At 33.7% G+C, this 72,089-nt stretch overlaps 2 protein-coding genes across 3 annotated transcripts; both read left to right on the top strand.

Annotated features, from left to right (window-relative positions):
• Nucleotides 1–34,238: 34,238 nt before the first annotated feature.
• On the top strand, nt 34,239–34,979 carry LOC145791225 (uncharacterized). Its single transcript, XM_082871548.1, has 2 exons — nt 34,239–34,520; nt 34,632–34,979. The coding sequence occupies exons 1-2, from the start codon at nt 34,239–34,241 to the stop codon at nt 34,977–34,979; spliced, it is 630 nt and encodes a 209-aa protein (XP_082727674.1).
• Nucleotides 34,980–56,548: 21,569 nt separating this feature from the next.
• LOC114281906 (peptidyl-prolyl cis-trans isomerase CYP21-1) lies at nt 56,549–62,367 on the top strand. Of its 2 annotated transcripts, none has more exons than XM_028224496.2 (8): nt 56,549–56,888; nt 58,659–58,737; nt 60,202–60,249; nt 60,760–60,783; nt 60,859–61,041; nt 61,158–61,233; nt 61,820–62,056; nt 62,169–62,367. In XM_028224496.2, the coding sequence occupies exons 1-7, from the start codon at nt 56,787–56,789 to the stop codon at nt 62,004–62,006; spliced, it is 699 nt and encodes a 232-aa protein (XP_028080297.2). In that variant the 5' UTR covers nt 56,549–56,786; the 3' UTR covers nt 62,007–62,056; nt 62,169–62,367. The 2 variants fall into 2 exon arrangements, with proteins under 2 accessions (XP_028080297.2, XP_028080296.2); XM_028224495.2 differs by having other exon boundaries at nt 61,793–62,056.
• The last annotated feature ends 9,722 nt before the right edge of the window (nt 62,368–72,089 follow it).

The following is a 72,089-nucleotide window of genomic DNA, read 5'->3' as shown; positions in this document are numbered from 1 at the left end:
CGAACCCAAAGTATGTTTTCTCCCGACACTTCAAAAATCTTATTCTATATCTTTAAATATTATGCATCTTTTTCAACTCTTTATAATTGGTTCAACTAAAAAAAAAAAAAACACTCTTTATAATTAACTTCTTTAATAATTTTTTATAAAAATATTTATAAAAAATAAAAAAATAATTTAATACTTTTTATTGAATTTTTGACTTTTAATTAAAAGCCTCTATTTCCAAACATGGCTAATAAAATAGTATTTTGGGCTTGCGCGGTGATTCTTTGCCTATCCTCCCTCCATGCAAAGTACTTAAGTTCGACACTCGAAGCATATTTTGCTGATTGTGTCGTACTTTTATCACAAAATTTTATGATTTTTGTTATGGAACGAGTGTGGAGCTCATTATTATCTCGGTGGGAGCTCTGAGTTGTGTTAAATCATATTGATAATCAATTATTCGGAGATCGATTTGTGAAAGTTATGATGATTTTAGAGAGTTTTTTTTTTTTTTTCCAATTCAAAGAAGAAAAAAAAAACATTTAGCTTGTTTGGTTTCTTAATTTAGGATTCACTTTTCAGAAAATTAAAATTTTTTATTTTTCAAAATTTTTTATTTTTACTAATTTTTAAAATATTGTAACCAATTTTTTTTATTTTTAAATACACCTAATATAAATACACTTAAAAAATATATTATTTGTGAAAAAAAATCTATAAAAAATTCATTAAATACCAAAAATATTTAAAAATATATAAAAATTCAATACATATTTCATATTCTTGTATATTTATTGATTTTTTAAAATATTTTTTTATAAATATTTATTTTTACATATATTTAAGTAAAGTGCATCTAAAAAAGTAAACAAAGTATTTAAAATTTTAAAAATAATCACTAAAAATAGAAAAATAAAAAATTCAATTTACAGAAAATTGAATTGAAAAAATTAAAATCAAACACAGTTATTATTTTCGATCCTAGCAAAAATAAATTAAAAATTTGAGATTTAAATTAATAAAATAAAATTATTTTTTTATATGACTCAAATTTTAACGGTTGTTTTTTGGAATATGTTATAAATCTCAAATTTTTTAAGAGTCCACGAATTTAAAAATCTTAAATCATATGCGGTATTTAATCATTTATTTAATAGAAAATTTACTGGCTCTAATATTTCCCTAACGTTCCTCTTACAGTATTTTTTTGTTGAAAAATGCTTGGGAGCACTAATTAGTGCTCCCACTAATTAGGTGGCAGTGGGTCCCGCCATTAATGATGTGATGTTTTGGTCTTGGAGTTGTATTTTATTTTATTTTTTTTTACTTTTTTAATGCATTAGTGCTATTAGTGGTGATGTTTTTAGTGGGATGAATCATTGTTGTTTTTTGTTATAATTGTCTTAAAAAACATTTCAATGGGAGAGGGGACTTTCCCGGAAAAGAGGAATCCCACTAACGGTCAGGTAAGGGCAGTAGTACGGTCTTTGTACTGCAAGAAAATAACGGGCGATGTGACATGTAGCAGGTATTGTGGCCACGTCATGGGGTACGCGTCACATCTTGTAGTCGTTGGATTCGATCAACGCCAACCGCGTGGAAACGATGGAGCGTGTCCATGAACCACTTGGCTCTTTGCATGGCAGCCGTTAGATCGTGAAACCTCGGTGATGCACACGGATTTATTTTGGGTTATTTTAGAAAGTTAAAAATTAATTTTTTAATTTTTTAAAAAATGTATAAAAAAATAAAGAGATATTTAAATGAGGTTAGAAATAAAAAAATATTGGGTTTGTTGGAAAGAAGTTTTGTAGTCTAATTTTTTAATTTTTTGATATTTGATTAAATGAGAAGATTTTTTTGACTTTTTTTTTTGAAAAAATAAAAAAAATAGTTATAATTTAAATATAATATTTTATCTTATTATCTTATTTAACTTATTTTATGTTTTTATATTTTTTTAATTCCAACTCACCTCCAATCTACTTGCCCAACATTTTAGTGGGTTAGGAGCTGTTTGGAGACACAACCCCGCTTGGTAGAGATATGAGAAAGTGATTATAACTTATAACTTAACAGCTTATACCTTATAACTGTGAACATAAACTGATTTTTGACTTATAAATTAAGCTTCTCCTCCCCCACTCAAAGAATAAGTTGATTTTTGACTTATAAAAAGCTATAAGTTATATTGTTAAGCTGAACTAAACACATCAAAATAGTTTAAATTAAACTAAAAGCTGAAATAAGCCCTACCAAACAGGGCCAAAAGACCTAAGAGTAAATGAATTATTAAATATTTTGTAAAGTTTGTATAAAATATTTTGTAATTTTTCAAATTCGAAATATTACACTTGAAGACAACATAAAAAAAGTCAATTTTTGACTAATTTTTTTTTTAAAAAAAAAATCACTACACTATTTATCATGAATTAAAAAATTCAAATCTCACCTCAATTTTTTCACTCATAAAAAGTAATTTTTTTAGCAATTTAGCTTTTAAAAAAATAAAAAAGCATAAAAAATTCCAAACACTCAATTTTTTTTAAATCTAATTTTTTTAAAGTATTTAATTTTTATGAATAAAAAATTGATGTGATATTTAATTATAAACAATTTTTTTTTTTTTTTTGACATTTTTAATTTAAAAGTAAACTTATTCAATACATCCCGAACATCCCTTACCCCTATGAGAAGCAACAAATTTTGGGTGAGGTCACGTTAAAACAAAGCATATGCCATACCCCCACATGTTTACAAAAACTTGGGCAATCTAAAAATTTTCCTAAAAGAAGTTGGAAAAAAAGATAGTGCATGTAAATTTAAGTTTAATGCATAATTATTTTAAGAGTGTTATAACAAGAGTCAAGATTTTATTCATAAGGGATAATAATAAGATAAAATATTATTTTTAAGATAATATTTTTCATTAATTCTTGTGGTGTCTCACATTTATGTTTTGTTCAATTCACTGAAATAAAATAGAATAATTAATTATTTCATCACAATTTTCATTCTCACATTGTGGTTCACTAATAAAATAAAAATGTATTACAAAAAGAATTATCATTCATCATTATAAGGGAATAATCATTCTTAAGAAGATTAAAAAATGACTATTACGTTTAAAAAATTATCAAACATGAGACAGAATCCCACCCAAGACAAAGCAACATAGGCAAATGACTACATAATATTGGCAAGGGAAATGCTATACAGGCGTGTAAATTTGGCTTGGCCTGGCCTGGCCCATATCGGGTCTTGCGAGCTCTCACCAAAATTCGGGCTAGGTTGGGCTGGCCCACAAGCTAGAAAAGTAGGCCCAAGCCTAGGCTTTAGGGATATTTGGGCCTTAAAAGAGCCGAGCCAGTGGGCCTAAACCTGGGCTCAGGCTTGGGCAGGGTTTGAACATTTTTTTATATTTTTTCACCAAAATTTTATTTATTTTTCACCAAAAACAACATTGTGCCTCGGGCAGACCAGGCTTTGAGTAGGTCTTGATCGGGCCGATGGGTCGGGTCGGACTTCAAAATGATGGCTCAGACCTAGGCCCAAGGTACCGGGCTGGGCTGGAGCCTAAGCCTAACCGGGCCGGGTCCACTCTAGGCCACGGGCCATTGTTACACTCATAATGCTATACATTCTATCATAAAATATGTAATTTTATCGCAAATTGTGTAATCTTATCACAGATTAACGTAATAAAAAAATCATAACCAAGTCACAGACTTTTGTAATATCAACCACAAAATTTTAGATATTTTGTTATGCCATTTTATAGCAAGATTACGCATTTTGTAATTAATGTTACGAAATTTGTGATAAAATAACACATTTTTTGTTGGACAATCTTCACTGTATTTAAAAAGATTAAATTCTGTTGTGTACAAAACAACAACAAGAATATAAAGAAATAAAGAAAAGAAGAGAATTTGTTTGATTACAAAAATCAAACTCGAAATAAAAATAAATAAATAAAACCACAGATTTTATTTTGTTACAAAAACAAAATAAAATCTGATTAAATAAACAAATAAAAACAGAATAAAATTAAACAACTTACTTGGTTAATTTATTTGAATAACTTTTCTGATCAAGTCCAGTGTTTAACACTGTGTCCTTAAGACAGATTCGTCCTCTCCACGGTGCTTTCAGAATTTGGATGTCTATCTCCCAGGATGAAATGATCTTACCACAAACAATAGCAGCACTACAAATTGTTTGCCTTACAAACACACTGAGTGTTTACACTCTTTCTTTCAGAAATAAAATGCAGCAAAATGCAGAGATTTAAAGCAGAGGATGGAGTACGAAAATTGGAGTGAAATCCAAATGGGAGGCTAGTCTATTTATAGATGTAAAGGTGACTCTTGGTTTTGAATTGAACAGGTATGAAACCTGTTAGTTTCAAATTTAAACAGATTTGAATCTGTTGGGTTGATAAATCAAACAGATAAAAAACGGGAAGGGCTCTGTTTGGATGAGCAATAAATCCAAACCAGTTTAATTCTGTTTGAAAACGGGAAGGATGTACAGAAAATCCAAATCAGTTTAATTTGAATTCTGGATTTTATTTTACCAAAAAATAAAATTAAATTCAAATGTTTTTGGCCCCAAAAAGATTAGAAGCCCAACCACATACCATGCACCCGCGCCCAAGCCCAGCCCGCCCGACCGGACGGACGGCGGCGGCGCGCACCACACACCCGCGCCCAAGCCCAGCCCGCCCGACCGGACGCGCGCGTGGTGATTTTTGGATCCAATGGGTTTAGCCCATTTTGCCCATAACCTCTCCCTCTAAAACACTTGGGTACCCCTTGAGACACACCCCAAGTATCTCACCCTAAGCCTTATAAACCCTTTTAAAACTTCCCACCAAATCAATGTGGGACAAGCCAATTTACAACCTTAAGGAATTTCTACCATAACTCCATTTCCATGGAGCACACTTTGGCTTCAATTTCCCATTCACTCGGTAATGGTTTTGAGCAACCAAATATAACACGTGAATCACAACGCGGCATAGAACGCGTTACCACTTTGACCCGAGTAAATCGATACTCGGGGCCCACCTAAAAAATAGACCAAACTTGAGAAAAAATTCTAATTTTACCCAGAATTTTTCTACCATTTCCAACATTTTTGTGGTAGGGTACATTTTGTAATTGATGCTATATAAGATTTACCTACTGTGTAAATGGTCAGGCCTCATTTGAAACTTTCAATTTTAGTTAAAAAGTCAAAAAAATTATTATAAGTTATCGTATCACTCTCTATATTTTTTTACATATCTTTTTAAAAACAAAATCAAAAAATTACTAAAATAATTTATTCCTAAACGAAACCTAAAAAATCTTGTAATCCCCAAAGAAATGTACGAATTTATTAGAGCAAATATTTACACTATACTAGGAGTTTGAATTTGTAAGATTTACAAAATAAATGATTTGAATTAGCTTTGTAGACGTTATGGAATATCAAAATGATGAGATCTATAAAGAAGCCCATATTTCTATAAAAACAAAAATAAAAATTACAATCATTTTTAAATTTATTAACAAGTAATTATAAATAAAAAAAGAATATATAAAATGATGGCAACATTCCTTCTAGCAGCAAAAGTTATTATCACTTTTTATCTTGTTGATATTATTTTTTATCCAATGTTGTAAAAAGTCTACCACTACATTGCATATACAGGTATATGAATTAATTCCCATATAGTCTTGCAGGAATATGCTTGTTCTTATTTGCCTTCCAAGATATATCAACCACAATATATTCCAATCTATGTTCCATATTCCCATGGGGATGACACCAATGACAACTAGTGGATATTATTATGGAGAAATAATAAATTAGTAGGCTAGCAAAAAAGTATTTATATTTTTATTATGGTATAAATTTTATGTGTGTATATGTAAGTTTTTTTTTTTTTTTGGGTTGTTGTTGTTGTTGTTGTTGTGTTTGGTGTAAATCTTTTGTGTGAAAATTGCACAAAAAAAGATTTCATTAATAGTGTAATTTTTTTGTACTGTCCCACGAATTTACAATTTTTCCTATTATTATTAAGTTTATTAACTAAGAAAGATGTGAAGTCTGTCTAAATTTTGCTGACAAAAATAATTATATTCATTTACATTAAATGCAGTTATAAATTTCTTTATTTTTTATTTTTTATTTTAAATGAGTGAATTTTAGCAAAAAAATTAATAAAAAAAAGCGTTATTTTTATGGACCTATAAGCTAGGTGAACAAAATTGAACTCCAAACCGTCAACTATAATCCTTATATCACAAGCTAATCCTATGTCCTATTTCTTTATAGTACTATTTGAAATGTTATGCTTAACTCTATGTCCATAATTAATTTTATTAGATGTGTAATTATTAAAATAAAATCATTTTAAAATAATCTTAAATTTTAGTTGTGTATTCGATATTATCTTATTGCACATTTTGGTAGGAAAAAAAATTCACTTTTCAAGTGTTATATCCTCAAGTCGCAAGCTAACCCTGTGTCCAATTTTTTGAAAACAGATACTTACCGAGTCCAGATTCTCTGTTTTGTTTGTCTGCCATGCTTTCTGCGGTGCTACCAAAATGACGTCATTTTAGTATTTTTTTTTGAGGGGGGGGGGTTTCTCTCAATGGTCTCAAATGTTTGTTTGAGAGACCACAACAGAGAGACGAAGAGGAGACATGCGATCAGACGGCAAAGGAATGACGGCGTCATTTTGGTATTTTTTTTTTTGAGGGGGGGTTTCTCTCAATGGTCTCAAACGTTTGTTTGAGAGACCACAATAGAGAGACGAAGAGGAGACATGCGATCAGACGGCAAAGGAATGACGGCAACAAGTCGAAGGGAACGATGGCAACAAGTCGACGGCTACGGTGACTCCGATTAAGAAAAGAGGGTTCTTCAATATATTCAAAATATGTTTTCCAATTCACTGTCCATGAAGAAACTAAGATGATTGTAATGGATCCTTAACCTCCTCCTCTCCTCTTCGTTTCTTTGTTCATAAGGTGCTTAGGGTTGTGGTTGTGGTATTTCAAACTGAGAGAAAACAAAACAGAAGAAAAAAAAAAGTTTAATATATATATATATTAAAATGACGCCGTTTTAATAACACCGCAAGAAACATGGTAAATAAATGCGACACGGTAAATAAATGCGACAGAAAATCCAGACTCATACTTATCTCTATAACAAATGAAAGCAATTCCCAAAATTTCTTGTGCTGATGCTACATCCAAACAAATACACCACTAGAAGTCAAGAAGCCAAGATTTTTTGGGCATGAAAATTGCATGGTACTTTTATTTCAACCATTCACGTCATTACCTCATTAATTAGACGAGAATTTGAAGCCATGTCATTAAAGGATGGGAAAACTATTTCCGGGAAAAGCCAAACGCTGGCAAAGTCCAAGTCAAAACTTCAAATTTTATGTTATAAATAAGGGAAACACTTATACGCTATATATACTTTATAATTGACAAGAAATATGATATAATTTTAAAATTTTAAGTTTTAACTGAAATAAAATGTCATAATTAAACGAAACATGAGGTATAATGAAAAGATTCATGAATCATAATTAAAATAATATTATAATTAATGAAAAAAATTAATCATAATTAAAATATAATTTATATCTATACTATATATTAAGCAAAATGGAATTTTTAACCCCAAGTCTTGTGAGAGCTCCAATCTCCCAATCTAAATTTCTTGATTTTTTGATTTAAAAAAAAAAAGAAAACCTTAACATTTATTAACTTCTCCCAACACCCAAGTTGTACACTCATAATAACACTTTGATGCATTAAGAACAAGCATAAATTTTTTTTTTTGAAATCCAGCACATATGAATTCCTTGAAAAGTCCAAACACATATTATTATTATCACTCATAATAACACTTTAATGCATTAAGAACAAACATAAAAAAAAATTCTTAAAAAGTCCAACACATATGATTATTATCAAAATATTAAATTTTAATATAATATAATAAAAAAAAGACATTTAATTCCTTGAAAAGTCTAACACATATGATTATTATCAAAATATTAAACTTTAATATAATATAAAAAAGAAAAAAAAGAAGACATTTAAAAAAATATATATATATATATATTTAAAAATCATAATTTATATATAGATAGATAATTATAAACACAACCCGTGCATAGCACGGGTGATATGCTAGTATATATTAAGGAAAAGGGGGTTTCTAACCCCAAATCTTGTGGGAGCTCTAATATCTCAATCTCAATTTTCTAAATTTTTTATTTAAAAAAAAAACTCAGCATTTATTAATTTGGTCAAAACCCCATAATCAGTATTTATTAATTTTTTCCAATCCACATGTCTTTTCACATGTCTGCATTTATTGATTTGGTCAAAATCCTTGATCAACATTTAAAATCACCTCATACAAATAATTATAGATATAACCCGTGCATAGTTATTGTAGTAGCATTTTTAATTTTTTTTTATACACTATGATTAGTGATAAGATTGTTAAATTATTTTTATAAAAAAAACTTTTAAAAGTATAATTTATATATTAAAAAAAATAAAAAAAATATAAATATCTATAATAACACGAGTGATAAGAAAATTTGATCACGGCAACAAAGCGTATCTAAGTGGCTCGTCCTCCGAGAGGGAAGTGGAATTGTAATGTGGCTGTTGATTTGAGCCGACGTAGGGGAGACAAACAAAAGTCTTTTTATTGTCCAAACATCATAGTCATATGCTTATTTTTATTGCAAAAAATAAAAATAAAAATAATAGTACAAAATTGAGGTTGCATCAAACAGCCAAACTAAAGCGCAGTGATTGAGGGCCCGACGTTTCGGGGCTCGAATGTCCCGAAATTCCGTTTAAGGTAAAAAAAAAAAAAAAAAAAAAAGGAAAAAAGAAAGAAAAAAAAAACAGTTTTCAAAATTAGAAATTAGGGGCATTAGGGGCAAATTTTTTAGGGCCACCAATCATTTTTGCAAACTAAATTTGCCGGCAGATATTTTTTCCGTACATCATTTGGAGTCGCAATTTAAAAACTTTGTATTTCGAGAATTTCATATTGATAGAATACTCAATAAATTATAGAGTGTCTAATAATTATATGATCCTAAATATATAAGTAAATGGAGAAGAAATTATAATATATCATTAGATAAACACACAAATGTAATACTCCAGACCCATGTAATAATTTTTGCTATATAAACAGAGTCTTGAATGGGAGGCATGTCAAGTAGAGTGGACACTTGGAGACAACTTCAAAAGTTAATTTATGTTAAAAAAAATTAGAATAAATTATAAATACACCCTTAAAGTTCGTTTAAAATACAGATTAGCCCCTATGATTTAAAAAATTATAAATATCTCTTTATTAGAATTTTTTATTTAACAGAATTAACTGAAAAAATAAAAATCATAATTACTCTTCTATACAATAATAAAATCACCTAAATTATTAATTCAAATATATTTTTAATATCATTAAAAACTGTTAATTGACTTGATAATTTATTAATAAAATAACTAATTTGTTAAAAAATTAAAAATCTCAGGGAATGAAATGTAATTTTCAAAACCACAAGGGGCGATTTATATTTTAATAAAACCTCAAATGGTGTATTTGTAATTTATCTAAAAAAGTAAGGTTGATTATTTTAACTGACTTTTTAACATTTAAAAAAGTTGCGCTTGAGAAGTTTTTTTTTTTTTAATAGTTAATTTGATAGTCGTGAGAGAATGCAATGATTATAGTTTGGATATAATATTTTGTCTTTTGACTAGTTCAGCCTATTTTATCTTTATTGATTATTTTAGTTTAAAAAGTCATTGCCAAACAGGGCCTAAATATCACATCAACTATTTTTCAATCACAAAAAACAGTTGTTTTTAGTATATTTTCAAATATATATACTATTTTTACTTTTTAAAATAATAAAAAAAATTAAGGACAAATTATCAATAGGTCCTAATAGTTAGACTTAATTCTCATAAATTCCTATTGAAAATAAAGCGTAATACAATCGTCGCTAAAAAAAAAAAATTTGTGACGATTTTTTACATATCGCTAAAAATTGATAATTAGTGACTTTTTTATTACGATTTTTATAAATTGTCGCTAAAACGTACAATTAATGATGTTTTCCTGTGACGAATTTTTCAAATTGTTATTAAAAGTTAAAAATTAACGACTTTTTTTGTGACAATATGTTTAAATTGTCGCTAAAAATTATAATTGGTGACATTTTTTGTGACAATTTTCAAATTATCATTGAAAATTAACAATTAATGACTTTTTTTAATACAGTATGATGAAAAATATCATTAGTTATTATAAAACTTATTAGACAATAAATTTACATTTTTTAACAGGACTTACACCTAAATCTACGTTTTTTTAATAGGACCGACACCTAAATTTCCAAAAACTAAAAATAAAAAAGTGAACCCCAAATTCAGGTGGATTTGTGAAGTTAATTAAATATTTTATTGGAGCAACTATTTATTTGCAATTTATGTGAGATAATGCATTCGCGTATGCCTTAAGCTCTTTCCTTATAATGTGGTGTTTTGAAATATTGATAAAAAGTTGGCTTTTTAATTTTTTGACTTTTTTAGTGACTTTTTTGGCAAAAAGTTGGGTTGTTTTGGGTAAAAAATCTGACTTTCTTGGCTAAAAAAGCTGAATTGCCCAAAAGCTGACTTTTTTGGCAACTTCTCAAAAGACTCTATTTATTTATTTGTTTGCCTATAAGAAATTAATTTATGGTGTTTAGTTGCAATTGTAAATTATAATTTATTTGATTTTTCAGGTAATTTGTGTAAGAAATGGTTTTGAAAAAAAAACAAAAACAAAATAATTTTTTTTTAAACTTTGATCTATTTTTTAAATAGGACCCATACGCTAAAGTTGGCGGGTCTATGTGGCAACGCATTTTTCGCTGCATAACGATTCACGTCGTATATTTGGTTGCTTAAAACCATTATCAGGTAAATGAAAAATCAATGCTAAAATGAGTTCTATGAAAATGGCATTTTGGCCAGGTTTCCATAAGGGATGGGGAAAAGGCTTGTCCCACAATACTTGAGGAGGCAAATTTGGTGTGAGTTTATAAACCTTGAGTTTGCATCTTGAAAAGGGCCTCAGGGACGGAATTAGGAGAAGACTATGGGGCCATGGCCCCCCTATTTCTGTGAAAATTATTGTTTGCCATAAATTTTTTAAAATATATATATATATATATATCATTTTGTACATAAAATGTCCCCCCAGTATATATATATATATATATATGCCATTCTTTTTTTTATCTTGAATTTTCTTTCTATTTTATACCAAAAAAAACTTCATCATCTTATTAGAAATTGCTTCTATGGTATTTAATTTTTTTTTATGTATATATAATTTATATATATCATATTATATATACATGTTTGTTTTGTGTATATGGTAAAAAAAATTATTTTTCTTTTGGCCCCTTCGATAATGAAATTCTGGTTCCGCCCCTGGAAGTAGGGGTGTTCACGGGTCGGTTCGGCTTGGGTTTACCCTTAATCCGTCAGCCGAACTGACACATTCGGGTTACAGAATCGGCTATCTGTCATCGACCGAAGTACTATTCGAAATTGACCGAATAGAAGAGATCAGTTTGGCGGTCGATTCGGATGATTTCGAATATAACAAATTTTTTTAAACAAAATATGAAAAATGAAATAAAATTTCAAAACAACAAATTTAAAATTATATATATACGTATGTACAAACCTATGAAAAACAATGGAAGAGAGAATATAGGGAAGAGAGAGAGAGGGGATGAAGAATCGCCATTACCCTCAGTGACCGTCTACGCCACCGTTCAACAACATCACAATCATTGCTCATCGCAATCGCAATCACCACCATTGTTGCTGAGAGGAGGAAAATAGTAAGAGATGGGTTTGTCATGAGAGAGAGAGAGAGAGACGAAAGGGGAAAAAAACAGAGATAAGAAAGACTTAGATGGCTTTGTTCCTCAAAAGTAGAGAGAAAGAGAGAGCCAAATGGGAGAGGAAAAAAAATATAGAAATAATAAAGGATGGGTTTATTTTTCAAAGAGAGAGAGGAGGATGGAGCCGAAAGGGAGTAAGAAGGAGATGAGAGGTTTCAGAAGAAGAATGGAAATGAGAGAGATGAAATGTGATGATGTGGGGGAGACAAAGGGATGGGTGGGAAGTCAAATTTATCACTTGGGAAGATGATAAATGCATTGGGAAGATATAAAAGTTTTCTTGAAAAAAACAATAATGATATTATGCTGCTGTTGTTTCATTTTTCTAGGCAAGTAAATCTCAAGTAATGGTTAAAAGTATATATAATACACGTATATATTTTCGGTCGGGTCTGGTTGGGTGAATATTTTTTAAATAAATCCGACCTCCGACCGAAAATTAAATAAAATTGAAGAATTTCAACCGCAGTCGACTGTGAAATTGGTTGAAACCGCCCGTACCATGAACGAGTCGGTCGGGTTGGGTTGGTTCTGCGAGTAATTTGGCTTTTTTGAACACCCCTACGTGGAGGGCCCCAAGGGGTACCTAAGTTTTGTGGAGAGGAAGGTTATAGGGAAAGTAGGCCTTGACCTATTGGACTCAAAAACTACCACGCGCACCGCCGTCGCTGGATCGACCTGGGCTTGGGCACGGGTGAGAGGTTGGGTTGGGTTTGTGTAGTCCAATGCTTATCTTTTTGGGCAAAAAATATTTGAATTTTATTTTTCTAAAATTAAATTCTTACCGTTTGAAATTTAAAATAAATTCCGAAATGACCCCAACGTTTCTAAACATTGGCAGTTTAGTCCAATACACCATTTCCTCCAATCCAAACAGGTTCTATACCTGTTCAAAACCAATCCGAATAGGTTCTTTACCTGTTCAAATCTGTCCCGAATAGCCACCAAGTCTCTTAAAAATAGATAAGTCCTCCATTTGATTTTTTATTCAATTTTCGTTCTTACTTCTGCTTTTGCTTCCTGCATGTTACTGCATAACTTTTCTGTAAGAAAGAGTATAACAACAAAGTGTGTTCACTAGACATTTAGTTTGTAGTGCTGCTACTAATTGTCGTCAATCATTTTATCCTGAGCGATAGACGTGTACATTTTGAACGCGCCGTGAAGAGGACGAATCTATCTTAAGGAGACAGTGTTGAACACTAGACTGGATTGAATTTCTAGAGAAGTAATAATGTAAGTAGTTTGTTTGTGATTTTCATTTCAGGTTTGATTTATTTTATTTTTTTTGGATTATGTTTTGTTTTGTGTAACAAAATAAGAATATGTTTTTCCATATTTTATTATTCTATGTCCTGTTTTGATTTAAGTAATCAAGCAGATTTTCTTCTTCCTTAATCAATTCTTTGAATATAGTAAAGATTGTCTAACAATCTTAAGATAGAATCATTTTTTCATTGCATTCAAAATTCTGATTTTCATTTCTAATTTTTGTAACTAGAAAATTGTATCGCTTCTAATTTATTTTCTGATTTTTGTAATCAGATTTGATGGCTAATAAAACTGGTACCTCCAATCTGGTTGTTACACTAACATCGATCGTTACCCAGAACCCTGCTTCAATTCCTGTGAATCATGGAGAGAAACTAGGAAAATTTAATGGTATAGAGTTTAAGAGATGGCAACAAAAAACGTTGTTTTATCTGACAACTCTTAATCTTGCTCGGTTTCTCCATGAAGATGCTCCAGTACTTAAAGAGGATGAAAGTGATCGACAAGTTGTTGCCACGGTGGATACTTGGAAGCATTCTGATTTTCTTTGCAAGAATTACATCCTGAATGGCCTAGACAACATGTTGTATAATGTTTACAGCCCTCTTAAAATAGCAAAAAAAATATGGGATTCTTTAGAAAAAAAATACAAGGTAGAGGATGCTTGCACGAAAAAATTCATTGTTGGAAAATTTCTGGACTTGGTCATAATTGATTCTAAAACGGTTATTAGCCAAGTGCAAAGTCTCCAACTCATCTTGCATGATATTCATGCTGAAGATATGTCTCTTAGCAAATCTTTCCAAGTTGTTGCAATTGTGGAAAAATTACCGTCTGCTTGGAAAGATTTCAAGAACTACCTTAAGCATAAACGCAAAAAGATGACATTGGAAGAACTTATTGTCCGATTGAGGATTGAAAAAGATAACCGGAATACTGAAAAGAGGAATGATAAAAATTTCATTGAATCCAAAGCTAATGTAGTGGAACAAGTGCTCAAACCGCATAACAAGAAGAGAAAGTTTGCTAGAGATGGTCCTAAACAAGGTGATAATAATGACAATAAAAAGTTCAAAGAAAAATGCTATAACTGTGGCAAGACTAGACATCGTGCCTCTGATTGCTGACGCCCTAAAAAGTATCGCGGAAGTACAAGCAAAAAGACTACCAATCAAGCCAATGTGACAGAACTAGATTACATCTTTGACGGGGTAAATGACATCAATCTTTCTGCTGTGGTGTCCGAGGCTAATTTGGTTGGAAATCCTAAGGAGTGGTGGGTTGACACTGGGGCAACTCGTCATATTTGTGCCGATAAGAAGATGTTCTCTTCATATAGTGAGGCTGCCAATAGGGAACAACTTTTCATGGGAAGTTCTTCTATTTCTGCCGTGGCTGGACACGGCAATGTGATATTGAAAATGACCTCAGGAAAGGAGCTTACTCTCAGCAACGTACTACATGTACTAGATATTCGCAATAATCTAGTTTCTAGATCTTTGTTGAGTAAAAATGGTTTTACGCTTATGTTTGAGTCTGATAAATTTGTACTAACTAAGAGTAGCATGTATGTCGGTAAAGGGTATATGAGCGATGGACTCTTCAAATTGAATGTAATGACTATTATACCAGTTTTTGCTATTAACAAAATTAACACAGCTTCTGTTTATGTTCTTGAGTCTTATTTGTGGCATAATAGATTAAGACATGTAAATTTTGATGCTTTGCACAGGCTTATTGGTTTAGAATATATACTAAAATTTCAAATTGATCCTAATCATAAATGTGAAGTTTGTGTAGAAGTGAAATTAACTAAGGCATCATTTAAATCAAATGAAAGGAAAACTAAACCTCTAGAATTAATTCATACTGATATATGTGATATTAAATTTGTTCAAACTAAATGAGGCAAAAAGTATTTCATAACATTTATTGACGATTGCACAAGATAGTGTTATGTATATGTACTTAGAAGTAAAGATGAGGCCTTAGAAATGTTTAAACTTTACAAAACCGAGGTTGAAAATCAACTGGGTAAAACCAATAAAATGGTTAGAAGTGATAGGGGTAGTAAATATGATGAACTTTTAAAAGAATTTTGTGCACAACATGGCATTATTCATCAAACTACAACACCATATTCTCCTCAGTAAAATGGAATTACGGAAAGAAATAATAAAACCCTTAAGGAAATAATGAATGCCATGTTACCAAGCTTAGGCTTACCACAAAAACTTGTGGGGGGAAGCAATATTGTTTGCTAATTATGTTCTTAATAGAATACCCCACAAGAAAACGTGTTGGGATATACCTCCTTATTGGAGTGTGGGACCCAGTTGATTTATTAAAAGAGGTTTAATTTGGCTTGGTTTAGTATAATATATTTTTATATATTATATTTGAAGAGACCCAATTCAATTTGGATACAATTAGGACTTGTTTTTAAAACCCAAGATCCAATATATATATATATATATATTGTTTATTTTCATAGGAGATTTTTTGGTACGGCTTTCACAAAGTTTTTGTTCAAACTTTTCGAATTCGGGATTCGTGCCAATGAATTCACCTTTGGTGATTTTTGGTTAGGAGTAGCAGTGCCTTAATTGATTTGTTTTTCCCGAAGTTGAGAAACGCAGCAGCAAACATTGATTTGTGTGGGTGCGCAGCGGTTTATTTCGGCTTTGTGTGGAAGTTGATTTGGGTTGTTATTTTGGATCTTCTACAACTCTGGTTTTGAAGATTTTGGTTCTTCTATTTGGTGAGGTCTTTCCTCTTTGTTTATTTGTGATTATTTGGAATTCACCTAAGGGTGTTTTGTGAGACCATTAGTGTCTCGTTTGTAATCGTTTGGAATTATTTGGTTGATAGTGGAATCGGATTTCGATCCCGTGGACGTACCTCACATTGAGGGAACCACGTAAAAATTCTTGTGTTGCTTTTGATTTAATTTTTCCGCATTAGTTTTTATTCCCATTGATTGATTTACTTGTGGGGAATCATCGTTTTTCCCTAACAACTGGTATCAGAGCTTACGATTTATTTGGGTTTAGTTATTTGTGTAAATCAATGGAGGGGAATGTGGGTCGTATGTCTAGCTTCAATGGAAGCAATTGGGTAACTTGGAAAACTAAAATGGAGGACCTATTATTTTGTAAAGATTTGTATGGACCCATTGAGGGTGCTAGTGGCAAACCCGAGGGTATGAAAGATGATGAATGGAATAGGCTTAATCGAAAAGCCGTTGGTGTTATCCGTCAATGGATTGATGACAGTGTGTTTCATCATGTTGCTACTGAAACTTCAGCACATGATTTATGGAAAAAATTAGAGGGCCTTTATGATAGGAAATCAGCCACAAATAAGGCCTTTCTGTTTCGTAAGTTGGTTAATTTAAAATATAAAGAGGGCAGCCCTATTCCGGAACATCTGAATGAAATAAAGAGTGTTGTTAACCAACTTGCTTCTATGAAAATTGTTTTTGATGATGAGTTGCAGGCTTTGATGCTACTTAGTTCTTTGCCCGAAAGTTGAGAGACTTTGGTTGTGACCGTCAGTAATTCAGCGCCCGATGGAGTTGTCACAATGGGCCAAGTCACTAGTAGCCTGTTGAATGAAGAAACTAGAAGAAAATCAGCAGGTTCCTCTCATTCGGAAGCATTCGTTGTGAGAGGTCGAAGCAAAACAAGGGGGAGGAGTAAGACTCCTCATGGTCGTGATCAAAGCCGTGACAAATCGAAAGATGGTTCTTTTTCAAAGAAAGACATTGAGTGCTATTATTGCCATGAGAAAGGGCACATGAAGCGGGAATGCCGAAAGCTCAAGAATAAGGAGAAAAGGCGTGACAAAAGTGTGGACAAGAAGCAAGAAGACACAACGGCAGTTACTACCAATGCTGATCTCATGGTCGTTTGTGAAGATGATTGTATCAATTTTGTGGGCCAAGAGAGCAATTGGGTGATTGATTCCGGTGCTTCTTTTCATGTGACTTCTCGAGTTGATTTCTTCACTACCTACACCGAAGGAGATTATGGTTTTGTTCGAATGGGTAATGAAGGTTTGTCCAAGATTATAGGTATGGGTGATGTTTGCTTGGAAACAAATTTGGGCTGCAAGTTATTGCTTAAAGACGTGAGGCATGTTCCCGACATTCGCCTCAATTTGATCTCTACTGGGAAGCTAGATGATGAAGGCTTCAACAACAAATTTGGTGATGGAATATGGAAGCTCACAAAGGGTTCCTTGGTGGTGGCTAAGTGTAAGAAGACTCATACACTTTATTCGATGCAAGGAAAAATTTGTAAAGGTGTTGTCAATGCACTTGAAGAAGATACTTCTACTGAATTATGGCACAAGCGGCTTGGCCATATGAGTGAAAAGGGGCTGCAAGTATTGTTCAAGAAAGAGCTTCTACCCGGTTTGAAAGGTACACATCTTAAAACTTGTGTTCATTGTTTGGCGGGTAAACAACATAGAGTTTCTTTTCATAAAAATGTTGCTTCTAGAAAAGAAAATGTTTTGGAGTTGATTCATTCGGATGTTTGTGGTCCTTTAAAAGTTAGAACACATAGTGGTGCACTTTATTTTGTTACTTTCATTGATGATTATTCAAGGAAAGTTTGGGCTTTTCTACTAAAAGCTAAAGATCAAGTTCTAGAAGTATTTAAGCATTTTCAGGCCATGGTTGAAAGAGAAACAGGGCAGAAATTGAAGTGCATCCGATCAGACAATGGTGGTGAATACATTGGGCCATTTGATGAGTATTGTCGCAGCCAAGGTATTCGACACAAAAGACAGTTAAGAAGACTCCTCAACAAAATGGCGTTGCCGAGAGAATGAACCGCACAATTGTGGAAAGAACAAGGTGTTTGCTTTCACAAGCTAAATTGCCAAGATCCTTTTAGGGTGAGGTGTTGAAGACAGCGGTTGACGTGATCAATTTGTCTCCTTCCTATCCTTTGAATGGTGATGTTCCAGAAAGAGTTTGGACTGGCAAAGATGTGTCTTATGAGCACTTGAGAGTGTTTGGTTGCCGAGCCTTTGTTCACATTCCAAAAGATGAGAGGTCTAAGCTTGATAGCAAGTCAAGACAATGTATTTTTCTTGGCTATGGGCGTGATGAATTTGGGTATAGATTGTGGGATCCGGTCGACAAGAAAGTCATTCGAAGCCGTGATGTTGTGTTTCTTGAAGACCAAACAATTGAAGACTTTGGCAAAGGTGATCAACCGGAGCCAAAAACTAGTGATCTCATTGACATGGATTCATCTCCTTCATCTTCAGTTAATGATGAAAACGGGGGAGATGTGCAGCCACCTATTGAAGATGTAGAGGATGATGCTAATTCTAATGAAGTTGAGCCAGAAATTGAGGAAGAGCATCCAACTCAAGAACCACCACCACAACTTGAGTTAAGAAAATCTACAAGGGACCGACAACCTTCAAGAAAGTATCCTCCCAATGAATTTGTGTTAATTTCTGATCAAGGGGAGCCGGAGAGCTATCAAGAAGCAATTGAGCATGCAAAGAAAGGTGATTGGAAAAAGGCCATGGAAGAGGAGATGAATTCCTTGCTTGAAAACCAGACTTATGATTTAGTGAAATTGCCTAAAGGGAGGAAAATTCTGAAAAATAAGTGGGTCTTCAAATTGAAGAATGATGGCAAAAATCTGAGGTACAAAGCACGTCTTGTTGTGAAAGGCTTTGGGCAAAAGAAAGGTATTGATTTTGATGAAATTTTCTCACCGGTTGTAAAGATGTCTTCTATTCAGGTTGTACTTGGCATGGCTGCAAGTATGAACCTTGAAGTTGAGCAACTTGATGTGAAGACCGCATTTCTTCATGGTGACCTTGAAGAAGAAATTTACATGGAGCAACCGGAAGGCTTTGTGGAAAAAGGGAAAGAGAAATTTGTTTGCAAATTGAAGAAAAGTTTGTATGGCCTCAAGCATGCCCCGCGGCAATGGTACAAAAAATTTGACTCTTTCATGATGAATAATGGTTTTTCTAAAACCACTTCGGACCATTGTGTGTTTGTGAAAAATTTTCCAGATGGTAAATTTATTATTCTTTTGCTTTATGTTGATGACATGTTAATTGTGGGTCAAGATTCTACCATGATAAACAGGTTGAAATTGGAGTTGAGTAAGTCTTTTGCTATGAAAGATTTGGGACCGGCAAAGCAAATTCTTGGTATGAAAATTGTTCGTGATCGCAAAGAGGGGCTGATTTGGTTGTCTCAAGAAAGCTACATTGAGAAAGTTCTTGAGAGGTTCAATATGGATAAAGCGAAGCCGGTTGGTTGTCCACTTGCGGGTCACTTCAAGCTTAGTTCGAATCAATGTCCTAGAAGTGAGAAAGACAAAGAAGAGATGTTGAAAGTTCCTTATGCTTCAGCAGTTGGTTCTTTGATGTACACCATGGTTTGTACAAGGCCGGATATTGCTCACGCAGTTGGTGTGGTGAGTCGGTTTCTCTCTAATCCGGGTAAAGAACATTGGGCAGCGGTAAAATGGATTCTAAGGTATCTTCGAGGGACTTCGAAGGTGTGCTTGTGTTTTGGGGATGGTAAGCCGATGCTTGATGGGTTCACAGATTCTGACATGGCTGGTGATGTTGATTCTCGGAAATCTACTTCGGGGTATTTGATGACTTTTGCAGGGGGAGCTGTGGCATGGCAGTCTAAATTACAAAAATGTGTTGCTCTCTCAACTACCGAAGCTGAATTTATTGCCATTACGGAAGCTTGCAAAGAAGAGTTATGGTTAAAGAAATTTTTGCAAGAATTGGGTTTGAAGCAAGAAAAGTATGTGCTTTATTGTGATAGTCAAAGTGCTATTCACTTGAGTAAAAATTCTACTTTTCATTCGAGATCGAAACACATTGATGTGAGATACCATTGGATTCGTGATGTGTTAGATTCGAAGTTATTACAACTCGAAAAGGTTCACACAGATGATAATATTTCAGATATGTTGACAAAGACTTTGTCGAGGGACAAACATTTGAAGTGTCGAACTTTAGCGGGTATGGTTGATGTCTCCACCTAAGTCGGTAGGGGGAGAATTGTTGGGATATACCTCCTTATTGGAGTGTGGGACCCAGTTGATTTATTAAAAGAGGTTCAATTTGGCTTGGTTTAGTATAATATATTTTTATATATTATATTTGAAGAGACCCAATTCAATTTGGATACAATTAGGACTTGTTTTTAAAACCCAAGATTCAATATATATATATATATATTGTTTATTTTCATAGGAGATTTTTTGGTACGGCTTTCACAAAGTTTTTGTTCAAACTTTTCGAATTCGGGATTCGTGCCAATGAATTCACCTTTGGTGATTTTTGGTTAGGAGTAGCAGTGCCTTAATTGATTTGTTTTTCCCGAAGTTGAGAAACGCAGCAACAAACATTGATTTGTGTGGGTGCGCAGCGGTTTATTTCGGCTTTGTGTGGAAGTTGATTTGGGTTGTTATTTTGGATCTTCTACAACTCTGGTTTTGAAGATTTTGGTTCTTCTATTTGGTGAGGTCTTTCCTCTTTGTTTATTTGTGATTATTTGGAATTCACCTAAGGGTGTTTTGTGAGACCATTAGTGTCTCGTTTGTAATCGTTTGGAATTATTTGGTTGATAGTGGAATCGGATTTCGATCCCGTGGACGTACCTCACATTGAGGGAACCACGTAAAAATTCTTGTGTTGCCTTTGATTTAATTTTTCCGCATTAGTTTTTATTCCCATTGATTGATTTACTTGTGGGGAATCATCGTTTTTCCCTAACAAAACGAATAGCAGTCCTTATAAGTTATGGAAAGGTCGACTGCCTTCCTACAAATATTTTAAAGCGTGGGGGTGTCTAGCAAAGATAGACGTTCCTATTCCTAAAAAAACTAAAATAGGACCAAAGACAATTGATTGTGTGTTTATTGGTTATGCACATAATAGTAGCGCATATCGATTTTTGACTCATAAGTCAAAAATACCTAATATATATGTAAATACTATTATAAAGTCTAGGAATGTCGTATTCTTTAAACATGTTTTTCCTCATAAGAAAGGATAGGAATTAAGGGGTTGTTTAGGATGAACTATATAAGTGTACTTTTTGAATTTTTGTCTAAAAAAGTAGAGGAAAAAAAGATAGTTGTTTGAGATAACTTTTTAATCTTTTACGACAAAAATGTGTAGTAAAATATTGTATAAAATACTAAATTTACCGACCTACCCTTCTGTGAGGGTACTTATAGTCAGTGCATGTCAGTGACGGTACTTATAGTCAATGCACTATGCTGCACTGTGCAGTGCATTATGTTATATTGTGTTGGACATTGAATTTTTTTTTCCCCACACGTGAGCTGGAATGCGACAAGTAAGGGTAATTTTGTCTTTTTACCTTATGACTAATCAGCCCTAGTTTTCTTGCCAAAAATTGTGAATAATATAATTTTTTTTTACTTTTGTAGTGACTTTTTGACTTTTTGTATTTTTTAGTCAATCCCAAACACCTACTAAGTTCAAAGAAAAGAACTTATGATTCTACAGGATACTATTGACAATCAAGAACAGAAGACTATTACTAGTCTTGACTAACAGGAAATAATAGATGATGAACCAAGATACAGTAAAATAGCGAGAACATCAAAATCCTTTGGTTTAGATTTTCCTGACATACATGTTAGAAAATAAGCCTTGAAGCTTTAATGAAGCAATGTCAGGTCCTGAAACACTATATGGATAGAGGCTGTCAATAGTGAAATTGAATTCATCATGCAAAATCACACTTCGGAGTTGGTGGATCTTCCACCCCAATGCAAACTTCTTGGGTCTAAATGGATATTGAAGAGGAAAATGAAAGCAGATGGTTCAATAGACAAGTATAAAGAAAGACTTGTGGTTAAAGGTTACAGACAAAATAAGGGTTTGGACTATTTTGGCACATACTCTCCAATAACAAGGATCACATTCATTTGCATACTTATTGCTATAGCAGCGTTATATAATCTTGATATACATCAAATGAATGTTAAGACAACTTTCTTAAATGGAAATTTATATGAAGAAATCTACATAGAACAACCCAAAAGGTTTGTAGTACTAGGGAAAGAAAAGAAAGTGTGTCGGCTTGTAAAATCTCTTTACAGATTAAAACAAGCTCCTAAGTAATTGCATGAGAAATTTGATCATGCTATGCTAACTAATGGATTTAAGATAAACGAATGTGACAAATGTGTCTATGTTAAAAACACTAACAAATGATATGTCATAGTTTGTCTTCATGTAGATGACATGCTCATAATTGGTAACAGTCATAATATGATCAAATCAACCAAGCAAATGCCGAAGAAAAGATTTGATATAAAAGTTATGGGAGTAACAGATGTTATTTTAGAAATGAAAATAACTAGAACATCTAACAGATATGCTCTGTCTAAATCACATTATGTTAAGAAAATACTTGGTAAATATATCAAGGATGATGCAAATGTGGCAAGAACACCTGTAGATGTCAATTTTTATTTGTCAAAAAATAAAGATGATGGGATGTCTCAGTTAAAATACTCATAGATTATTGGAAGCCTAATGTACCTAATGAATTGCACACATCCTGATATAGCATATGGTGTCACTAAATTAAGCAGGTACATTAGTAACCCCGAAGAAGATCATTGGAAAGTAATGATTCGAGTTCTTAGACATCTAAGATTTACCTGTGATCATGGCTTAAAGTGTACTCGATATCCAACAGTACTCGAAGGCTATTGCGATGCAAATTGGATATCAGATACTAAATATTCAAATCCATTAGTGAATATGTCTTTACTCTAGAGGGTGCAGCTGTTTCTTGAAAATCCTCGAAACAAACATGCATTGCACGATCTACAATAGAATCTGAGTTCATTGCTTTAGATAAAGAAAGAGAAGAAGCAGAATGGCTTCGCCATTTCTTAGAAGATATTCCTATGTGACCAAAACTTATGCCAGCTATTTGCATTCGTTGTCATAATCAATCTACAATAGGAAGGACACGCAACCATATATAAAATGGTAAGTCACAACACATTCATTGTCAACATAATATCGTAAGACAATTGCTCTCAAATGGTATAATCTCAATAGCTTGTGTAAAGTCTAAAGAGAATATCACGGAACTGTTAACAAAAGGTTTAACAAAAGAGTAAGTGTATAATTCATCGAAGGGAATGAGATTAAGGCCTATTACATAAGAGTCATCATAATGATAACCTTACATAGATGACTGGAGATCCCAAGAACTAAGTTCAAAGGGACAACTAAGTTATACGTGGCTCGTTAGAAATCACTAAGTGATTAAAATCCTTATACATTCCTATGATGAGAGTGATATCTGCAACATGTGTTGTATGTAGGAGACTAAGGGTAAGCTTTACTTTTAATGATCACTTATATCTTGACTTAGGAATAAAAAGTCAGGATGAGCATAAGGGATACTTTCAATAAGAATCACCTATATGGGTGTCAAACTGGGGTCGGTTCTATGAGAATAAAGAGACTAAATTCCTAGAGCACTCATGAATAACCAGGAACATTCAGGGCCAAAATGAACACAACCGTGAGAATCACGATGTATCAGAAAATATTTTGTGTGAAATCTATTGTCTTGGCTTACACTAACGGCTGAACAATTCAAGGCATCGCGTCCATTGATTAGCTAGTAAATCTGATAGATTATCACTAAGAAAGGTTCAAAGCTGAAAACTACTTATCCTAAGGCAAGATCTTTTCGATTTATACTCTCTCGAAAAATTCTGCATATTGTTGCATTTCCGTTATCATCAAATTCTATTCATGTGGGGGATTGTAAGAAATGATTTTTGAAAAAAAAAAAAAAACCGTTACAACCCAAACCCGCCCCCTATATGTTAATCTAACTTAATAATTAATTTATTCTATTATTTGATTCCGAATCGATTTCTAATTAAACTTACCATAAAATTTCAAAAATTCTAAATAACACATTGACTTAGTCAATTTTGTGTTCAGATACCGATAAGGCCTTCAATTAACAGAACAAAGCAGAATTCTAAACAAATATTCTTACAACTAACAGATAGGAATGCAAAACACATACAAAATACACAATTGACATATAATCTTATTAATCATATTATTTAATTTTGATGATGTTTAAAATATTATTTGCCAAAATTTGGATTTTTTAATATACATATTATTTGACACAAAATATTATCTATTTAAAATATATATTGTATGATACATTTAAATATTATTTAAATAGAAATATTTTGAAAACTTTACTATTCACTTTTTGAAAAAAATCATGCTGATCACTATTCATTTTTTGACAAATTGATTGATTATATTATTTTGACAAATTTGATATAGATGTGTTGTCTTCTTTTGACGAAATTGTCATGGAGTGAAAGGATACATTTAGTTTAAAATCTCTACAACATATACACTAATTTAAAGATGGCATATATTTTCAGATCTATCATAAATATTATTTAAAGAGATTTTTTTTATGCAAATATGTGATTAGAATATTATATATATATATATACATGGTATTATATTCAAAAATGTTGATTAAATTATATATTCAAAACCTTCATGATTTGCCTATAATGTTTAACAAAGAAAAAGTGGACAAAGAAAATAAAATGTTTGACGAAGAAAAAGCGGACAAAGAAAATATAAGGTTTGCAAAGAAAACAAATAGACAAAGAAAATATAATTTTTGACAAAAGAAAAGGGTGCCACATGATTTTAGATGTCTTTTGTCTGTCAAGGAGCGTGCCCATGTAATCCATGACATCAGCAAGAAGGTCCTATCTCCAACGGATATATTTTTGTGTATAAATAGAAGTGTTGTGTATGGAGAAAAATAGAGAACTTGAAGAGAAAAATTTATGTATGCTCCAAAATTTTGAGTATATTGTATTCTGCTCTTTCACTTTCAGATCTAAGTGTGGCATTTGTTCTTACACTTTCATATCTACTATTTGTGAGAGAATTATTGTAAAAGAGGGTTTAAGTACCACTTATTTTTATTCATTATTTTTGTGAGAGATTTTGTAAGGGTAAGGCATTTATTATTGAGTAAAGCTCAATAGATAATAGTAAGTCATGTGCCAAATCCACAAGCTTAGTGGTGTATTTATTCAATTGATAGTAAAGAAATTCTCAAGGAGGTTCCTTGGGGAGTAGACGTAGGCCTGGTATGCCGAACCACTATAAATCTCAGTATTTGATTTCCTATCTCTCTTACTTTTATATTGATAATTATTATTCTGTTTTTTTTTTGTTTGTTAAAATTCTGAATATTGTGTTAATTTTAAATAAAAATTTTTAATAACCCAATTCACCCCCCTCTTGGTTTGCCTACTTGGGATAACAATTGGTATCAGAACCTAGATTCTAGTTTGTGTGACTTAACCGTCGTAGAGTAGATCATGACAACCCCTAGTTATTCTACCTGAGGGACAAGCATCCAATAGGCCACCACTATTTAGCAGCACAAATTTTAACTATTGAAAAACTAGGATGACCATGCATGCTCAATCTAATGATTATGAATGCTGGAAAATTATTTCCAATGGTCAAAAAATTCCTACCAAAACCGTAGATGGACTTAGGGTACCAAAACCTGTAGATGAGTGGAATGAATCAGATACTAGAATAGCCTAAATTAATGTCAAAGTCATAAACATGTTATACTACGCCTTAGATACCAACGAGTTCAACAGAATTTTCACATCTAAAACCGCAAAACAAATTTGGAATAAACTTATAGTGACTCATGAGGGAACTGAACAAGTTAAAGAATCTAGAGTTAGTTTGCTAGTTCATAATTATGAACTCTTTAAAATGAAGCCTGATGAAACTATTCCTCAAATGTTTACTCGCTTTACTGATATTATTAATGATTTAACTTCTCTTGGCAACATATATACTAATGCTGAAATTGTAAAAAAAGTACTTATGTCATTGCCAAAAACTTGATAGACGAAAGTCATTGCCATTACCGAAGCCAAGGATGTGAGAACCTAAATTTTTAGATAACTAATTAGTTTGATTAATAATAATATTAAGTCAGTTAACAGTGATTATTAAATTATCAAATTATAATGTTAATAGCATCATGGTTAATACCAATATTAGATTCCTTTAAATAAAATTATTTATCTTTCTGTAAAAAAAAATTAATAAATAATAAATAAATAAATAAAATCAAAATTTATGTTGGGTAGAGAAATTTGGCCCAAGCATGCCAATGCATGCCTTTGCTTGCTGCCACACTCCATGCCTACATGCATAGATGGCAATTCCAAGCCTTTGATTAAGGCAGCCACAGAATGTAGCAAACTATAAGCTATCATCTAAGCTTAGATGACAGTTCTTAAGCAAAAAAGAGAAGTAAAGTAAAAATAAAATAAAATAATAATAATAATAATAATAATAATAATAAATTAGGCCCTCAAACTCCTATAATTAGGAGCACTATTCAGCCTCATTACACACACATGTAACTGAGCAAAACAAAGACATAGAGAGGGAGAGAAAGCAAGAGGGAAAGGAGAGAAGAGAGGGAAAGGAAGGCTCAACACTTGGGATTTTTTTTTTTTTTACTTTATTGAGGTAAAATACTCAACCCCTATCCTTCCTTAGATGTTTTTCTTTAGTAAATCTATACATTAAAATATGCAAGAGTGTGTATTGATAATACACCAATGCTCAATGCATGTTACATTTGGACATAATGATAATCTTATAATTATGTGATTTTTGTCCTTCTTACAAGTACAGATTACATGGTTTAGCTAATGATTTTGATCTTTATGTAATCAAGTATTCTCCATTTTTGAATCAATCTTGCATGCTTATGAATTTGTGTTTACTCTTCATAAATATTATTTTCTGTTATCACTAATGAAAGTAAATATGAAATATTAGAGTTTCACATGGGAATAATAGTAAGAAACATTTTTTTAGTCTTGCATGTGATTCATGGTGGATACAAAGTGTGTCTTCTGCAAACTAATGAACTTCCAGCAAAACAGATTTTTAGTCCGTTTTGAATAAGCCCAAAACAAACTCATGAGAACACTTTCATAAAATCTGAAACTACTAGAGTTAGTTTAACATGTGTTTCATGGTGCTAGAATGTTGAAGAAAATTATTTGACAACGTTTCATGGTCTGAATATATTTTTAACTTCATTGTTGTTTGGAGACAACAGCAATGCTGACTTTACCAAGTCACTGTTTATTCCACAGAGTGAATTTTTAAGTGATTCAAATCAGCAAAGTTACATTTTTAAGTTACCTTTCAAACGCCACTAGTTTAATAATTTTTTATTAAGTATTGAGAGAGAAACGCCAATTTTTCCAAAATTTGACAGAATCAGTCCAATTTTCTTATAAAAATTATTTGACCATCCTCGACTGGTTTTCAGTCTTCACACTCCTCTGGAAATATGTTCTAAACTCAAAAATTTAGCAAAACGTTCTAACCATGCCTCTTTTTGACACCGCTGGAGGCCCCTTTTTATATTTCGAACACAGAACACCTGTGTTGGAGGTTAATGTAACTCACTGTCCCAGAAAACCAGTTTTCTTCCAATTTTTTTTTCTCTATTTTAAAATCATTTTTAGTCCTGGTATTCTTCTCGAAATATTTTCTTAACTCAATGAACTAGCACCAGTTAAAATATTATAATGGTTGAACTTTGTTTGGTATGAGTTTCATATTTTTTTCTCTGACCATGCAGTGCTGAAAGAAGAAGTGTGTTAATTCTTAAGAAATTTTGTGATGATTCCTAAGACATTCTATCACATTTAATTTGGTTGCCATATATGATTGTGTTGTGATATATAAACATTATATCACTGTGGTTATCAAGCTAAAACTCGCACATTCAAATAAAAAAAAATGTAAATTCGACGAAGTAAAGAAACACGAAATTGAACCGATGATACATTAAAAATTTAAAAGTGATGGGGTGAGCCTGATTTAGAAGCTTGCGCCAGTGAGTTGCAAACCCTAACATGGCACGGGAAGGCATTTCGGCTCTTATCGGTGTAGGCGATATAAGGTTGGCGGTGCTGGTGTCACAACATAGACCATTCCCTTAGGGCAAACCGTGATGTCATGACTTGGGTACGTAACCCTGATGCGTAGGCATCATTGGTAGTTACAACAAGTAACATTTGAATATTTGACCAAGAGGGAGTCAAAATTGCCCGTGGCCATTGTTTAGCGATTGAGTGGAAATAGTGCTCCGCGGGGAGTTACTTAAATTTATCTGATAAACTAAATCTATGTGAATTTAAAAAAAGAAAACTGTGCATTTTCCTTATGATGAATTATTGTTTCCGTTTGCCTTTTTTTTATATTTATTTATTTATTTATCCATCTATTGTTATTATTTTAACTGTTGGCATTCCTGTTATGCGTATTAAATGCTACATTTTATTCTGTTACTACGCATTTATTCATTAATTGTGAGTATTATTATCGACGTGGGTATTCTCAGGTTGTAGTATATTATTGAGCTCGTCGCTCATTGGCATTCTCGTTACCCTGGCGTTTTATGCTAGGTACCGAAGAAAACAAAGGAAACACCGAGGCCTTGCAAGGTGACATTCAGCCTTGGTTAGCTTGAAGAGTCCCTAAATTCCACGAACCATTTCCTATGTTTCCTAGTTTTCTCTAGTTTTCTTTCATAGTTGTTTTATTTTTTTATGTACCGAGACTAAGTTTTAAGTTTTAAGTTTTATTAGAATTGTAATTTGAAAACTATAAATTTTTGGGTTGTTAATTAATGGATGTTAGTGATGTTTGGTGGCAACATTGATTTTAAGTTCTAAATCTTATTATGATGTCCTTAAAATTTGGGGCGTCACAACATGGTATCAGAGCTTAGGTCTAGACACCCTTGAGACCTTGGGTAGACTTAAGTATACGTCTCTTGCTACGCTTCAATTCAAAACATTTATGATCTAAAGTCTCACCAAAAGTCTAATAGTGTCGTATTTCCTCTGTAGGATGTCAAGCCCACCACACAACGATGACTGGCTCTCAGACCTAGAATCTGACCTAGAAGAGGAACCATTACTAAGCGATCCAGAAATATGGGCGGAGGTTTCCGAGTCTGAACCAGATGAGGAGGAGTTGGGAGAAGATATGATGGAAGAGGCGAACGAGGAAGATGATGAGGAAATAAATTTTGTGGAACCCTTAGCCGTCCTTCCCCCAGAAGAGTCCGAAGGAGAAGAGAGCGAGATGGATTTGAATCCCATCTCCTCCATAGAATATGCCTTTGAGGAAGGCGAGGCAGACTCAAGAAATGTGGCGCAAGAGGTGGCATTTCCAGTTGGACTTAGGGAATACGTGAGGCTAGAACCAATCATACCTTGCAAGTGGAAGCATCGAAGGGAGGATGACAAATACATGGGGCCTGTAAGAGTTGTCCGGGAATTTGCTGGGGCCATGTATAAGGTTGACCCTTTACCACCAGCCTTGGCCGACAATTACACTAACCTCTTCCACCAGCGGGACATTTTCTTAGTAGCCCCACCAGCCGGAAAGATCATCCCTACGGATGGGACAGTGGATTTCCGCGACCCACTCACGTACGAAGAGGTCCCTGTGAGAATTCTGAGCTAGTATGGGGGATTGGAAGGACCGAGGTTGTTAATCCGTTGGAGGTGCTACAGACTTTACGATGAGAGCTGGGAGTATGCCTGGCAGGTGCATCAACACTATTCGTGGCTCTTCAATTAAAAAAAAAAAAACAAAAAAAAAAAAGAAGGACAGAAGAAGGGTAGGCTAGGTTGCTTAAAAAATTTGTTGCGATTTCATTGTAAAGACCTAGTCTTACAAATATTAGTAATGGGGTAGGAGAGTCCCCTTGATTATGTAGAATGATGAAATTTTTTTTTCTTTCTTTTCTCGTTTCTTTTTTTTTTTTATGAATGTACTGATCTTTTATTTTCATCAATGAAATCCTAGTATTTAAAAGTTTGTGTGTTGGACTATTTTATTTGCATTTTATCTAAAATAAATAAATAAATAATATATATATATATATATATATATATACAATAATAAATAAATAAATAAAGGGTATAACAATAATATCTTTCGTACAGAAAATGGCAAGAAGAACTAGGGCAAATGGATCCAATGACAACAATAACAACGACGACAACAACAACAACAGTGACATCATGAATTTCGTTCGGGCAATTACTAATGAACTAAGAAACCAACTTAGGCGTGAAAACAAGAAAGCAGAATTAATAGCGAAATTTCAAAAACTTAAGCCCCAAAATTTTTTCGGAGAACCCAATCCCTACATAGTTGAGGCATGGATAAGGCATGTGAAGAAAATACTGGAGACGCTAGAGATTCGGAACGAGCAGGACCAAGTGTCCCCCGCTTCATTTCTCTTTGATAGGGAGGCCGATTTCTGGTGGACAATGATTAAGGAAAGCCGTCAAGTGGCAGAACTATCTTGGAGACAATTCGAGGAGTTTTTTATGGAAAAATACTTCCCAAACTCAGTAAGGCAAGAAATGATCCAAGAATTTCTCCAACTAAAACAAAGAGGCATGACTGTGGCACAGTATGCTAATCGGTTTGAGGCCCTTTCTCGCCATGCCACAGCTATAGTAGCAAACGAAACAGACAAAGTAAGACGCTTTGAGTGGGGACTTGATTCGGGAATCTGAGACAAGTTGGTTGCAGTACAACTACCTACTTATGCACAAGTAGTAGATAGGGCTCTTACTCTAGAAAGAGAGAAGATGGACACTGCAAGGACCCAAGATCAGCAGTCTAGAGCCAACCAACAAAGGAGCAGAGGACCCTCAAGGAATAACAAGACCCTTGCCACTTCGGTACCTTATGTTAGGGGGCCACAACAATAGCAAGGGTATAATGCTGAGCAGCGTAATGGGGAAAGGACTAGAAGGTGTTGTGGTGTTGTGAGTGTGGCCAAGAAGGTCACTTCAGGAGCAACTGCCCTCAAAGGTCAGGCTACTAAATCAATCAAGGAGGAGCTACTCAGCGGAACAAATGAGCGCCAACTCAGGGAACACAAGCTGTGCAAAATTCCCGATCCAGTGGAGGTCAGCCACCAGCTAATCGAAATGTGGGACAATCGATAACCCAACAACCAGGAGATGCCAATGTAAAGAAACCTTGGGTGCCAAATCAGGGTGCTACCGGGAGAGTCTTTACACTCTAAGAAGAAGGAGACAATGGAAATCCTTCAGTGATTCAAGGTATACTCATCCTTATGAACTCATGTGTACAAGTCTTGTTTGATTCTGGAGCATCACACTCTTTCATATCTGCTACATGTGTTACAACTTTGGGATTAGAACCTGAACGATTAGAAACACCTATAAGTGTAGCTTCACCACTAGGAGGTCAAACTCGAGTAGATCTCGTATGCAAATCATGTGAACTAGGAGTCTCCAATTTACGTTTAACGTGTGACCTACGAGTCATGGAAATGTCAGACTTTGACGTTATCTTAGGAATGGATTGGTTATCAGCCCATAGAGCCACCATTAATTGTTATCGAAAGACGGTGACTGCTTACTCTTAGGACGGAACGCGATTCCAATTTAAGGGAGATAGACAAGATTCTTTATCATCGATACTTCAAAAATCAAAGTGGCACGATCACCTGGCTGGATGGCTAGCCAGGTTAGTTCTGGAAGATAAAGATCGTATGGAACTAGGGCTACCTCATGTGGTGTACGAGTATGCTGATGTATTCCTAGAGGAATTACCAGGACTACCCCCATAGCGAGCAATAGACTTTACCATTGAATTACAACCTGGTACATCACCGATCTCAATGGCACCACATCGTATGGCACTAGCTGAATTGAGAGAGCTTAAGACACAGTTGCAAGAATTAGTGGACAAGGAATTTATAAGGCCAAGCACATCACCGTGGGGAGCACCAGCCTTATTTGCCAAGAAGAAAGATGGGACACTTAGGTTGTGCATTGATTACCGACAACTTAATAGAGTTACCATTAAGAATCGATATCCGCTACCTAGGATTGATAACCTTTTCGATCAACTTAGAGGGGCAAAATATTTCTCAAAGATAGACCTCAGGTCTGGGTATCACCAGTTGCGTGTTCGGGAAGAAGATATTCTTAAGACTGCATTTCGAACTCGTTACGGCCACTATGAATTCGTAGTGATGCCATTCGGCCTAACCAATGCACCAGGAGTGTTCATAAGCTTAATGAATAAAATATTCACGCCTTACTTAGATCAATTTGTGGTAGTTTTCATAGATGATATTTTGGTGTTTTCCAAGTCTGAAGGAGACCATGAGCAACACTTGAGAGTAGTACTTCAAACTTTGAGAGAGAACCAGCTGTATGCTAAGGCTAGTAAATGCGAGTTCTGGATGGAGGAAGTAAAGTTTTTGGGTCACATAGTGTCTGAAAATGGAATATCAGTAGACCCAACTAAAGTAAAAGCAGTGACAGAATGGAAGCAACCTAAGAACACATTCGCGATTCGTAGTTTCTTAGGATTGGTAGGTTACTATCGAAGATTCATTCAAGACTTCTCAAAATTAGCCAAACCAATGACACATTTGACTCAAAAAGGGGTAAAGTTTGAATGGAACGAGTCTTGTGAAAATTCATTCCAAGAACTCAAGAAAAGATTGACGAGTGCCCCTATTCTCATAGTACTTGACATTGGGTACAATGTGTATTGTGATGCTTCCAAAGAAGGTCTGGGGTGCGTATTGATGCAAAATGGCAAGGTGGTGGCGTATGGATCAAGGCAATTAAAGAACCATGAGAAAAATTATCCCACTCATGACTTGGAGTTGGCAGCTATAGTTCACGCACTCAAGATTTGGAGACACTACTTGTATGGTGAAAAGTTTGAGATATTCACCGATCACAAAAGCTTGAAGTATTTGTTCACCCAAAGGGACCTGAACATGCGTCAGAGACGTTGGATAGAGTATCTAGAGGATTATGAATTTACCCTTTTCTATCATCCCGACAAGGCTAATGTGGTGGCAGATACGCTAAGCCGCAAGAATAGAGGGATTGTTGCTAGTTTAGCACTTAAGGAATGGAGTATGGTTAGAACGCTTAATGAATTTGGGATACAAATGGAGGTTCAAGATGAAAAGGCTTACATTGGTGCTCAGATTGCTACGCCTAAAATCTTGAGCGAGATATTAGAATCACAAAAGTACAATCAGGAGGTAGCATTCATCAAGGCACGAATGGAATCTAATGAAACCATGCCTGGTTGGGAAATTCACACTGATGGGAGTTTGAAATATCAAGGTCGAACGTTCATACCAAGCGACAACTCACTAAGGGAAAAGGTACTCAAGGAATTCCACCATCCAGCATTCGCAGCACATCCGGGAGGTACTAAGATGTACCAAGACTTAAAACACCAATATTGGTAGGGTGGAATGAAAAAGGATGTAGCGAAGTTTATGTCTTAGTGCCTGACATGCCAATAAGTAAAGGCTGAACATCAAAGACTGGCAAGAACAGTTCAACCTTTACCAATCCCGGAGTGGAAATGAGAGCACATAACCACGGATTTCGTGACGGATTTGCCTCAGTCACCATAGCAACATGACGGCGTGTGGGTAGTGGTAGATCGACTAACTAAGATAGCCTGATTCTTAACTGTCGAGTCATCAGATACGTTAGATTCACTCAGTAGATTGTTCATCAAAGAAGTGATTAGATTACACGGAGTACCAATTAGCATCATGTCTGATCGTGATCTTCGATTCACTTCTCAATTTTGGCAGAGCTTGCAAAAGGCAATGGGAACAAACCTATGCTTTAGCATGGCATTTCACCCACAAACCGATGGGTAGTCTAAAAGAACGATACAAACCTTGGAGGATATGCTTCGAGCTTGCGTTATGGATTTTAAGGGAAGTTGGGAGAGACACCTACCTCTCGTTGAGTTCGCTTACAACAATAGCTTCCAAGCCGGTATTGGATTGGCACCGTATGAAGCACTTTATGGACGGCCTTGTCGATCACCAGTCTGTTGGACTGAAGTAAGAGAAGCAACCTTGTTAGGACCAAACCTGGTTCAGGAGAATATTGAGAAGATAAAACTGATCAAACAACGACTAACCACAGCCCAAAGTCGACAAAAGAGCTATGCGGATCAAAGGAGACGACCCTTAACGTTTAAGGTAGGGGATCATGTTTTTCTCAAAGTTCGACCTCGTCGAGGTACTACATGATTTGGAAAGAAAAGAAAACTTGCACCTCGTTATGTGGGACCCTTTGAAATTTTGAGCAAGGTAGGAGAGGTGGCATACTGTGTAGCATTACCACCACAGCTCGCAGCGGAGCACAATGTTTTTCACATCTCAATGTTACGAAAATATGAGCCACACCCTTCCCATATTATCAACTGGGGAGAGATTGATCTCAATCAAGATGCAAGCTTTGAGGAAAGTCCTATAAAGATTATGGATCAACGAGAAAAGAACTTAAGAGGCAAAGTAATCCACTTGGTGCAGGTGTTGTGGCAACATCGAGGAGTGGAGGAGTCTACTTGGGAAAGAGATGATGCAATACGAGCCAATTACCCTCAGTTGTTTGAAGATAAAGGTACGCGTGAAAATTTCGAGGACAAAATTATTTAAGGGGGATATGTTGTGAGAACCTGAATGTTTAGATAACTAATTAGTTTGATTAATAATAATATTAAGTCAGTTAACAGTGATTATTAAATTATCGAATTATAATTTAATAACATCATGGTTAACACCAATATTAGATTCCTTTAAATAAAATTATTTATCTTTCTGTAAATAAATAAATAAATAAACAATAAATAAATAAATAAAATCAAAATTTATGTTGGGCAGAGAAATTTGGCCCAAGCATGCCAATGCATGCCTTTGCTTGCTGCCACACTCCATGCCTACATGCATAGATGGCAATTCCAAGCCTTTGATTAAGGCAGCTACGGCATGCAGCAAACTGTAAGCTATCATCTAAGCTTAGATGATAGTGTTGGAACAATCTTCTGTGTAAATAAAATAAATTCAAAACAAAGTCAAACAAATAAATAAATAACGTACCGAATTTATTTATCAAACTGAATTAAAAAATTCAAAGACCAAGTTGAGTGTGTGACATTCTGTTCTTAAGACAGATTCGCCCTGCTACGGTGCTTATAGTTGAGTGGCGTCTATCTCCCAGGATACAATGATCTTCACAAATTTGTAGAAACACTTCAAACAAATTTGTTCGGCGAACCAAACATGTGTTCTAACTCTCTGAAATTTATTCTAAAACTAAAATGTAGAATAATGCAAAACAAAACAAAGTTGGACAGCAAAAGATGGGATTTTCAAACTGATATTCGGTGCCCAAGACTGTTGGCAATGGTCTGAACTTATAGGCAATCAATTCTGTCCCAACAGGTATGTAAACCGCCAAACAGATATGACACTGTTTTAGGACAAATTGAAAATGAAAACTGGACAGATCTTGAATCTGTCTGAATTTCAACAGACCTCTGGACAGATTTTTGGATGTATTATTATTAACCACAATCTGTAGGAACAAGTCTCCAATATATAAACCCAAACAGGTACACAAAAGAAGTGAACATGTGCGATTTGTATTGAACAGATGTCCAAACTGTAGCAGTTATCTAACTGCCCAGAACTGCTGTATCCCACTGTTTGAATTTGCCTGGGCAGATTTAATAGTGAATCTGTCTGAATAATATAATAGATTGGCAGTTAAAAAACCTGTTCGAAATCTGTAGTGGAATATAGAAGAGGCACAAATTTTGGACAAACAATTTGAATTCAAATTTAAATTAAATTTCTGCAAAAAATTTAAAAAAGATTCAAATGAATTTTGTCCAAAAAATTAATACAAGAACCGACCCGACCCACAACCCACACCCGCGCCCGGCACGGCTCGGCTTGGCCAGACGGACGGCGGCGGCAGCTCACACGTGTGTGGTGGTTTGGGCTAAGGTTCACATTTTCCATAACTCTTCCCTTCTACAAACTTAGGGTGCCCCTTGGGGCCCAACTCAAGTGTTGTAGGCCAGAGCTTATATACACAAATAAACTCTCTCAAAGTTTCAATGTGGGACAACCCTTTCCAAAGATACCTACATTTACTTCCTTAAATTTCCTATTTCACAAACCCGAAAACGACGTCATGTTTCCATTCACTCATAAATGGTTTTGACGAACCTCTTCACCGTGTGACTTGCCACGTGGCAAGGAACACTTCACCTCTTCGGACCCATCCCAAAAGACGTTCGGGGCCCACTAAATTTTGGGCTCAAAGTCGGCCCAAAATATGCCTATATTAACCTTTTTTCCAACAGATAGTTCCTAAGCAAAAAAGAGAAGTAAAGTAAAAATAAAATAATAATAATAATAAATTAGGCCCTCAAACTCCTATAATTAGAAGCACTATTCGGCCTCATTACACACATATGTAATTGAGCAAAACAAAGAGAAAGAGATGGACAGAAAGCAAGAGGGAAAGGAGAGAAGAGATAGGAAGAAAGGCTCAACACTTGGGATTTTTTTTTTTTACTTCATTGAGGTAAAATACTCAACCCCTATCCTCTCTTAGATATTTTTCTTTACTAAATCTATACATTAAAATATGCAAGAGTGTGTATTGATAATATACCAATGCTCAATGCATGTTACATTTGGATAGAATGACAATCTTATAATTATGTGATTTCTGTCCTTCTTACAAGTATGGATTACGTGATTTAGCTAATGATTTTGCTCTTTATGTGATCAAATATTCTCCATTGTTGAATCAATCTTGCATGCTTATGAATTTGTGTTTACTCTTTATAAATATTATTTTCTATTATCACTAATGAAAGTAAATGTGAAATATTAGAGTTTCACATGAGAATAATAGTAAGAAACATTTTTTTAGTCTTGCTTGTGATTCATGGTGAATACAAAGTATGTCTTTCGCAAACTAATGAACTTCCAGCAAAACAGATTTTTAGTCCGTTTTGAATAAGCCCTAAATAAACTCATGAGAACACTTTCATAAAATCTGAAACTACTAGAGTTAGTTTAACATGTTTTCATGGTGCTAGAATGTCGAAGAAAATTATTTGACAACGTTTCATGGCCTGAATATATTTTTAACTTCATTGCTGTTTGGAGACAACAGCAATGCTGACTTTACCAGGTCACTGTTTATTCCACAGAACGAATTTTCAAATGATTTAAATTGGAAAAGTTATATTTTTAAGTTACCTTTCAAACACCGCTTGTTTCATAATTTTTTACTACGTATTGAGAGAGAAACGCCAATTTTTTCAAAATGTGACAGAATCTGTCCAGTTTTCTTATAAAAATTATTTGACCATCCTTGACTGGTTTTCAGCCTTCACACTCTCCTGGAAATATGTTCTAAACTCAAAAATTTAGCAAAAAGTTCTGACCATGCCTCTTTTTGACACTGTTTGAGGCCCCTTTTTATTTTTCGAAAACAGAACACTTGTGCTGGAGGTTAATGTAACTCACTGTCCCAGAAAACCAGTTTTCTTCCAAAAATTATTTCTCTATTTTAAAATCGTTTTTAGTCCTGGTATTCTTCTCGAAATATTTTTCTAACTCGATGAACTAGTACCAATTAAAATATTATAATGGTTGAACTTTTTTTGGTATGAGTTTCATATTTTTTTGTCTGACCATACAGTGCTGAAAAAAGAAGTGTGTTAATTCTTAAGAAATTTTGTGATGATTCCTAAGACATTCTATCACATTTATTTTGGTTGCCATATATGATTGTGTTGTGCTATATAAACATTATATCACTGTGGTTATCAAGCTAAAACTCGCACATTCAAATTAAAAAAAAAATGTAAATTCGACGAAGTAAAGAAACACGAAATTGAACCGATGATACATTAAAAATTTAAAAGTGATGGGTTGAGCCCGGTTTAGAAGCTTGCGCCAGTGAGTTGCGAACCCTAACATGGCGTGGGAAGGTATTTTGGCTCTTATCGGTGTAGGCGATATAAGGTTAGTAGTGCTAGTGTCACAACGTAAACCGTTCCCTTGGGGCAAACCGTGATGTCACGACTCGGGTACGTAACCTTGGTGCGTGGGCATCATTGGTAGTTACAACAAGTAACATTTGAATATTTGACCCAGAGGGTGTCAGAATTGCTCATGGCCATTGCTTAGCGATTGAGTGAAAATAGTGCTCCGTGGGGAGTTACTTAAATTTATCTGATAAACTAAATCTATATGAATTTAAAAAAAGAAAAGTGTGCATTTTCCTTATGATGAATTACTGTTTCCGTTTGCCTTTTTTTATATTTATTTTTTTATTTATCCATCTATTGTTATTATTTTAACTGTTGGCATTCCTGTTATGCATATTAAATACTACCTGTTATTCTGTTACTACGCATTATTCATTAATTGTGAGTATTATTCTCGGGGTGGGTATTTTCGGGTTGTAGTATATTATTGAACTCGTCGCTCATTGGCATTCTCGTTGCCCTGGCGTTTTATGCCAGGTACTGAAGAAAAGAAAGGAAACACCGAGGCCTTGCAAGGTAACATTCAGCCTTGATTAGCTTGAAAAGTCCCCAAATTCCATGAACCATTTCCTTTGTTTCCTAGTTTTCTCTAGTTTTCTTTCATAGTTGTTTTATTTTTTTTATGTACCGAGACTAAGTTTTAAGTTTTATTAGAATTGTAATTTGAAAACTATAAATTTTGGGGTTGTTATTTGTGGGAGCCAGAAAAATATAGGTACAAGCTTATTGGGCCTAACCCAAACAAAGCCTACAAGGGTCCAGCCTAAATAAATATCACACCCCCCATCTATATAAAGTGAGGGGGGGCATCCCAAGTGGAAGATATGTTCTCTTTCCCTACACTACACACCAATCACTCTACTCTTTCTAGACTTTCATTCTGCTTAACAGAGGACTGACTTCACCATCGGAGTGCCTCTGGCTGGCTACCCCGGTTAGGTGGCGCCGATCATGCTCGTCTTTGCAGGTATACTAGGACCAAGTTCATCTCTTCGTTGGGCCTCTACAATCCATGTGGGAGGATATTTCATGGTCTCACAATTGGCGCCGTCTGTGGGAAAGACTGGATGAGATTAACGAAGATCACAACAGACATGTTACTGTAAGTAAACACTCTACAACACTTTGATGGTTATCACGAGCCACAGCCAAGCTTTGAATTTTCTCTCTGATGAAACTTATCATAAAATTACTGTAAAATCGATTCTTGAATTGTATACATATATCTGTGTGTACTGACAAACTCCATGGAATCTCTTTTCTTTTTTCACGGTAAATCTTGATTAAAAGTGTTATAATAAAATAGTGCTCATGGATTTACTTTTGCATCTTCATTTTCTCTCTCTAAAAATGGGTTTCAGATTATGTTTGTGGGAGCTTCTTTTCGGTATTATCAAAAGGGTTGCTTAGTCAAACCCACCCTAGGATTGTTTATTTAGTTTTTGCCTCAAAGGAGTTTATTTTATAATTAATTCTTGAGATATACATATGTGTATACTAGCAATTTTTATGGAATCCACAGTTGGGTCTTTACTTTCTCTCTCTAAAAGTTTATTAATCAAGATATTCGACACCACTATCTTCTCAGTGGGATCAAAATGAGATCGGAGTAAACTGTTAAAACTGAAAGGCTCATTTAATTCGACACTTTATTTGGCTTGTCTATCAACCAACGCAGCAACAGCAACTCTTTATTGCGTTGTTTGTCAACTCTCTTGTTATTCTAAATCTCATTTCTGAATTTATGCTTATAGATTTGGTCCAAACATTTGTTTAATATCTATCTCGACATTATGAGAAGAGTAGTCGGCACATATTATGTGGATCTGCTTTTACATTTTCATTCTCTGTAAAAATGGATTTCATACTTTTCTTGGTGACAACATTTTGTCGGCATTACAAATGGGATTGCTCAGCCAAATTCATATGTAGTGTACCATTTATCTGTTTATTCTTTGTTTCTCAACACTTACCTTGCAGTTGATTGTTAACATAGCTGTGTACCTATGTTAAAAACAAAATTGGTCTTCACTTTTTCACTTTTTCTTTCTCTAGACGAAACTAACATAAACAGGGCCATGAGTTATTATAAAACAATTTTTAAGGTTTTTAGTTCATAATTTGTGCTAGTCTGAGGCAATCTCTCTCTCTCTATATATATATATATACATAAGAATTCATTTGTCATGAACGACTCATTTTGATGTCGACCAAAATCTCGGCAAAATTGAACAAGTTACATGCATAAAGAAGTCTGGCCGACAGTTGGGTTGACACTAGAATCACAAGTATTCCAGCAAACGTTGTTTAGCAAACCATGTTCGGCAGCTCTTCCATCTTTCTCGGTATCACTACACTCCCCAAGTTGCCCATCGTTGCAACACAACTCGGCATCTCTTCAATCCAGTCTAGCCGTGGTGAACCTTGCAGAAGGCTACTTAGCATGACCACACATGGATCTTTGTACTAAACCATTTTGCGTTCACCAGCCGTTCCAATTACCTGTCCCTTTGTATGACGCCCTTTTGAACAACAATGCCGAGAAGACAACACCGAACACGCACTGCCAAACGCACGTAAAACTGGCACTTACGCATCCTATCTGCTTGACAACGCTGCCATCTCCATACCACGGCTTAAAGGCAACGTGCACCTCATGATTACAATTGGTCTTTATTTCATCTATTAGCAAGGTTTTTGGCAAAGTAAAGCACCAAGAAATTACCCACCAAGATTAGGCCCCTCCACTTCGTTGAATGCAACAAGTTCGGCGCTGACGGAATTATAAGGGCCGACCCATACTTCAAACCAAACTCGAATTTTCGTCACCTCGACATCGAGTTTTCTAAAAATGATGGTATTATCTGCTCGACGTCAAGATCAATCGACTCGGCCGACGTCATCCCAACTTCATCAGTTTGGCAATCACTTTGCACCCATCTCAACTGAGTAAGTTTAGATAGATAATCAACTCCTCTCTCCAGAGTGTTCTTGACAAACCACCCAAGAAAGGATGTCGGTAAATCAGAGGTTGCTTAAACGCATGTAGCTCGGCTAAATGTTGATGCCACACGAAGTGATTACAACTCTGTCCCCACAAATAATAATATTCAACCTTTATGCATCTCCTTCAAACTCCAATTCGGCAACTAATCAGTCACCGAAATGGGACAATGGCGATCTAATGTTACATTGCCTAACAAATGACTGACTCGTTTCAATCTCACTTCGCAATATTATTTACTCGGCATCACCATGGGCCCATCAACTTGCCAGTTCATCTCTGCCTTCGAAGTTCGGCGCTAGCACTCTAATTAAATTATTCGGCAACATCAAATAGCCAATCGACCACGTTGCCAAAATAAAGATACCAAAGTATAAAGAAATATTTTCGGCATAAGCAAAGAGCTAATGAGTGATCATTGCCAACCAAGCTCTCGGCGAAGACAAAGAAGACAAGGCGACCAAATCATTTCGACAAGAGTTATTCGGCATTTAAGCCATTGCATGTGCACTTCGCCAGTGTCGAGATTCATAGCAAATTTCCCAGCAAAGCGACAAAGTTGCTCCGTGGTGCCATACCTCGTACAAAATTACTCAGCTGCCCATACGTCAGCATCGGACAATCCCGCTCCGTTATCTATGTTATTCGGCTCGCAACATTTCTTATTCGACACATTCTTTGACATTAATATTATTCCACAACAATATTCGGCAACTTTGTGACTTACTCGACACTAATATCTCGACATAGAACTATCATCTCGGTTTGCCGAAATCCACATCTAAACATACCACAGGATTCATATCGGCTCAAAGAGTCCAAACCCACCAACCCGAGAAATCAAGAAGTAACCAAAGTATGCCAAAAATTGCGATACGACTCACATTTTCCGACAACTGAAATTTTTGAAGCTGTCAAACTCAAGTTTTGCCCATACCAATGTAAAGTACTCATTGAGACGAGTCCAATGCAACAAACCGCATCAAAATCGGAGCTCAAACGAAGCCGTACGGGCCGCTCAAAGTTTGCCCAAAAAATGAATTCTTTTGCTGGAGAAGACGATCCAGCAATATGTGAAGAAATAATCATGTGCATCGCGGTTGCGTTACACCCTGGTGATCTAAGCCGTTAAATCCATTTTGGCTATAATTACGCCCTCAGGAGTTTGATCACAGCGATCTAATAGTCCTTTCCAACTATCTGACACATTTCAGGTCCATCCGTACAGTCAGAATTTGCAAATTCAGCTCAAAAAAAAATTATTACATAATTTATTAAAAAAATTGAGCGCAATGGCTCACTTCGCATATCACTAAGCACCCTACTTTGTCTCGACTTCATTCTGATTTCGCCACAGCACCGAACAGGGGCACGGAATCCATTTCAAATTGTTATCGGCCTACTCGGCAATTTTGGCCCAAGTCAATTTTATTCCTTCAAAATAAGCAATCTTATTCAAAAGTAATTGGGCAAATATACGTTGGACAAGAATCTCAACTTCCATAAGAATCTTAACTTCAATAAATTGGCAACCATTGCCAACCAAGTTTTTAGCAAATCCAGCTCCAGTACATGACACACCGCGAAGCCAAGAAAAATCGCCGACCAAAAGATCAGCACAATCACCGACCCAAGTGTAGCTGACCAACTTTTCGGCAAAATCACATTATATATGAAAGACACCGATGTTTTGACACTAGTTACTCGGCAGTGTATCAAATTTACTCGGCAATATCATCTCGGCACCTTTGATATGCATGCATACTCGGCCAGCTTGGTACAAACATTATAACATTTACTTGAGTTACACACTCCCGCTCCTTTTCACACTGCCCCAAACGAACGCCAGTTTTGGGGCAATACATTACACACTCGACAGTCGGCAATTCATATTTGGCAGTCAACAGTTCGCATATTGTTGTTCGCCGTCATTTTACCAAATCCGAATTTTCCCTGCAACATAAGGCAATGGGAATCTGCATTCCTTCCGACTAACACCTGTCATTCTAAAACAATGGGGCAAGTCTACCTTGGACTAAATGCAAACCGAGCAACTCGGCAATTAAATAGTTGGCCCAATATCTACTTGGCAATTCCATATAAGCGGAGCAACATTATTGGTGATTAAAACGTCCACCTTATTCGCTACAGGATGCATTATTCAAAGTCCTTGCCATATTGGCACTCGGTCGCCACTTAAAGTCAGTAAAAGTCTCCGAGTACAACGTAATCTTCGCACTCAGCATGGAGCACCATCAGCAAAGGCCTACACCCATGCCTGGGGGTTAGAATACCGCGGCCTACACCCATGCCCGGTGGTTAGAATATCGCGGCCTATACCTACGCCCGGAGGTTAAAATACTGCGGCCTACACCTACACCTGGAGGTTAGAATACCGCGGCCTACACCCTCACCCGAGGGTAATAATACCGTGGTCCATTTTTTGGCTGATATATCTACTTTATTTAATCTGTCTTATTTGGTTCAGGCAATTATTTCCGTGCTTGGCATATAGAAATATTTCTAGCTCGGCAAGAAAGTCCATATTTGGAAGCAATCTTTGCACTCGACAATATATTACACCCTTGCCCGGGGTTATAATACCGCGGCCTACACCCATGCCCGGGGGTTATAATACCGCGGCCTACACCCATGCCCGGGGGTCATAATACCGCGGCCTACAGCCCTTGCCCGAGGATAACAATACCGTGGCCCATTATTATGATTTGTTTGTATTCTTTTCTGGGTTTTAGCTCACCCCCCCTCATCCTATGATCGACATATATACATTTATACATACATTCAAGACATACGTACATTTATACATATATTCAAGTATACATTCAAGCATACATGCAGTCATTCATTCATACATTTTATTCATTTATCCAAAGTGTTCTTTATCAAAAACCTAACAGCTATTTGAACGGCCTAACTTGGCAAGAAAAAACTCTCATTCCTTCTACCGCAGGCAATGAAAGTTTTGGGGCAATTGTGAGAGCCAGAAAAATATAGGTACAAGCTTATTGGGCCTAACCCAAACAAAGCCTACAAGGGTTCAGCCCAAATAAATATCACACCCCCCATCTATATAAAGGGGGGGCATCTCAAGTGGAAGGTATGTTCTCTTTCCTTACACTACACACCAATCACTCTACTCTTTCTAGACTTTCATTCTGCTTAACAGAGGACTGACTTCACCATTGAAGTGCCTCCAGCCAGCTACCCCGGTTGGGTGGCGCCGATCATGCTCGTCTTTGCAGGTATACCAGGACCAAGTTCATCTCTTCGTTGGATCTCTACAATCCATGTGGGAGGATATTTCATGGTCTCACATTATTTAATGGATGTTAGTGATGTTTGGTGGCAACATTGATTTTAAGTTCTAAATCTTATTATGATGTCCTTAAAATTTGGGGCGTCACAAAGGATTTATCAAAGCTAAGTCCAGATAAGTTAATGGGATCTCTTTTAACTCATGAGCTCATAATGCAAGAAAAAAAAAAAGAGAAGGACAACAATAACAAGAAAGGAATAGTCTTCAAATCCACCTCGAAATATCAAGAGGATGAGGAAGATGATTCGAATGAGGATGAGGAAATGACATTCATCACTAAGAAGTTCAAAAGATTTGTGAAAAAAAAACAAGGTGTGCGAAAATTTTTCAGAAAAAATTTCAACAATAGGTATTTTTAAAAGGGAGAAAATCATAAAAAATTTGAAGTTACCTGGTATGAATGCAACAAACCTGGACACTACAAATCAGAATGTCGGGAACTTAAGAAACAATTCAAAAAGGACAAGAAGAAAGCCATGATTGCAGTATGGGGAGAAGATAGCGATGAAAGCGACTCAGAAACCGAAGTTTGCATAAATGAGGATGCTAACCTATGCTTAATGGCACTTGGAAACAAAGATAAGGTAAATGACGAATCTTTTATGTTTAATGAATTACAATAAGCTTTTGATGAATTACATACTGAATTTATGAAACTTAGGTTGAGAAATAACTGTCAAAAGAAAGTGATTTCAAGTTTATCAAAAGAAAATGAATCCTTAACTTCCAAAATAAATGATTTAGAAAATGAAACCATGAAAATGGAAAAGAAAACTGATATTTTAACTTGAAAAGAGTCTTCAATTTCTGAGAAAACATTAGTTGTATTGCAAGAAGAAAATGAGTCTTTAAAAAATGAGCAAATTGTTTTGAAAGAAAATATCAAAGACTTGAAAAATACTCTTTCCAAATTCACTCAAGGTAGAGACTTTAGATAAAATTCTTAAAAATCATAATCGTACTTTTGGTAGAGTTGGAATTGGATATAAACCTTTTTCAAAAGTAAAAACTGTCAAAAATGGTTTTGCGCATGCATCTTTTAATCACTCCCATCTCACATGTCATTTTTGTGGTACAAAATGTCATATTTCACCTTTATATCCAGTTAAAAGAAATCATTTTGCTAAAATAAAAAAAATGTGGGTTCCTAAGAACATTTCAAATTCTAACTCTTGTCAAATTCTAACTTTTATGGACCCAAGAAAATATAGGTACCAATAGAAAAATCAAATTTTTGTAGATATATTTCAAGACAAAATCCAGTAACGATAGATGGTATCTCGACAGTGCATGTTCGAGGCACATGACCGGAAATAAAGCTATGTTCGCCATACTCCAACCAAAGGATGGCGGATATGTGACTTTCGGCGACAATAGCAAGGGTCAAATCATAAGTGTAGGTAGTATCGGTAAAAATCATTCTCCTATTATTGAAAATGTTTTACTTGTTGAAGGTTTAAAACGTAACTTGGTTAGCATTAGTCAATTATGTGATAAAGGGTATAGAGTTATTTTTGAGAAAACACATTGTACTATTGAGAACACCCTAGAAAATAAAACTTTATTTGTAGGTTACAGACATGAAAATGTATATATGTTTGATTTACATGATTTATCTTCTTATTTTAACATTAAATGTTTATCTGCTATAAATGATAATGATTGGCTTTGGCATAAAAGATTAGGACATGCTTATTTCGATTTAATTTCCAAACTTTCAAAAAATGAGTTAGTCATTGGCTTACCAAAAATTGTTTTTGAAAAAGACAAACTTTGTGATGCACGTCAATTTGAAAAATAAAGTAGAATTTCTTTTAAATCCAAAAATATCATTTCAACTACTAAACCGCTTCAACTCTTGCATATTGATTTATTCGGACCATCTAGAACATTAAGTTTAAGAGGAAAATCATATGTTCTCGTTTGTGTTGATGATTATACTAGATATAAATGGGTATTATTTTTAGCACACAAAAATGAAACTTTTTATAATTTCCCAAGACTTTGTAAAATAATTCAAAATGAAAAAAATCTTAATATTTGTAGTATTATAAGTGATCATGGTAAAGAATTTGAAAATGATGATTTTATTATGTTTTGTGATGAGTTTGGAATTAATCATAACTTTTCTACCCCTAGAACTCCTCAACAAAATGGTGTAGTTGAAAGAAAAAATAAAACTCTTGAAGAAATGGCTCATACTATGTTTTGTAAAAATAATTTACTTAAATATTTTTGGGCGGAGGCTGTTAACACTGCATGCTATGTTGTAAACCGAGCTATGATTAAACATATTCTTAAGAAAACCCCTTATGAAATTTGGAAAGGTAAAAAACCTAATATTAATCACTTGCGTGCATTTAGTTGTAAATGCTTTGTATTAAATAACAATAAAGATAACTTAGGAAAATTTGATGCTAAATCGGATGAAGGTATATTTCTTGGATATTCAATTTCCAGTAAAGCTTATAGAGTATTCAATAAAAGAACTCTACTTGTTGAAGAATCTGTGCATGTTGTTTTTGATGAATCTAACAACATTATTTCCAAGAATCTTGTAAGTAATGATATTGTAGAAAAACAACCAAGCATGGAGAACATTTACATAAAAGAAAATGAAGAAAATCCATTACGCGAACATGAAGAAGAAATGACAATAGAAAAACTTTAAGAAATATATGTTCTTCCAGAAAACGACTCAAATTTACCAAAAGAATAGAAGTATGCTCATGGCCACTCCAAAGACCTCATCATAGGTGATGTGGTGGAAGGTATAAAAACTCGTCCCTCTGTTAAAAATGTTTATGGTAACTTAGCGTTTGTTTCACAAATTGAACCAAAATCGTTTTCAGAAGCTGAAAATGATGAAAACTGGATTTTGGCAATGCAAGAAGAATTAAATCAATTTGAAAGGAATGAAGTTTAGTTTTTAATTCATCGACCTAAGGATCACCCTGTTATTGGTACAAAATGGGTTTTTCGATATAAAATGGATGAATCCGAAGTTGTTACTAGAAATAAAGCTAGATTAGCAGCTCAAGGTTATAATCAAGAAGAGGGCATTGATTTTGATGAAACTTTTGCCCCAATTGCTAGACTTGAAGTTATTAGAATGTTACTTGCTTTTGCATGTTTTAAAGATTTTAAATTATATCAAATGGATGTTAAAAGTGCTTTTTTAAATGGATACATTTTGGAGGAAATTTATGTTGAACAACCTCCCGGTTTTGAAAATCATAAATTTCCGGATCATGTTTTCAAACTTTCAAAAGCCTTATTTGGCTTAAAACAAGCTCCTAGAGTTTTGGTATGAAAGATTGAGTAATTTTCTACTTGAAAAATGTTTTTGTAGAGAAAAAATTGATACAACACCTTTTATAAAAATAAAAAAGGAAGATATGCTAATTGTTCAAATTTATGTTGATGATATCATTTTTGGTGCTACTAATGAAAATTTGTGTAAAGAGTTTACTAAAGATATATAGGGTGAATTTGAAATGAGTATGATGGGGGAGTTTAAATTACTTCCTTGGTCTACAAATTAAACAAACTAATAATGGGATTCATTTAAATCAAACGAAATATATCAAGGATCCACTCAAAAAGTTTGAAATAGAATCATCAAAGCTTGTAGCAATTCCAATGAGCACATCAATAAAAATCGACAAAGATGAGCAAAGTAAACCTGTAGATGAAAAGAAATATCGAGGTATGATTGGTTCCCTACTCTATCTTACTGCAAGTAGACCCGATATAATGTTTAGTGTTTGCATGTGTGTACATTTTCAATCCGCACCGAAAAAGTCACACATCACCTCAGTCAAACGTATTTTCAGATATCTTGTTGGCATTCCGAATTTGGGATTATGGTATCCTAAGGGAACCGCATTTGAAGTTTTTGGTTACTCAGATGCCGATTTTGCGGGATGTAGACTTGATCAAAAAAGCACTAGTGGCACTTGTCATTTTCTTGGACGCTCACTTACTTCTTGGTTTTGCAAAAAACAAAACTCAGTGGCTCTGTCAAATACTGAAGCAGAATACATTGTTGCCGCTGGGTGTTGTGCACAATTGCTTTGGATGAAACAACAACTTCAAGATTTTGGACTTCACCATGATCATATTCCTATAAAATGTGACAACACAAGTGCCATTAACCTTTTAAAAAATCCTATTCAGCACTCACGCACTAAACCCATTGAAATAATGCATCATTTTCTAAGAGATCATGTACTTAAATGTGACATTGAACTCGAATTTGTGCCTATAAATCATCAATTAGTTGACATATTTACCAAGCCTCTAAATAAAGAACAATTTTGTTATATTAGAATAGAACTTGGTATGATGAATACTTCAATATAATGTTTATATTAAAAATAATTTTTTTTATAATTAAATAATAAATAGTTCTAATAATAATAATAATAATAATAATAATATTAAAAAGAAAAATAAATTATATACATATATATATTCTCTCTCTCTCACCCACTCTGTCTCGATCTCTCACCCGCTCTCTCCCTCACTCTCTGTTTTCTCTTTCTCTCACTCTCCCTTTCTCTTTCTCATCCTCAGCCGACACCATATTCATACTCACCATCGTCCATAACTAGCTCCACCATCCACAACATCATCCATCACCGTCATCACTGCCATCATCCACTCAAATTCCTTATCGACTTGCCAAGATCCCTCACAGCTCTACTTCCAACATCATTTTCGATTCATCAAGATCAATTACCGATCTGACAAGATCAATTACTGATCCACCAAGATCCATCACTGATCTTCAACATCATTTTTGGTTCATCAAGATCAATTACCGATTTGACAAGATCAGTTACTGATCCACCAAGATCCATCACCGATCTACAAAAATTCATCATCGATTACACGATCTTCTCTATTCCTTCCGATTATCAAGATCATCATCGATCAACATGTTAAAATTCTTTTTGCACTGTGTTATATTTTTTTACTTGTTGTATATGCTCCAAACTCTTTTGGATTTAATAATGATTGCTTCTACCTTGTCTAAAGAAATTGTTTTTATTTTTATTTTCTCCTTTTATGCTAATGCACTTGGTGTAGTTGTTTATGGCCGGATCTGAATGGCCCTTGGTATTATAGATTGGTAATTTATTTCTTCAAATTTATGTAATTTTTAGTGCATTAATTTAGGGGGAGACTCATATATTTTGAGATTAACAATTATATAATAATAATAATAATAATAATAATAATAATAATAATAATAATAATAATAATAATAACAATAATAATAATAATAATAATAATAAAGGATGTGTGTATATTCTGTACATAATTTTAGAAGGAGTATATATATATTTTTCTTGTCTGCACTACTTCTTATCTGCACCACCAAATTTTTTTTGCAAAGAAAGAATTTATATATGTATATATATATAAGGAGGAGAAATGTTTGCAATTTTATTTCAGAAGGAGAAAATATTACTCGATCACATGTAAGTTTTCAGAAGGCTTCCCAGATTTTTTTCGTTTCACTTCTCTCAACAAATTTTCATGAGCCTCTTTTACATGCCTCTCTCTATTTTCAACTTCTGTAAGTCTTGGCATTATAACCGTTACATAATATTGCAACGCATTCTCCAACTACGCATTTTTCCTTTTTAGCTCTCTCTTCTCCTTACGAATATTAGCCAGTTGTTGTTTTGCCAAGCACACCTCATCTCAATTATTGATTTTCTTGTATTCTTGCTTGTAATCGTCGAGCCATATTGGAAACTGCAGTCATTGCCTATGTACTCAAAGCTATAGTGTTATTAATAGCATCGATATCATTTCGATTACCAATAACACTAGAACCCTCATTTACAGGAATGGCATGTGCCTGCATCACTGATACCCTCTCATTTGCCTGCATTTCAGGCACCTCATGCATGTCTGAACCATTGATAGCTAAGGGAAGGAATGACATGATTACATAAGAAGGTAAAATAAATTTTTTTCTCTAACACTTAATATTTTCGTCTCTTTGCCTATCATCCTTGTCACTTTTTATATACTCCATCGATCCAATCCTCGATACATATCTACTCAAATCTTTTGTTTGTCAACATTTTGTGCGCTCGAGATGTTCCAAAATCTCCACAATGATCTTGACAAGACCTAAGGACCATTGTTATATTTTTGACATCTCAGATTATTTTATCAAATGTGTTTGTTTCCTATCTGCATATTTTATTTTGATGATGTCAAAGGGGGAGAAAAAAAATATGACTTTGAATTCCAATGCATGCATGCGCATTAAATATTTTATGTTGCAAAATTATCAAATAACTTGTTGATTTTTATTTTGTGTCAAATCCATACAAATATTGCCATCATCAAAAAGAGAGAGATTGTTAATCATATTATTTAATTTTGATGATGTCTAAAATATTATTTGTCAAAATTTGAATTTTTTAATATACATATTATTTGACACAAAATATTATCTATTTAAAATATATATTGTATGATACATTTAAATATTATTTAAATGGAAATATTTTGAAAACTTTACTATTCACTTTTTGAAAAAAAGTAGACTGATTACTATTCATCTTTTGACAAATTGATTGATTGTATTATTTTGACAAATTTGGTAGTGATGAGTTGTCTTCTTTTGACAAAATTGATATGGAGTGGAAGTATATATTTAGTTTAAAATCCCTACAACATTTACAATAATTTAAAGAGGGCATATATTTTCAGATCTATCATAAATATTATTTAAAGAGATTTTTTTTTATGCAAATATGTGATTAGAATATTATATATATATATATATATATACATGATATTATATTAAAAAATGTTGATTAAATTAAATATTCAAAACCTTAATGATTTGCCTATAATGTTTGACAAAGAAAAAGTGGACAAAGAAAATATAAGGTTTGACAAAGAAAAAAATAGACCAAGAAAATACAATTTTTGACAAAAGAAAAGGGTGCCACATGATTTTAGATGCCTTTTGTCTGTCAAGGAGCATGCCCAAATAATCCATGACGTCAGCAAAGAGCGTCCTACCTCCAACGGGTATATTTTTGTATATAAATAGAAGTGTTGTGTGTGGAGAAAGATAAAGAATTTGAAGAGAAAAATTTATGTGTACTCCAAAATTTTGAGTATATTATATTCTACTCTTTCACTTTCAAATCTAAGTGTAGCTTTTGTTCTTACACTTTCATATCTACTCTTTGTGAGAGAATTATTGTAAAAGAGGGTTTAAGAACCACTTATTTTTATTCATTATTTTTGTGAGAGATTTTGTAAGGGTAAGGCATTTATTGTTGAGTGAGGCTCAATAGATAAGAGTAAGTCATGTGTCAAATCCACAAGCTTGGTGGCGTATTTATTCAATTGATAGTAAAGAAATTCTTAAGGAGGTTCCTTGGGGAGTGGATGTAGGTCTGGCGTGCCAAACCTACATAAATCTCAGTGTTTGATTTTCTCTCCCTATCTCTCTTACTTTTATATTGATAATTACTATTCTATTTTTTTTTTTTTTGTTTATTAAAATTCTGAATATTGTGTTAATTTTAAATAAAATTTTTAATAACTCAATTTACCTCCCTCTTAGGTTGCCTACTTGGGATAACAAATCTCATTCTTAAAACTTAATTAGCATTCTTAATTACAGATTAACAGCTACTTATAGATCGGGGTTGTTACAAAAACAAAACAATTTTTTTCTTAAACTTTGGTCGATTTTTTAAATGGGACCCATGCACTAAAGTTGACGGGTCTATGTGGCAACGCGTTCTTTGCCGCGTAATGATTCATGTCTTATATTTGGTTGGGAAATCAATGTCAAAATGAACTCTATGGAAATTGTGTTTTGGTGAGGTTTCCATAAGGGATGGTGAAAAGGCTTGTCCTACATTGCTTGAGTAGGCAAACTTGGTGTGGGTTTATAAGCCTTGAGTTTGCATTTTGAGAAAGGCCCCAAGGGGTATCCAAGTTTGTGAAGGGGTAGGTTATAGGGAAAGTGGGCCTTGACCCATTTCCACGCACGCCACCGCCGCCGGACCAACCTGGGCTTGGGCGGGGGTGAGAGGATGGGTTGGGCTTGTGTAGTCCAATGCTTATCTTTTTGGACAAAAAATATTTGAATTTTATTTTTCTAAAATTAAATTCTTACCGTTTGGAATTTAAATTTTGGTTTGAAATTCAAAATAAATTCCAAAATGACTCCAACGTTTCTGAGCGTTGGCAGTTTAGTCCAATGAACCTTTTCTTCCAACCCAAATAGGTTCTTTACTTGCTCAAAACCAACCCAAACGGGTTCTTTATCTGTTCAAATCTATCCCAAATAGCCACCAAGTCTCTTAAAAATAGACAAGTCCTCCATTTGGTTTTTCATTCAATTTTCGTTCTTCTTTCTGCTTTTGCTTCCTGCATTTTGCTGCATAACTTTTCTATAAGAAAGAGTATAAACACGAAGTATGTTCGCTGAATATTTAGTTTGTAGTGCTGCTACTAATTGTCGTCAATCATTTTATCCTGAAAGATAGACGTCCACATTCTGAAAGCACTTTGGAGAGCATGAATTTTTCTTAAGGAGACCGTGTTCAACACTGGACTTCATTGAATTTCGGGAGAAGCAATACTATAAGTAGTTTGTTTGTGATTTTCATTTTGAGTTTCATTATTTTTTTATTTTTTTGGTTTGTAACAAAATAAGAATCTGTTTTTCCATATTTTATTATTCTATGTTCTATTTTGATTTAAGTAATCAAACAGATTTTATTCTTCCTTAATCAATTCTTCGAATACAGTGAATATTGTCTAACAATTTGACCCAAAAAAGACAATATTTTTGAACTACATCATGTGTGTTTTTATTAGCATAATTGAAATCCTTAAATATGTATGAACAAATAAAGTGACATATATTTGTTTTAATTATAACTTTTGAGGACATTTTTTTATATTTTTTTCACAAAAAAAAATGTGACAATTTATTTAGCAAAATAGGTTCAACTTTTTTCATAGATTACACCAAACACATTTACAATTTATTTTAATTCTTTTAAACTAATAATCTAAAAATTTATAAGTATAAAATCTAACTTGTAAGTGATATCAAATGGGGCCAATGTGAAAACCATGAAATTTCATAGTTTTCAAAATCTGTAAATATTGCTTGAGAAATTGAGAAAAAATTTCCCCTATAATCTCAAATTTAATATTGATTTTTTTTAAATAGATCTTAAAGTATATTTAAAAAAAAAACGTGTATTATAAAAACTGAAATTTTAAAATCTGAAAAAAAAAAAAAAACCCACAATTAAACTTACTAAAATACAAAAATCAACTAGATTTCTTGAGTTAGCTCAAAGGTCATGAGGCCCAATGTATGTTTAAGACCAAAATAAATAAATAAAGAAATAAATATAATTTTGAAAATGAATAACTTATGTTTAGGGTAAATTATAAATATGTTCCTTAAAGTTTATTTAAAATATAAATTGTCCCTATAATTATGAAAATTACATCCCGTCCCGTCAAGTTTCTAATTACATAACAAACGGTCATTTTTATTAATAAATTATTAAGTCAATTAATAGTTCAGATAATTTTATTGTTGTATAGAAGTATAACTAGAATTTTTATTTTCATTAATTTTATTAAATAAATTTTTCTTGACAAGAGGGCTTTTATAATTTTCAAAACTATTAAACAAATTTCAGGAGGAATATTTGTATTTTATCCTTATTTTTAAAATAAGGATAAACTACTAATGGGTCCTAATAGTTGAACTTATGTCCCATAAGTCATATTGAAAGTAAATCCTAGTAAAATCGTCGCTAAAAATAATTTTCATGATATTTTTTTACACGTCGCTAAAAATTGACAATTAATGATTTTTTATCATGATTTTTATAAATTGTTGCTAAAATTTATAACTAGTGAATTTTTTCTATGACGAATTTTTCAAACTACTGCTGAAAATTAAAAATTAGTGATATTTCTGTGACAATTTTTGTAAAATATTGTTAAAACGTATAATTAGTGATATTTTTTGTGACAATTTTCAAAATACAATTTTTTTAATAGTGTTTGATAAAAAAACACAATTAATTATCATAAAATTTATTGAATAATAAGTTCATGTATTAAGATGTACACATAAGTCCCCTTAAAATATAATGAAATACAATTATTAAATTAAATTAAATTATTTATTTAATTATTTACGGGAAACTTACCAATAAGTCCCATATACAAAGTTCATGATCTATCTAATCCCCAAACAAAACACTTACACCAATTAGTCCTATATATTTTTAATTGTTATCAAAAAATCTTCTTTTTTTTTTCAATTTACAGATGCTGTTACATTCTACTACCGTCAAACTTCCGTCAAACGATCACCGAAAACTTGTCGGAATATTCAACATCATCAGAAAGTCGCCGGAGTATCGCCGGAAATTCACCGGAGTGTTAAGAACGTTAATTGAAGTCGCCGGAATGTTCAGAACGTTCACGGAACGTTAAGAACATCATTGGTGATTCACCGGAATATCCAGAATATCGCCGGAAAAAAAAAATAAATGGAGAGATTAGAGTGAAAAAATATAGCAAAATGTGCTAAATATTGATAAACTAAAAGGAAAAAAAAAATGAAACGACAAAAAACAGCAACAATGGAAAAAACATATGCTATTTTTTAATTTTTGTAAGGTTTAAGCAAATAATCTCCAATATTGATCAAACTGAAAAGTAAGTTTTGAAACTGTAAAATATTACAGTTTCAAAGCAAAAAATCTATTAAGTATCTATTTTTATTAATCAAACTGAAAAACATGTTATGAAATTGTAAAATTTTACAATTCTAAAGACTATTATGAAACTGTAAAATTTTACAGTTTTATACCATGATTCATTCCAGCACCAAAAAAATTTGAAACTGTAAAATTTTACAGTTTTCACCGCTTGTAACTAAAACTCGAAAATAACTTGTTCAGAACTTAAAAAATTTCTCCATTAGAACAGAAAAAGAGAAGTGTATAAAAAAAAAAAAAAGATCAAAGGAGAGAGGTGAATATAGAGAAATGTTTGTACTCCTGCAACTATTTTTTTTTTAGATCTAGCCGGATCTGATGTAAATCTACTCAGATCTGATGTAAATCTACACAGCACCAAAAAATTTTGAAACTGTAAAATTTTACATTTTTCACCCCCTATAACTAAAACTCGAAAACAACTTGTTCAAAACTTAAAAATTTTCTCCATTAGAACAGAAAAAAGAGAAGTGTATAACAGAGAAAATGTAAAAAAAATAAGAGATCGAAGAAGAGAGGCGAATATAGAGAGAAGATTGTACTCCGGCAATTATTTTTTGTTTAGATCTAGCCGAATCTTATGTAGATCTACATCAGATCTGATGTAAATCTATTCATTTTCTTCGTCGGAAACATATCTTTTTTATTGTCGGTGAGAGTGAAGTAAGTAGTCGGCGGTCGGTGGTTGCCGGTGAATCCCAATCAATGATAGTCATCGGTCGTCGGTGACTATATATTGGAAAGAGAAAGAGAAGAAGCAAGATATAATTACCCGTCAACGATCGCCGAAAAACACAAAGAGTAAAAGAGACAAAGAAAAAGAGAGGCAGAAAAGAAGAATAATAACGTTATAGGACTTTTGGGTATAAGTAAAATGTTATTGGACTAAATAGACTACACGTTTTTTAAACAAGACTTCCTAATAATTTTCTCAATATTTACCTTGACCCTTTATAAAATAGAACGGGCCGGACAAGCCAAAGCCCGAACCCAAAGTGAGACTTGAAAACCAGATCTATAGCGAAACCCAACCCATTCACTGGGCTTGTCCTCAACCTGCAAAGACTCCAATCCATTGCATGCTCAGAGAGACAGAGTCACAGAGAGAGAGAAGAGAGAGAGAGGGGGGTTTTCAAGTCTAGAGAGAGAAGGCAGGAGGGAGAGAGAGAGAGAGAGAATTCAATATTCATAATGAGAAAGCATTGAATCAAAAAGGGAAGAAAGATGCGTAGGGAGATCTCAGTAGCTCTAGTTCAACCGCGAAGTCTTCTTCTGTTGCTCGTCGTCTCAATTCTCATTATTCTCGCCTTCTCCATCTCCCATCGTGTACGCTTTCTCTTACCCATTTTCCTATATTGTATATATACACACAATTATGGTTTTAGGTCTTTTTTTCATGGAGATGAAAAAAAAAAAGAAAAGAAAAGGATTTTGTGGTATCGGATTCGATTTTGAAATAGGGCTTGTTTTGATTGTATCGAACTCTGATGCATTACACAATTGAATTATGCTTTTATGTGTAACGATGATTTTGATGGGTTTCTGTCTATAGTAGTTTATATGATAGGGGCATGAGTAGTTATGCTTTTCTGTATATTGCTCAAGTCTTAGCTGTCATGTTTCACTTATGATCCATTTGGATTGAGTGATTTGGTGAGAAAGAATAAGAAATAAAGAGAGAATTTTGAGTTAGGTGAGAAATGGAGTGAAGGGAATAATTTTTGTATGCGGATTGGTATATGTCATGTGGTACAGTAGGGTTCACTATATTTATGTTGGGTGTTTGAGGAATAATAAGGGGCATATACATTTGTGATTGGTAGAAGGTAGTGCCACGTGGTACTCTATTGGCATACGAAAATTTCTCGAGTGAAAGTGGTGAGCTTTTATTGGTTTTTTTTGTCACCAAAATGATGAGATTTTACAGAACTAAATTGATTGATTGTGTATATTTTATAATACAGGATTGCCCATTAATATACAAAAGGAAAAAGAAAGAAAAAGAATTCCCACCCATATTCTTATATCATATACTTTGGTGTTTTACTCATTCAAACATGATAGTGAGAAAACATCATTTTGTTTCTTTTCTCACCCTGTGATCCAAAATGAGCCTTGGGTTGTGTTTGGTTCTTGCATTTGGGTAGTGATTTGTGGAGGTAAAGGGTCGGGAAATATGAGAAAAGAGAGCTTATACTTCATTTTCATTTCCCTCCACAAATATCTACCCAAATTCAACATCTAAACACAGCCTTAGAATCTGTGTTATGCATTCATCAGGATATGAGTATTTGCAACTTTCACCAAACCTTGCATTCTTGAATATATGGTTATATTATATATGATGATCTTTTCCAATGGGAAGCCAATAACTCTGTCCAGTCACCTGAATTGTACTTCTCCAAGCTCCATTTGTGCTGGTAGTGTGAAATAAGATTGTGTTACTTAATTAGAAATTTTCATTGTCGGTTCCTTGGTCACTGACCTGCATGTTGATACTTTTAATTAGTTTGCTTCCTGGATGGAACTTGTTGAGGTTGTTGTGGAGTAAAATATTATCGTTGTTTGTTTCATAGGTCTTGACAGGCAAGGACTTCATGAAGGGATATGTTGAGCATGTTGAAATGTGAACTTGAGTTACACTTATATTTTGGTTCTTTTAATTGAAATACATCAGTCAATCCGCAGTATTAGTATCCTCTCTGCAATCCAAGTTTTTCTATACATATTAGACCTAATCTTTTTGTCCTTTTGTTTTCAATATTGGATTTGTGGTTTCTTGAATATGTGGATATTCATCGGCTATAATGTTACCTGTGAGGTTTGTGCAGTTTTAGAAAGGTTGTTTCCTGTCTTTCATTTCTGTTATTATACTGAAGGGATATCTTCTGTTGGCGGTCATAATGCATTACAATTTGTTGTTGGCAGTCATAATTCATTACAATTTGTTTTACATGCTTGAGATTTAGAAGTATTGGTCTTAGTATGTTGTAGAGTATTTCCTTTCACGATAGTATTTACTCTCAGCATTGATCATTCTCTATTTCTCCAGAAGTTGCTAGTGTGTTGAACAACTTCCTTTAATTTCATGCTCAGGAGGAACAGAAGGTGGAAGAGTTGCATGAAATTACCCACAGGGTATATTTAGATGTTGATATTGATAAACAACGTGTAGGTATGAAGTCTTCATGTCTCTAACTTTGTATAGATTGTAGTCGGAGTACCGAAGTTCATTAACTCAAAAATCTGGATATGAAATATGAACTTTGCTTTTGCCCCTTGCTTCTCTACATTTTTGAATTTTAGTTAATATGCACCAATGCTTAAGCTGGTGGGGGGACAAGAGTTTCCACATAATCATTTTTTTTTAAATCTTTGTATGTAATTTACTTATAAGTAGGGCTACAAATGAACAAAGCCGTTCGTGAACAGGTTTGAGCTCGGCTCGGTAAGGACTCATTCGAACTCGGTTAGTTAAATTTTTATTGCGTTCAAGTTCGACCTCGTAAAAATCTTAATAAACAAGCTCAAACATACTAAAATTTGGCTCGTTAGCTTGACTCATTTAATATTTATCTGCATAATAGAATAAATATATTATTTATATATTAAATAAGGTAAAAATATGTATAAAAAATAGGATAAATATGTTATTTATATATTTAAATAATGTAAATGTAAATAATAGCTAAATTTATTTATATATAAATAATAGCTAACTATAGATAATACATTATATAATAGCGGTGGTCGATATTAGTATTTTGGTAAGATATTAACTTTTCTTTTAGGATGTATATAATTGTATAATCAAAGTTTCAATTATAATTTTAGGCCAAGTTTGACATGTGGCCAAAAAGCTAAAAAGCCAAAAAGTTACTCAAAAAGTTATCACTATTCACTAAAAGTTAAAAATTACGGCTGCACAACTCCCAATCCTAATTTTCCCCTACACACTAATTTATATAATTTTTTAATACACATTTTTCCATAAAAAGTCAAAAAGTTAATCCAAACAACCATATTTTTTCCTTCAACTTTTTAGTCCAAAAAGTCAAAAAGTGCACTTATTTTGGACATCCCAAACAACCCCTTAGTCTCATATTCAAGTATGAATTTATAATTTCATTGGCTCGTTAAGACTTGTGAACAGGCTCGAGTCAAGCCTAAGCCAACTCAGCTCGAGCTCAGTTTGTTAAATTTTTATTGAGCTCAAGCTTGAATTTGTTAAAATCTTAATAAACAAGTCCAAACATACTAATAAACAACTTGGCCCGTTTGCAGTCCTACTTATAAGTTGTTAGTTTCATAGCATATTTCTCAACTCTGGATTGTTGACTTTGGCATGAACTGATGTTGTTTGTTGTCTTCCATATTTGTCGTAACCCTATTCCAATTCATTACAGGAATTGTCGTTGTTTCATACTATACTGAAAATATGATTTGACATGCCTGGCCATATTCAATGGAGAAAAAATTATAGCTCATTTCAATTTCTCAATTATAATGATTTTCAAATTTTAAGTACTTTCTTTTCGATTAATAATTTTCAAATTTTACACCTTTCCATTCTTTTGTGCTCTTTCTCACTTTATTTCCAATCTTTTTAAATTTTGAAATTTCCCATGAATTTTTGCAGGGAGAATTGTTCTTGGATTATATGGCCAAATTGTACCCAAAACTGTTGGTATGCCTTAAATACTCTGGCGTTATTCTTTTCTTCTTTGAATTGATACCAGGATCCGGGAAAGCATAAAGTGATATTTTCCAAGATGTATATATTTTTTCTCTTGTGGTATTGATTCTAGCGTTATTTTTTTCTTTTCATAAAAAAACCTTTCAGTGCTGGATCGTGGTTCTTGTCTTTTCTTTGGATAGAACAATTGCATAGATGTTGCCATAATCTACATCTACTCTATCCACATACAGTGATACACCATGTAGCTTTTTATTTCAAGCATCTGAAACTGAAGAAAGAACTTTATTTGTTTTGGTTGTTTAATATGTCTTCTAAGTTATGCCACAAAATATGCCTTTCAATTGGGATAATGATGTAGAACAACTATGAATACCCAAAATATTGTTACTTATGTCTGGTTTTTTAAACTTGTTGAGTTGGTGTGTCCGTGTTACATGTCCTTGTCTTTGCCTATTAGATTACATAATTGCCTAATCTTTTGCATTTTTCTTATTGCAGAAAATTTCAGGGCTTTGTGCACAGGTATTTTGGTTCCCATCTTTTCGATTCATGTGGTTTTGAACTTTTAATGTTATAACCTAAATCTTTTGAATGCAGGGGAGCTGGGCAAGACTGCCAATGGAAAAGCTCTACACTATAAGGGAACTCCATTTCATCGTATAATACCCGGGTTCATGGTTCAAGGCGGAGATATTATTTATGGTGATGGGAAGGGTGGTGAATCCATATATGGTGGGACCTTTCGTGATGAGAGTTTTAAGATAAAACACTCACATCCAGGTCCTTGATATGTGTATTTATGAATGTTCCACAATCAGGATTTTAGTCTTGATCTTCCTAGTTATGTAGATCTTTTTAAGTTGCTATCATCTTCCCCTGAAATTGTACTTTTGCAGGTGTTGTATCCATGGTGAATTCAGGAGCTGATTCCAATGGCTCGCAATTTTTTATCACCACAGTCAAGACCAGCTGGTAAGCTATTTCATGGAGTGGCATTATGTTAAATTACGATTTTAAGCTCTAAACAAAGAAGTTGGGTGCATTCATCAAATATTCTTTTAGGGTGCTGCTAATAGCATGCCAATTTATTCTTTGGACCCCAATCTCTTCAAAAGAATTATATTACAATTTTATCCTATCATAAAATTTTGACTTTGCCCCATCTTTAAGCCCCCAAACCCTAACCCTATCCCCACCCAGCAACCACCACCCTCCCCACCCTCTGGCACAACCCCAGCCCTTCCCGCCCTTCAGCGCCTCCCCTCTGCAACCCTTGCAAATGAGAGAGAGAGAGAGAGAGAGAGAGAGAGTAGCAGTGGCAGAATGGGAAGAGGGGGGGGGGGGGGGGTGGCCGGTGCTAGGGGTGGCAGCCAGGAGCTGGTTGTGTGCATTCATGAGTAAAATTAAGATGTGAGGCTTGAAGCAAAGTAGTCGTGTGCTTTTATCAAATATTCTTTTATAATAAGGGCGAGCTTTAAGACCTCCTAAGAAATTTAGCCTACTCTGATTTTCCATGTTTCTGTATGTGCAGTGTAAATCTTCATTTTAAACTTTTCAGGTTAGATGGGAAGCACATTGTCTTTGGTAAGGTTATTGAAGGCATGGACACGGTCTATGCAATTGAGGGGGGAGCTGGTACGTACAGCGGGAAGCCCAGGAAAAAGGTGATTATTGCTGATTCTGGAGAGATATCTAAGAGCGAGTGGGAGGAGGGAAGCAAAAGCTCAGCAACAATTCCCTCGTGACAATGAAAATAGCAGGTTTTGCAGGATTCAGAATGCTAATCTGGTTGTAGGTAATAATACATTTCGTTTTTTTCCCACTGTATCATATCCATGAAAGTTGATTTCCTATATTAAACTGCTTGGCTTTTTTATGGAAACAATAATTTTTTTTTGTATTTGCAGTTACTGATTCATACTGTAAAGAAATCAAAGAAAATGATACTGTTTGCGGATCTCTGGTGTGCATATTTCACTGTGTGATCCATTTGTTCACTGAGAAGAATAGTTTGTTCTATCTGCATCTAACATTGTTTGTGTAGGAGACATTATGTAAAGCTGTATTAACTTATTAATGGCACTTGTCGTGCCTAACTATTGTTTATTTGACTTGGATCTGCCTGAGGTTTTTGTTGTAGCTATCGATAGATTTGTTTGTTGCTGAGAGATAATTATATATAGTGTTCAAGGGGAAAAGAAAAGAGAAAAAAAAAAATCATGCTTAAAACATGGAAGAAAGTCTTGAAATCATATGGATAACTCTTGATTTTTCATCATTTGAAAAACTATCAACGCCAAAAGTATGGTTAATCGAGCAAAGCATTGATACTAAAAAAGGGATGGTATTCACACCCCATGAGTGTTGCATTTTGAAGGATGTAACTGGTGAAGCTTACTGCACGTCTGTAAGGATGGCATACGAGCTTCTAAAACGCAATCTTCTCGCAGCTGTTTTTGTAGAGACTCTTTCTACTCATTTACTTGCTGGAATTATTCTTGTCTTCTCTTCAATTTATGCAATTGTGGTGAGTAGTTTTTTCTTCATTCTGTTTCCTAAAATTAATATTTTGTGTGTTACCTATCTTGCCTCCTTGTTGGCAGGCGGACCATGAGTGGATCTGTACAACTGAAAAATAAAAAATTTCAACTGTAATGAACCACTAGTGAGATTCGGGTTATAGTAGCCTAAGTTGTCTTGAGAGGGCACTTGGGTGCCAGGTCTCAAGTTTAAGTCGAGGTGTTGGTAAATTATCAATAGGCCCTAATAGTTATATTTAATTCTCATTAAGTTCTATTGAAAATAGGTCTTGGTAAAATTATCGTTAAAAATAATTTTTTTGAGGCAATTTTTTATATATATCGCTAAAAATTGACATTTAGTGATTTTTTTTTGTCATAATTTTTATAAATTATCTCTAAAATTTACAATTAGTGACATGTTTTTTTGACAAATTTTTTTTATATGACTTATTAGACAATAAGTTCACTTGTTAAGATCTATACGTAAGTATTAATATCCTACCCAAAAAAAAAAAAAAATGAGCACTTGTGCTATTTGGTAAGGCAATACACCATGCATTGTTCTGTTTTCGTTTTCATTTTCATTTTGTTGGGAACTAGAAGCGAAAACTTGTATAATATATTGTTTTAGTTTTTAAACAAATGTAAAACTTTCAAAATTTTGGATACAAAAAAATTGTATTTTCACTCTTTCCTCTCTCATTTACCACCTCTAGCCACAACTCACCACTGCTGCCACCAGCCAGCTTTGGCCAATTGCCGACTCCATGACCTCAGGCCACCTTGTGATGGCCTTTCGGCTGTTTCGTGACCTTTGGTGACACTCTAACGACTGACTGTAGTGGCCACCTCGCACCACCGGTCACTCCACTTTACCATTGATCACCTCCTTTAACAACTCACAAAACACGTTTTTTTTCCTTGTTTTCATTTATTTTCAAAATATTTTTGCATATCAAACAAGTTTTCTGTTTTTGTTTTATAAAAACACAAAAAACTATTTCTTGTCTTGAGTATACAGAAAGTAGCAAATTGATAACATAAACAAACAACCTGAGTGTTTTGTGTCTCAAATAAAGGCTCAAGGAAAAGCTAAAAAAGAAAAGAAAAGAAAAGAAAAACAAAAAAAGAAGTGGATGTTACCCATGTTTGGTGACCTAAAGATATTTGTTTTGGTTATGTTTTACTCTGCTAAGTAAACATTTCCAACTTGCCCCACCAAAAGCTTCTGTTTTCCTAGGTATTTAAACTAGTAGCTGAAATTTCTAACAATTCTGGTTCGGACTGCAGATTTGTGCATTATTGAATGCCGTAAGCAACCTTTGGCCGGACTCGTATTCTGTGGCTGCCATGGCATGGGTGCTAATGATGGTGGTGCTAGGATTTTTCGTGCATGTGCTGGACAATGTTATTGATATGGTGTACCTGTGCCATGCCATAGCCAGGGACAGAGGAGAGGTACGTAAACAGGAGGTTCATGAAGTTTATGTTCATCTCCCCATCAGTATGAACCATGGATCATCTCTTGTTCCCAGAGCTCCACTAAATGTATAACCATCATTGAATTAAAATTTGTGTTGTATTCTGATTGTGATTTGCATTGTTTAAGGAGTTAGAACTGCCATCTGGTGAATTGTACATAATGTTGTATTGTACAATGAGGTTTGTCCAATAAATTGACAAAATTTAGAGGCAAGTTTGTGTGCTACTTGATTTAAGTGCTTTCAAAACAGATCCTCCAACACCTGAAGTGATATTTGCCAATGTTGTTTGATTCGATCTCTAGCATGTGGGAAGATATTTGTATATATAAGAGCTTAAAATTAATGCTAACATTGCACTTCAAACATTGTTGGGGATGTTGATTCATTCCCCAAATTATATGTTTCCTCCATTGGATGAGAAAAGCTGGTTGTTGATAAACAAGAAAGAGGCTAGAGTTACAACATCAGAAGATTTGAGGTATATGCACTATCCTGAATTATCCGAAATGATACAGATTCCCTTTTTTTTTTTTTGAACCCCACAACCCCCACAGACACATGTCAGCCAGAGATAGAAGGAAAAAAAAAAAACAAAAAAACAAAAAGTTGGCCAATCACAATGCATTGGGGGTGGTGGGGGTTCTCCAAAAAGGGGTCCTAACATTTTTCCCTGAATTATTAACCTATTGATTAATATTGCTTGTATCTAGGTCATGAATTTGCTTATTAAGTTGAGCTAAACTGACATGGCACCGCATTTAGTTGTTTGTGCTTTACACATTACCAAAGAAATTAAAAGAATCAGAGGAAGCGTGTAGTTCATTCAACCAGGGGTCGGCATTGGGATGGATTTGGCTTAGGCTGGGCCCGTCTAGCCTGTGAAATTAGTAGCCAAAGCTCAAACAATGGGTTTTTTTGTTGGTAGACCGGCAGGCATAGGGCTAGAATCTTATGCCCAATTCTTACCTAATGGGCTTGGCCTAGACGGCCTAACTATTTGGGCTATGGGCTAAGCCCCACAGATTGAAAGTGGCACAGAACACAGGTGCTAGGACATGCTGCCAAATGCATAGGAAGAAAGAGTTGTGTGCTAGGTTGAGAAGGCTAGGAATGGCAATTCACCCATGGCATGGCCATAAATTACTAGTGGACACCTAGAGGCAACTTTTTAACCATCTAACTTTAGGAGGAGGAAGCTTCACCACCAAATTGAGAACTATGTACATCCATGAGAAAGAAGCTGAGTTGTAACAGCTCAACTTGGTGGGGTTGAAGCCAAAACAGGCCTTCCATTACCCAAACCCTGGTTTCACCATATTTGTGAGAGGGGCTACATCATGCATAGACTCATCAGATTCTATGAACAAATGAGTCCAAGACACTACTTGTGGGCCATAATAAAAAGTTTCAATAATTCAACTGTGCCCGAATACTTTGCACAAAATTATATTTGTTGTCCTCTATAATTTATCTATTATGTTAATTTGGTCATTGTAGTTTCCAATTATATCATTTTTGCCTTTTAATTTTTTACATTGTGTTAATTTAGTACAATTGATAATAACCGTTAAAAAAAATTAGACAAAAATTGAAGTGGTCCATTTAAAAGGAAATAAATCATTTCAAATTAGACACCAACTCATCAAACACTCTGACAGAAGTGAATGAATTCTTTATTTATTTGGATTAAATTGACATAATATGAAAAATAAAATAGTAAAATGATAGGATTAGAACTACAAAAATCAAATTGACACAATATAATTTGTTCTAAAAAAAATTATGTAACGATCACATCAGTGTGTGGGCTTCACTTGTTATTTTTAATTTTTTTTGTATATTTTTTTTTAATAATGTGCGATATTCACACTCTGATGGGATTATTTTCTGATAAAATTTGAAACAAAAATTCCCAGTAAAGTCCAATTACTTTTTTCCAACTTTTTTTTGGTAGTAGCGAGGAGGACCACGCCATATAAGGGACATTTCTCCCCCATTCACGTCTATCTTGTCACTTGGCTCTTCATATATTGTTAGATTTTAGTGTTTGTAAACTTTCTATTTGTTCTCTCACTCTCATATAAATCTTAACAATTCATCATGTTTATCTAATCAAATGTACAGAGAGAACATATTGCAACACTATTTAATAATATATATATATATAGAGAATTAGATATTGTTGCACCACATTCCTTAGACATTTTTATGGGGAAAATCACAAGCTTGGGGATTTGAAACATGAAAATTACATGCACTTAGAATTAAATATTCAAAAGAAATTAAGACACAAATGATAAACGCATATATCTTTCTAAAAGATTAATTACATTTCGTTTGGGAAGCCCAACTTGGGGCTTCTTTTTTTTTTTTTTTTTTTTTTTGACTATTTTAATCATAAAAAATAAAATAGATTTCTCAATAAGATAAAACATTACATCCAACCCATAATTATTACATTCTTTCTCTCACAAAAAAAGTCAAAAAAAGCTAAAAAAGCCAAAAGCTCTTTCCAAAATAGACTTTTTAATCCCAGGTCAAAAAAGTCAAAAACCAACCCACTTTCCAAACGAACCCTTACACTTTACTTTCGATTTTTTTTTCCTTCTCACTTTGACCGTTATATTTTAAGTTTTTTTCAATTTATTTTAAAAAATAATTGATGTTCAAAATTATATAGAAAATGAGACACTGATAGTTATGTGATATGAAAATATTTCATTATATATAATTTACAATTTGAATATAATAATAATTTTTTATGTCATGTAACAACTAAGGTGATATTTTTTGTCTAATTTTAAATAAAAATTAACTTTAAAGTAAATTAAAAAAACTTGAAATATGAAGTTTTAAAATACAAATAAAAATTTTAAAATTAAAGTAAGAAAATAGCCAAACATAATGAAGAAAAGTGTAATTTACTCTCTTTCTAAATTCTTACAATGCAATTGATTTCACTCATGCCAAGAACATGAAGCTTTTTGCTTTTTCATAGATCTATTATTGCTATCCATTTTTTGGGCAGTCTTCTATAAAAGTTTTGTGCTTTTAAGCAAAGACTTTTTTGAGGAATGAAAGATGGAGGTATGTGGGTTGTGCTATCTACGAGATGGGACCACTGTATTCTTCACATATTGATATGTGAGCTTTTGATCTCTACTATGTATTCTACAATGGAAGTGGACATGCAATTTGATCTTGGACTTGTTCATGTTTTTGAGTTAAATGTTTCTCTATTTCTCCTCTTTTAATGTAACCATGCTTTTAAGTTTAGCTCATGAATGAACCGAACACCTTTTCCCCCACATGAATAAGATCAATAAGATCAATTCCATCTCGAACCCTTCATTTTTATTCTTGTTCAATTTATTTAATAATTTAGTTTAAAAGCTTAATTTGATATATAGCTTACTTCAATTGTGAGAATCAGATTTGTTTAAAAATACCTAACCTATCCCAAAAACTTATTTTCACCAATTTTGGTTACAAAATGAAATCTCCAATCCTTCATCTTCTGATAATTTTATGAAATTTAAGTGAAAAAAAGTCTTGTTAAAAATTTTGTGAAAGATTTAGTTAATCCTTGATTTGATGAAAAACTTGCTTCTCTCCTCATTAGATACAAGTTTGATGAAAGAATTAGATCTCATTTTTACTATTTTTTTTTATTTTGTCAAATTTAAGTTAATAAAAGATTTGGTGAAGGATTGAAGATATTCTTAGTAATAGAATGAGAAATACCCCAGTGTGCAACTCTATTACAAAATTACATAAATTTATATAAGTGATTTCACAAAAATGTGTAAATTGAACACAAATTTGTTTAAATCTTAATACAGTGTGTATTGCATACCGGATAATTTTTCTTTTTTGTATAAATATTACTAAAAAAATATTAATAAAAATTTAATCAATTATTATGTGAATTAAAATTTTAAAAAATTATATAACATAATTATGTTAAAATTATGATATAAAAGTCGAAAAAAGGTTGAGACCTCCTTTTCCTTAACTCTCACCACCCCCAGGGTGTGTTTGTTTTGAAGGATTAGAGGGTTGGATTGGACTATTAGCCCCACCGGACTAATAGTCCATTGTTTGTTTCATTTTTTTGCTCCAGACTAATAGTCCCATCAGACTATTAGTCTCACAAATATGGGACTATCTTATCCCATGGGGGAGGTGGGATAGAAACCATGGGAATGATATCCCATGAGATTATTTTGTAAAATGTCCATTTTACTCTCCATGCTATTACTCAGCAAACAATTAGAAAATGATAAAATTGTCTTTAGAACATTTATAAATTATTTTTTTAGCATTGTTAATTTAAAATTATATAGTAAATAAAAAATTTAAATTATAAATTAAATTTAATTAAAAATAATAAATTATAAATTATGGCCTTATAAATTAAATTTTTTTAGTGTTGTTAAAAAATTAAATTTACATATTAAATTAAATTATTTTTTTAGTGTTGTTAATTTAAAATTATATATTAAATAAAAAATATAAATTATAAATTAAATTTATTTAAAAATAATAAATTATAAATTATGGCCTTATAAATTAAATTTTTTTGTGTTGTTGAAAATTTAATTTATATATTAAATAAAATTATTTTTTATTGTCATTAATTTAAAATTATATATTAAATAAAAAATATAAATTATAAATTATAAATTTAATTTAATTGAAAATAATAAATGAAAATAATTAAAATATTGTGCAAAAAATAAAATAAAATAAATTTTTATTTAATCTAGGTAAAAATAATTAAAATATTAAAGTTATGTTTAATATTGTTATTACTTAGCAAATAATTGAAAATGATAAAATAGTCATTGGAGCATTTATCTTTCTCCATAATATCCGAAACAAACATTGGATAACTAAAAATAGTCCAATCCAGACATCTAATCCCATGACTAAACAAACATAGGATACAAATTTAGTCCAACCAAATAGTCTTGGGACAATGTATCCCAGAACTAATAGTCCGATGGATTACAATCCCCCCTTATCCAGCCAGTCCAAACAAACGCACTCCCAATGTATTGGGATTGACCAATTTTTTGTTTTTTTATTTTGCTCCTCTTACTCACTGACATGTGTTTGTGGAGTTATAAGAATTAAGAGAAAATGAGTCTCTATCATTTCTCATAAAAGTCGGTATGATTTACCCCAAAAAAAAAAAAAATCAATTAATGGGTAGACTTGGACCAGACATTGAACTGATAAACAATTCATGTAAAATTTGTACATGAACATTATTACAAAGCACACAACTTAGACCATCTCCAACGCTGAACTAAAATTGATATCAGATTTAAATTTTGATGAAAAGTGTACTTTTCCACGCTCCAACCGTTGCATCAAATGAATATCAAAATGAGAAAACAGCAAAAAAAGTATCAAACTGAGAACAAGTTCTATATTTTACCAAATCACTGTTATTGGCCGTTGGGATGAGACGAACGGGCCGACCATCCGGTTGACCAACCGGTTAACCAACCGGTCGCCCCGAAGAAAGTTCAGACCGTTCACAAAAAGGTTTAAACCAGTTAAAAAAAAAAAAAAAAAATTTGCCTAGGTGGTCGACCACCCGGTCGACCACCAAAAGTTCAAAAAAAAAAGGTTCAAACCGGTAAAAAAAAAAAAAAATTTTGTCGTTACCGGTTGACCGGCCGGTCGACCGGCCGGTCGACCAACCGGTTGCCCAGCGCAAATTTGATGAAACGGATTTGATGTTGAACCGTTGGAGCGCGAAATATCAAATTAAAGAAATAATCCCTTTTTGACTCAGATTTAGTGAAACATTTGATAAACTGTTAGAAATGCTCTTACGCATAGGACGAAACATTCAAGTTTAACCCCATAGTCCACAAACGTGCTTTGGGGAGGCAACAGAGCCCAAGACACCAGATCTCACTGATTGAGGGTAATCTGGTCATTTAAACCAAACACATCAGCATGGATATAGGGGTGCTGCCAATAGAACTTCAATTTTTTCTATGGACTCTACCGCTTCTTATTTTTTTATTGTAATTTTATCTTATTATATAATTTGAATGTTATCTACACCCCTAATCTGACAAACAATTGACTTCGACTACCACATCCGCCCGCCCTTTCCTAGCTACACACCACCACTGTCACCTCTCTCCTATTGCTTGCCACGCTTTACTTGAAATGGGTTAGGAGTATTTTGAAAAAATAATTAAAAGTCACCTTTTTATTTTTTTTTAAACAAAAATAAGTTAAAAATTAGAAAGTAATTTTTAATTTACTTTCTAAAACATCCCTTAGGAGTAGAAGGGCGACAGAGTCTAGAAAAAGGCTTTTGAAAATAGTGATTACAAAAGAGAGTGGAAAGTGACTACCAAATGTGGCAGTGATGGCAGTCGAATATAGTTGGGGTTAGAGTTTTAAAGGGTTATGAATGAGTAAGGTTGTGCGCAAATTAAAAGTCACCTTTTTATTTTTTTTTAAACAAAAATAAGTTAAAAATTAGAAAGTAATTTTTAATTTACTTTCTAAAACATCCCTTAGGAGTAGAAGGGCGACAGAGTCTAGAAAAAGGCTTTTGAAAATAGTGATTACAAAAGAGAGTGGAAAGTGACTACCAAATGTGGCAGTGATGGCAGTCGAATATAGTTGGGGTTAGAGTTTTAAAGGGTTATGAATGAGTAAGGTTGTGTGCAGTGCCGTTCGAACAATTTAAAAATAAAATTTTAAATTGAATGATGGATCAATAAATCATGATTTTGATGATTTTTAAGTAGATTGACGAATTAAATAATATTTTAATCAATTATTAAATATTTACATAATATAAAAAATTAATTTGCATAATATTTTATATATATATAATATAAATTAATTTTACATAATATGTTTCATATATATAACTGCTAATGTGTAACAAATTTCACATTTTAAATCTTTTTCACTCATTTTTACTTTGATTTTATTGAATGCTAAAAAATATATGTGTATTAACTATAACAGAACAGAGTGATTTGGAAGGTAAATTATGAATTTTAAAGTTTAATCATCGGTTAGTGGATAGAGCGGTACGAATTGATGTAAATCAGTACGATTTTAGCGGATTAGATAATATTTTATACAGTCCTATGAATGAGGATTTAATTTGAGTTAAAATGGGCATTCAGAGAAAAAATAGGTAAGAAATACATTAAGTGGATAGAAGTTCAAAGAAAAAATGTGAGATTATTTAGCAACACTCTACATATAAAGGAGAGGAGTGCAACTATAAAGACATCATTTGAAAAGGTTCATATAGCATGCACCTAAAATTTCAACCATAAATGTTTAGGTGGCGTTTGGTAATACTTACATTTTTAATTTTCTATTTATATTTATAAAAATTTAAAAAATGTAAATAAAAATTTATTTGGTAAATTTTTGATTTACAAATCAGTGATCTCGGTTTATAAATTTGGTCAAAAAATGTAAATTCAAAAAATGTGCTTCCGTTTTGAGTTTTGAGTTTTTTTTTTTTTACCACCCGCCACCATTTTCCACCACCGTCTTCCGCTACCACCACCCACCCCCCACCACCACCTTCCACCACCACTCACCACCCATCTGCCACCACCACCCACCACCCACCTGTCACCCACTCGCCACCACCCACCTGCCACCACCATTCACCACCCGCCACCCACCACCACCAGCCACCTGCCACCCACCCGCTACCACCACCTACCACCCACCACCCACCACCACCACCACCCACTCGCTACCACCCACCACTCGCTACTACCCACCACCCGCCACCATCATCCATCCACCC

The sequence above is a fragment of the Camellia sinensis genome, chromosome 5 (assembly GCF_055761805.1).
Source record: "Camellia sinensis isolate YWXY chromosome 5, ASM5576180v1, whole genome shotgun sequence".
In the NCBI taxonomy this organism is placed as follows: Eukaryota; Viridiplantae; Streptophyta; class Magnoliopsida; order Ericales; family Theaceae; genus Camellia; species Camellia sinensis.
Note: the sequence above shows the minus strand (reverse complement) of the source record. Positions and strands in the feature narration are given on the sequence as shown.

Bases quoted from the DNA above. Each gene is read 5' to 3' on its own strand.
- LOC114281906 (XM_028224495.2), top strand. From the start codon at position 56,787: ATGCGTAGGGAGATCTCAGTAGCTCTAGTTCAACCGCGAAGTCTTCTT. The intron at 58,738-60,201 runs GTATGAAGTCTT...GAATTTTTGCAG, and splicing joins TATTGATAAACAACGTGTAG to GGAGAATTGTTCTTGGATTA. The intron at 61,042-61,157 runs GTCCTTGATATG...GTACTTTTGCAG, and splicing joins GATAAAACACTCACATCCAG to GTGTTGTATCCATGGTGAAT.
- LOC145791225 (XM_082871548.1), top strand. From the start codon at position 34,239: ATGGATTTTAAGGGAAGTTGGGAGAGACACCTACCTCTCGTTGAGTTC. The intron at 34,521-34,631 runs GTAGGGGATCAT...ATTTTGAGCAAG, and splicing joins GACGACCCTTAACGTTTAAG to GTAGGAGAGGTGGCATACTG.